This window comes from Squalius cephalus (assembly GCF_949319135.1).
Source record: "Squalius cephalus genome assembly, chromosome: 14".
Taxonomy (NCBI): Eukaryota; Metazoa; Chordata; class Actinopteri; order Cypriniformes; family Leuciscidae; genus Squalius; species Squalius cephalus.
The window spans coordinates 10,352,690-10,424,778 of NC_137135.1; the positions used below are offsets into that span (position 1 = coordinate 10,352,690).

The following is a 72,089-nucleotide window of genomic DNA, read 5'->3' on the forward strand; positions in this document are numbered from 1 at the left end:
GCGCCCATGGGCCCCGGTGGTTGTCCCCACAGACATCAACCCGAAGAAACAGCAGTAGAAGCCCGGAAAAGAAGACATGGAAGTCACTATGAATTTGTCTCTAATAAAGTCTGAGAAAAGACCAACCTCTCCGGGTTTGCTCGACCAATGAGAAGGGTGCAATTTCCAAGCGGGAGAATTTGATTTATGGATCTTTTGTTTCAAGCGTGCTCATTTGCATGTGCAGCTGGATTGGTTGCTGATGAAGAAACTATGAAAGAGCACAGCTATCTACATATCATATACATGATCATTTCGATCTTCAAAGTACCAATTTATAGAGACCAAACATTGTATAGGTGAGGTTACATTGACCGTTCGATCATAGAATACACAGTATCAAAAAAATTAAATAATAGAATTAAAAGACACTATACAAGACAGTAAATCATTCACACAATGTTCTGGGATGAATATTCATTTATAGATCAGTTCGTCTATAAATTAATGCAGGAAAGTCTGTTTTAAGGTCTGTTTCTGTCTGTTTCCTATGGCCTCTGTCCTGACCACATGACCACATTTTTAAATTCTCTGGCTGTGGCAATAACCAAGGGGGTATAGCAGGCAGAACTACAGTTGGAGAGTAACTCCTATCCAATATACCCACTTCACTTGCCTTCTTTCTAACAACCCAACCAAAGCTATTTGTTTGCCTTTTTCCATGTTCCCAACATGGCTCAATAGCGCTTATTGCCAGGATGGTTATTATGTCCTTGTAAATTCACCCAAATATGTCATCATGATTTGCTGTTTCCTTAACTCTAATGGCATTTCCCTCATTTCTACCAGCAATGCTGGCACAGATGTTGTTTTAAAAGCCTCACTACATATCGTTAATTGTGCTACATCCAATTTTTTCAACAAGGTTTTAGACCCCATATACCACACACCCATAATCCATTTTTTTCCATGTAAATGAAAAGTGTTTTTGTTTTTTCAACAGAAAATTTAAATCCCCAAGGACCACTACTCCACTCTTTTAATTGTTTCCTGTAACTGTTTCAACATTCAACAAATTAGCTATTTAATTTAATTTAATTTAATTTAATTTCATTATTTATTTATAAAGCACATTTAAAAACAACACAGGGTTGACCAAAGTGCTGTACAGATCATTATACTCAAATAAAAACAGAACAGATTACAATCTATAAAATAACAAACACAAAACTAAAGACAATATATTTAAGCTTTGATTTAAAAATGGAGAGTGATGGCAGCACCGATTGGATTGATACCGGTGGGCTATTTCCAGAGTTTAGGGCCTGCTATTGCAAAAGCTTGTTCTCCTCAATGTTTTAGCCTAGATCTGATCTACGGACAGAGAGCAATCCAAGGTTGCCAGACCTAAGTTACCTAGATGGGTTATGAGTACATAGTATGTCAGATAGATAGCCTGGTGCTAAGCCGTGTAATGATTTAAAAACAAAAACTACGAGTTTAAATTAAATTCTCAATTTTGTCACACTTGTGTTCAGGCAAGAAGACGAAGACAGACAAATCAAGATCAAAACACTCAAAGTTTAACAATTCCTTAAGCAAGCAGGCAAACAGGTGATGAACACAACTTAACATAACGGTGATCGGACAGAGAATGAATGCGAGGGACCAACTTATATAGCAAACACAAATGAGGATGATTGATAGAACACAGCTGAACCAAATGAACTCATAATGACGGTGACCATGGTAACAAAGGAGTGGCGGAAAAACTGACCTTGCACCGTAAGAACCACAAACAGATGAGGAAGTGAGGGAGTGAGGGAGGCGGACGAGGAGCTGGAGAAGGGCTAGAAAGGAGGAGCAGGCAGAGACTCCATGGAGGAACAGATGGAGGGAGCATCCATGGGGGAGATGATGGGAGGTGAGCATCATAGGTGGAGCCAGAGTACCCAAGGGTGACGACGGTGTGAGCGAGGACAGAGGCGATGCTGATGGGAAGGAGGCGAAGGGGTGGAAGGACAGAGCGCAGCGCATGGCCCGCAAGTCCGTGTTGGAAGTGGTGTGACGACTGACCAAGGGGGAGCCGGTGGGACGAGCGAATCCAGAGGAGCCACTAGACTGAGGGCTCTGGTGGAGCCGAAGGTGGGAGGAGCCAAGAAGAAGCCGACAGGTCGAGATGGAGCGAAGGGATCCAAGGCCGGAGGCAGAGCTGAAGGATCCTCCTGGAAAGGCGCAGCTGGTGGTTGCTTGTTGTCAATGCAAGGACTCCCCAGAGACGGCGTAGGGCTGCAAGCATCTGGCAAGCGATGGGACTGCAGGACTGGCTGAGCTCTGTGGTGGTGGCGATGAAACGAGACTTGAGATGACAAAGGTAATCATGACACAGGATAGAGCAAAAAATAATTCCCAGTTCTCACAGTTCTCCTTGGATAATACAGATGAATTAGATATCAGGTGGGATAGGGTGGGAGTTGACAACTCCCAATTGAAGTCTATGAGCCAGTCCTACGTCTCAGTTCCTTCGGCCGCTGGTGTCTCGGGCTCACACCCCTGGTCAGATCCACGCTGGGGCACTTCATCCGGGGTGATTGCAAGCTCTGTCCTCTTATCCTCGGGCTCTGGCTCGCTCGTCGCGGCGGGTGGTGCCGCTCGGTCTGCGGGGGCTCACTTGACTTCTCCGTGGTTGAATAATTCCTTAAGCAAGCAGGCAGACAGGTGATAACAAACACAACTTAACATAACAGTGATCGGACAGAGAATGTGAGGGTCCAACACAAATGAGGATGATTAATAGAACACAGCTGAACCAAACAAACTCATAATGACGGTGACCATGGTATCACTTGGTCCAAACAATACTACTTCAGTTTTGTTCTCATTTAAGGCCAACAAATTGTGTAAGGCATGATTTCACTTCCTGTAAAAATGCTAGCAGGACCTCTATAGAACTTGAATAATTTTCTAAATCCACTTTGATATTTTGATCTAAGATTCCTTGCTTCAAAATATTAAATTAGTCTTTCTGCAATCATACGTTCCAATCACCAGTGAATCATAAACCCAGACTATTCCCACACCTTCACAGACTCCATTTCCCATAATCCTTTGCCCGGACTTATCAGCCATGATTACATACAGCTGTTACTCATTAGCCTCATTAGCTCTGCCTTTAAAAGCCTGCTTCATCCTGTGCACTCACAGCAAGGTTTTTTTTTAGTAGATACACTGCAATTCTGAGCGGCCTCCCTGGTTTCGTGGCTCTTGGTTTGCCTGTGTCTCCTTCCTTCCTTCCTTCCTTCCTTCCTTCCTTCCTTCCTTCCTTCCTTCCTTCCTTCCTTCCTTCCTTCCTTCCTTCCTTCCTTCCTTCCTTCCTTCCTTCGATTGCCATGGTAGGGATGGGAAAATGAAGCACTGAGGCTTTCCCCTGATTGTTCTGGGAAAAGATTTGAAGCATCAAGTGTGTCGAAAAACAGTGCCATCTTGCTGATAATATAATTCCCATACTGAAGTGTGGCAATAAATTAAATGTAACAAGTTATATTAATACTAATTATAAAAATACCAACAGAGTTGCTTGATGCAAGTAAATGATGGTCTAGTTATTTGATGGTTTCTGTGGTAGAATATCAAAATGATCAAATTGGCTATAGGCTTATTTATATATATATATATATATAAAAAAAGTTAGTAAATGGACTTAAACTTCCAAAAACTTGTACAGTAGTGGTCTGGGTTCAAACATTCCGACACGCAAAGTGAAGCATTCACGTGACTGGAAAGAAAGTGAGGCTTCGTTTTTGGTTGATCGCGTGTTTCTCTGAAAACAATAGGCCCTCCGGCACGGATCTTGAAGCTTGATATGCCCTTTGAAGCTTCAGTGTCATTTGTATCAGAGTCTTCAGCCAAGATGGCCGACACCACGCCTGAGTCTACAGAGGTTGCAGTGTTGACCATATGGGCTACGGTGATCTTATGTGTGTGGAGTGCACACACATCAGCTCCAGCCCCTGACAAGAGACCAGTGAAGGCCCCAGCCCCTGAGTTCAGCCCAGAGCTCTGCCCTGGTCTAGTGATGGGAAACCAAGGCTTTCTGAAGCATTTTGAGGCTTTCATAAAATTGTGCCAAAAAAAGGTTCATTACTCAAAGCTTTTAACACAATGCGCATTAGTGACATCTGGTGGTCACACTTGTTTTCTCCACCATATCTAACAAATCACAGCACAGCAGAAAAAGCATGTGACCAAACAAAGCTTCGGAAGTCCGTTGAAGTGTGGGATCAATACAGTTCTGTCTAATCTCATCGAAATGAATTTGTGCCAATGAGACCACAACTCGTGTCATGTGTAGACTGGTCAATGGATTCACATATTGATCAATAATATAAAATATACAAGTATATGATCATAATTATAGTAATTGTAATTGAAAAAATATTTTGGGTGTTCTGTTTTAAAAATAAATAAATTATGTTATAGAGAAGTGTAGTGTTAAATCATTTAAATAATGCCTCCTCCATAATCATTTCACTTTTTATGCATCAGATGAGGTCGCGATTCTCGCGAAGCTCCTTTTTTTTTTTTTTTTTTTTTAAACCAGCTGTCCCGACCTTTTGATACTGCATGACGTTCAAAGCTTCAAACGTCATCAATCACGTGGTATTGTCATTTGGATACAAGCGTCCGCACAGTGAAAACTGAGTTGGAGCCCCAGTATCAACCGTACCATCACAACCCTGGCCCCCTGAACTATTACTCAATAAAAGCTGCGTTTGAATCACAAACCTTTCAAGTTTCGGAGCAATTTTGTAACATGTACTATAAGTGCTTGTTTCCAACTTCCTGGTAAGTTCCCTTCCTGCCAAACCTTGTCATATAAATGTAAAATGACCTCTAACACTACATCTGACATATGATCCAACATGGTATAGCAGATTTGATCTTTTACTGGAGCAGTTAGTTCTGATTTAGAGATGGACCTTTTCAATTGCTCCAATGTGAAGGGAGAGTTAATAGTATCAGCATCATCCCTCTCTTCCTCTCTTTCCAGTTATTCTTTATTTATTTCACTTGTTTTTTCCTTTCCCCCTCTTCTATATATTTTAATAATCTATCATTTTTAATGGGGTAATGATCACTTCCAACAGTTGATTGATTCATGACCTCCCACAAACAAATAGCTGCCAAGGACTGTGACACTAATGTGAAGTCTAAACTCGACTCACTTCCTGTACTACAATAGGGTATATGTCGAACGTCGCATTACGAAACCGGAAAACAGAACGCATCGCTTCCGGTTCAGGTCTTTTGTATGTGCTTCTTGCATTTTTTTACTGTTTTACTCAAGATAACTTAAAAGGGGCGAGCAAAGATGATCATAACCAATGTCCCTCGCATGTGAAGATCGATATTTAAAAGTAAAAAAAAAAAAAAAATCTTCACACTAACGTTTAGATATTTAAATAGAATAAAACGGCAATAACAAAGTGAGATAGGTAGGTTAGCTGATTACCTTAAAATTCCATAGATATCGGCGTCAGTTCATACGGCTGTTAACACTTTCTATGACAAGCGGATGCAATGAGACCAGGTTTCCGGTTTCGTCATGCGACGTTCGACATATACCCTATTAACCTTTGTAAAACTCCTATCATTTAAACACACAAGTCCCAAGGCATCCATCAAATCCTCCACTATTACTAACAGTCCTTTCCCCTCCCCAAAGAGTACTATGAGCATAAAAAGTCACCACACCAAATGATCCTTCTACTATCTACTATCCTCTAATGTTTCCAATTCCAACCTCTGACATGATTATAGAAATGTACAATGACCAACCTACCATCCCCAAACCAAACTCAGAACTACATACTCCAGCTCTTTCCCTTTTTCTATTTCTCTATACGAAATACCTTGCCTAACAAAAGTAGCACATCCTCCCCCATTACCCCCTTCTCTCAGACATCCCAACCTGCAAAAAGTCATTTCAGGGAGGTACCCCCCCCCCCCCCCCCCTCCCCCCAAATAAAAAGGAAGGAGGACAAGCATATGACATTTCACCACAAAGTTGTGGTCACTAAAATATATAAAAGCATAATATATAAGGTAGGTCTCTCGCTGTTTGGAACACTGTCTCTGGCTCGCATGCACGCTCTTGCTCGTTCGCTCTAGATTCCGGGAGATTTTAACTAATTTGCGGGCATCAGGGAGCCTCTATCAATATGCGGGAGACTCCCGGAACTTCCGGGATGTCTGTTCTCTATCCCTTCTTATGCACACATATCCTTGTTTAAGGTTTAAGCCATGTCTCTTCAACACATATTATATCAGGTTTACATTCTAAACCCTCAAGAATCCTTTAAATTCTTGGCCATTCGACAGTAGACTGCTTGCATTCCACTGAAGAACTAACATTCTTGAGTAGAATTAATCTTGTGACCATGAGTCTGTGCTTGACTGTTCCTGTTTATTAAGCTCTTCTTGCACTCCACTTCCAGACATTCCTTGTATATTTAAATATCTTGCTGCACTTTTTACAATTATTTTAATCTTCTCAGATCTCCCTTTTGCTTGAAACGTGTAGTTAATTACTTCAGCCATGAAATACACAAAAACCTCCTTTTTTACTCTTTATCTCTACTTTATGTCCATCTGACTTTTTGTCACAAGCTGTTCAGTTGAATGTTCCTTTTCTTTTTTCTTTCTTCTCCACTCTACGCTCCCTCTGAACCAACTTTTCTGCTTCTGCAAAGGATATGTCCTTGTTAACTCCAGGCCCCGTCCACACTACTGCGTTTTCGTTTAGAAACGGAGACCTTTTGCTACGTTTGCACCTCCCGTCCAGACTAAAACGGAAAAAACGAAGACCTACAACGGCGAAGTTTAGCTGCCGACCCCGTTTTGCGTTTTGAATCTCCGGAGGGCGTTTTAGTGAAGACGGATCAAAACGGAGGACTTTAGAAACGATGACGCAGAGGCTCACGCTCGGCTCTATGATTGGGTGTCATCAGTCATGGAGTATACACAGGTAATATTCAGTACCAGTAAACTCCACCCGCTGGAACAGTTTCTTACGCCCGTTTCACACATACTCCGTGTGCAGTGCGTGTGCGGTGCGGGTTGCAGTGCGTATGCAGTGCAGGAGCAGCACATGCAATAGTGCTTTCACATATGCTGCGTTTGCAGTGCGTTACTGATCCGCTGCTGTAGGCTATAACACATACATACTCGCTATTTGTATTTCAAATCCAGAAGTTATCAGCAACTTTTATTTAAAAAAAGTTTTTTTGTCAGCATTGCAATTCTCTTTGTACACCTATACACACTTTAATAGACGTATTCACGTTTAAACACAATTTAAACAACATTATTAAATGCATTACTTCTATATAATTATATATTAAGTTGCTCAAGCAAGTGGTAAAATATTTTACCATGTACAAATATTAAAATCGAATAGCCTACATTTTAAATTAAAACTTAAAATTGACAAAAACAGCAGACTCATACCTTTTCTTTTGCATAATTTAAATCTTTATACAATAAACCTTGCATGTCACAAAGAACTTGTTTTTCCACCTCCACGAATGATTTACCCGCGGTCTTAACGTCTCAGCATTGCGATTATCTTTGTACACATACTCTTTAATAGATGTATGCACGTTTAAACACAATTGCAACGGCAGCCTATTATTCAATGCATTACTTCTACTTAAGTTGCTCAAGCAAGTGGTCAAATATTTAACCATGTACTTATATTAAATCGCAAACATTTTAAATTAAAACTTAAAATTGATAAGAACAGCCGATTCTCATGCCTTTTCTTTTTCATTTAAATTTTAATACAATAAATCTTGCATGTCACAACTTGTTTTTCCACCTCCACGAATGTGACAAGTGTTCATTATGTCGCCTTGTTGAGGTAAATAGTAGCTTTCCTTGCTTTACCAAAAACATAGTATTTATTTAAATACATTTATGGTGAGATTTATACGTTTTATTTAATCAATCACATTTATGGTGAAATTACAACATTTGCAGGTCAATCTGTGTTCATTTTGACCACGAAACATGCGCTGTCACTTTAATTCAGCGTTTGCAGCACAGCAAAAATAGACTCGGTGCGGAAACGATCTCTGCACTGCTGTATACGCACCGCAACTGGAACGGATCGACGGACTGCAACCGCGTGCAGTGTGAAAGCTCTAACCTGTTAACATGGGTACGGAAAAAAATACGCACCGCATACGCACTGCAAACGGAGTATGTGTGAAACGGGCGTTACAGTAAGAAACTGCCGCGTCTCAGGCGCGGCTCGCGCGAAAAACGCATGCATAATAGAAATAGAACCGACGCCTATTTTTAATGCGACACGCAAGCGTATTGAAAGCGTTTCCAGGCGTTTCCAGGCAAAATAGAATAGGAAAAGATGTTTATATGTCATGTTGACACAAATACATATGAATAAATTACATTTTGATGTTTGAAAGTCTCTAGGTTTACACCGGCACGCGCATGCCCAGTGTTGGTGAATGCTCATGTGATTCGCGTTTTCAGTCGTTCTAATGTGGACGGAGATCAATCTAATACGCAGCTAAAACGCTGGTGTGGACGGAGATCGTATTCGTTTTAATTCTCCGTTTCTAAACTAAAATGCAGTAGTGTGGATGGGGCCTTAGCTGCTGTACTTCCACTGCCTTCTTCCTCACTTCTCACACATCATAGGCCACACATGTGCACCTCCACAATTAGCACATTTAATCTCTGCCCCGTCCTCACATTTCCCATACTTATGCTCCCCTCCACACCTTCCACACTTTTGTTTTCCTTAACACCCGGCTGCAATGTGTCCATATTTTTAGCATTTGAAACATCTCAGAGGAAGAGGAACATATACTCTTACATTGTAACTTATGTATCCCACTCTAACTTTCTCCGGCAACACCTTCTCTTGGAAAACAATCAACACTGACAAACTATCAACCCTTTCTCCTCCCTTTCTTGCTTGCAGACGTTTAATGTCAATAACTTTCCCACCTCTTATGTTTGACTTTAAATCATCCAACTTTTCCTCAACTGGGATACCATATATAACGCCTTTCATAAAGGTTCCATCACCTGTCTTCTTTGCTTTCTCCACCACTTTTCTGCTTACTTTAGCCATCTTCATCGCCTTTTCCCTCTGCTTTTCATCTTTACATTTGATTAACAACCCACCATCTTCCAACACTTTCGGCATCAAATTTTCTCAAATTTTCTCCTTTAAACTGCAAGTCAATGCCAATGACTTTTCTTATATCATTTCCTTCCTTGAACCTCAAAATTATTTGAAACCCCTCATCTTCAACTTAAGTCCTCCATACCTCACTCCTAACTCGTTTATTTCTCTGTACTTCCGTCCAGTCATTTAAATCCATATCCTCATACCCACCCTCACCATCACTACTCTCTGCCATCTTTAGTCCAGTCACAGACCAGTTTATGTCAGCCGCGCTTTGCTTGCGTTGTCTTCTACTCACTGTGTCTCTCCGATTTCAGACTTCTGTCCGGTGTCAGATTTTTGGGCATGGGCAACGTCCCATGCAGAACCTGTCCACTGCAATGCTCTTGAATGAATGAGCAGCTGAGTTATCATGTTTAATCTGCTGCATCAGCCAGGGGTGCGTTTCCCGAAAGCATCGTTGGCCAACTATGGTCGCAAGTTCATCGCAATGTCCATTGAACTCTATTGGTAATGACGGAACTTGCGACCATAGTTGGCCAACGATGCTTTCTGGAAACCCACCCCAGGTCGAGTGCACTGACACACCTAATGAACTGGTGATCTTGATCAGGTGTGTTATAGAATAATGGAGACATACTAAATGTGCAGAGTGGTGGGTCCCAAGGACCAGAATTGAAAACCACTGTCCTAAACTATGATACAGGGATGGGCAACGTTTAGCTCCAACCCCGATAGAATTACACTTGAACGTGTTAATCAATGTCTTCAGAATTAATGGATAAGGCATTGCTTCTCAATCCTGTCCTGTGGTCCCACCAACACTGCACGTCTTCCTCATCGTTCACACTCAATTTAAATATTGCCGTCTCTGAGCTAAAGATTTGAATAAATAGTATTAGATCAGGGAGACAAAATGTGCAGAGTGTGGGGCCTAGGAGAGGTTTGGAAAGCACTGTGATAAGATACTATAAGGCTGTTAATCAAATGAACAAAATCAATCACTGCAAAGGGTCACACAGAAGCCGCATATGGAGTCCCATTTAGATGCATTTACACAGATTGAATCATGTATATGTGCTTAATGTAGCACAGATGTGGCACACATGCATTTACACTGCAATTAAAACCTCAATTATTAGGTGAATGAATTGAGTGAATCAGACTGCTTTTTTTAATTGAATATTTTAATATGAAATGATAAAAAAGAAACATAATTTCAATATGAAACAAAAAAGCCTGTAGGTGGTTGCGACTACTTTCCACTACTGTCGGGGAAATTCTGAAGCGTGCATCTGATGAACAAATTTTACTATCCCATGAGGCCACAAGAGAAGATTTGTGAATGACGGTGAAGCATAAGCAACGTAACTGATGCCGTAGGTCACATGACTGTGACAACAGTTGTATTACATCCAAACATTCATTTATAGAATTTACTTTTTTAACGGTCGTAAAGCAAAATTTAAACCAAATGTAATACTTACTATACAGCAAGTGATTTTGGACACGCTGACTGCCTTAATGAGTGAGTTGAGTCATTCATTCAAGTTCCAACAGCTGATTCACATAAAATTTAAATGATTGTGAAATGATTGTGACATATGCAAAATATAAAAAATTCTGATGCATTATATCTAGGTCATCAAATGTCAGTAAATGTGTACCATTGAGCACTGTAACAGAGCTGTCTGAAACTATTTTTGTCACAGTGTGAGACTGTGTTTTGTGTTTATTGTATTGTATTAGTGTTGTTCCCTGAGTTGCCACCAGATGTCTCTTCCCCTCACTGTCATATGGATCATGAACTGCATTTCCCATACTCCTGTCTGTTAATCATTGATCATTTGTCACCAGCTGTTTCCCATTAACCTGCATATATAAGCTGTGTCTTTGTGTGTCTTTTGCTGGTTCATTGTTTGATGTCACTGGTTGTTCTGTTGTCTTCTCTGTGTCACCTGTTTGGATTATCATTTTGTGTACGGCTGTGAGTTTTATGTTTTTATTAAACACTGTTAACCTGCAAATCCTTCTCCTCATTTGATACCATGACAATTTTATTTTAATATTTTATTTTCTATTCTCAAAAACATACATGGGACACATACAGCTGACATGGAGAAAAAAAAAAAGAAATCAATGGAAACCAGGGAAAATGTCAAACATAGGGTAAACTGAGTACACTGTTTACTGCATAAAGACTGAATGAACATGATTTTTTAAAAATATATCATGAGATGAATTTATCAGTCTACCACCAACATATATGTCAAAAACCTACATATATAGTTCCTATTTACCACAATTACTGCTTAAATAAGCACTTTTGTAACATCTGTCAGTTGGAACACCCCAGGACTTTATGCTATTAATCATGTATTTAAATAATGGTACGACAATCTCAAACAAAACTAAATATCTATCAAATTATTTTGTTACTAACTTGGCAAAACTTTGGCAATCAAATCAGTGATGACATCATCCTCAAAACTGATAAAAAAAAGTAAACTGATAAAAATGCGTATGTGCAGATTAGATAATGATAGACTGAAAAAGTGTTTTCCAGTTTTGTATGCAATATGCATCTGATTGTTATAGTGAGACGGACCGAGCTGAGACTTCTTCTCCATACTGTATCTCTTGCTCCAAATTAAAACGTGCTTCACGGAGAAAAATTGGACAGAGGTCCGCGTCCACAAAATTGCTGGTGTTTACTGATGATTAGGCTATTAGTTTGATGAGTTGTAAGTGGTTAACAAGTAACATTTGTCCCTCTTCTGTTCAGTGAAGACCTTTCAAACTTTTAAAACCCAGACATTTCAGCCATATTCACACAATTCCCAGCGCATGACATCAAATGTATTTTGGCATTCAATGTCTGGGAAAACCCACTATTCCACAACTGATAAAGCCGTCTGAATGAGTGGTGAAATGTCTTTAATAATTAGAAATGTTCGTATAGTCCTATAAATACATTTCTATTCATGGATGACCTGCATAACTGCCAGTCTTTTTAGCAGTCTTGTATACAAGGACACATGACACATGTTTAAATAGTTCATGTAAAAATATTCCCCTATAACACAATTGAGTACAGTGTTATTTTAATATGAGCTGTGATTGCCCAATGAATTAAGCTGCTTTCTAAAGATGCGAAAAGAAAAACAACAAATTGTCGATCTATTTTAATGGCCATTGCTTTTCAATTAAGCCCATCATATTTATAGATTAAATATGCAATTAATTGAGAACAAGGTGTATTTTTGGTAAAAGCAGTGTTGTTTTTCATGAGTCTCGTTCTTAATAAACAACTGTCTGACCATCTGATAATTGTATAATGTTATGCTTGTAGGGCTATGATGCTGTAATCATATCTGCTGATTGTCTGTACTCTCCTGACTAACTTGGCCGGTCTTAATGTCCTTGAGTTTCGTCGTATCATCTCCTCTATGGTCCGCAGCGGCTGCAGGTGGGATGACAGTTTCTTCCGTAGTTCGTACCACCAAAAATCTAGAGCAGTCATTAGAACTATCACGAACTATCTCTGTTGTGTTTGTACTTAATTTGTCATGCGATTTCACATTTAAAGTCGCTTCATCAGCATTTTGGTTCTCTATGCTGGTCTCCTCTAATTTACTACCTGAACCTTTATTTGCATTTTCATCTAAAGCTGTTTCATCAGTGGGAGACAGTGCAACTGAGCTCAAGCCTTCTCCTAGAGAGACAGATAACTGATCAGCAGTGGTTGACCCCTCCTTGTCCTCCTCAAACACTTCTGCTTCCCTTTTGGTCTCCACAGGATCAGCACCTTTAAAGAAGCCGAGCAATGTGACACTCTTCTTCCGTTTGCCTACATTTAGGACTTTGCCATTGGTTGCTCCAGTGTCTTTGAACATATTGCGGATGTTGTATTCCTCCTGAGGTTTTTTTGAAGCGTCTTTAAATCCCGTCCTGCTATCAGAGAGCGTTGTGTCATTTGACGTGTTTCCTGGCTTAGAGGCAGAAAGATTGATCGAACCTTGCAGGCTGTTTCTCTTCTCCATGTGGGTGACACGAAATCTGTGAAAGTATTAGTTAAGTTAGCTTGGTTGTATTCTATACATTTTGCAAATAGCGCAAATCTTAATTTTAGTCTACTGTTATCTTCCATCCATTGATAATATTCTACAATACTTATGGTGTAAACTGTAATCAACACGGTCAAAAGTCTGGACACACTTGACAATTTATGTTTATAGTTGTCCTAAAACGCTTTTGACCTGAAGGATGATGCTTAAATGCTTCAAAAAGTTTTTGAATTTCTTTACAAAACTGGATCACATTATCCTGTAAAAAATTTTGTTCATATTCATTAAAAAAATGCATTAAAATGCAATTCATACATTCACTGACTTGAATAAGTTCATTTCGATATTTATTTTGATTTAGTTTTAGTGTATGAAATAAAAAATATCCTGCCCCAATATTATAATAAATGTACAAACCATGCATCTCTAATCTAGTCAAGATTCTATTCATTTTTGAAGAAACTCAAATATACAAATGTTTCGATTCCACATTTATGGTCATGGTCATGGACATACTGTACTTCCATTTGTGGTATTTCATGTTTTTAAGACTTTAGCATTATTCTAAATGTGGAACAGTAATAAAGAATGAGTCTGTCCATTACTGTAACTTTCTGACTGGTATATAATAACAGATAATAGATCCTCACCTTCCCACAGAGAACACAGTCTGCTCCGCTGGCCGAGGTTTGCTTCTAGCCACACGGCTTTTGCGTCGTGTTTTTAATATATGTTCTTGCATACAGTGGACACAGGAGCTGATTTCACCACCCAGATGAACTGTATGATGGTGAAGGGGAAGACCACTTGCACCTTCTTTCTGATGTAACCTGGTTAGAAACATTTTTTTTTTTTTTAGTAAAACGGAAATGGCCACTATTCCTCTATTACATTTGGATTAGTTCAGAGGTCAGTAAACTAATTTACACATCTACATTACTTTACTTGTCCTACATCATTGTGAGGTGTGGGGCCAATGTTGAATTGAGTACTAAAATAAATATGTTTTTTTATACTTTACAAACTAAAATATCTGGAAACAAACTGGAAGATCTTAAATAATCTCAATGTAGACAGTTCACATCATATCATATAACATATTTATACAAAGTTGATATATCCTCTTTGAGTCAAATGTGCTGTAAAGGTTGGTGTTTATCTATTTATCACACTATAGAACAAAAGAAATATAAAAAAATCACAAATGTAATGATTATACCGTGGATCGTGATGTTCACAAACATTTTGCCCAGTAAACATGTCTTTGAAGGCCTCCATATTGGCTGTGACAAAAATAGCAAAACAAGTGGTGAAAATTGTTTAAATACATGACCAATACAATAGTAAATACTGCAGAATAGAACAGAACGAATTGTCAGTACCTTCATTTTCAATGATGCATTTCAGAATTTGTTCCACAGTGTCTTGACTGTTTTCTGATTCATCTGGACAAAAGCAGTTTTCAAATTTTATGTCATATAAACATAATTATGGTAATTAAAATAATGTCATTACAAATTGGATGAACTGACCAAAATCATACTGTGTATTTGTTCAGTTTAAAGGGGCTAATTGTAAGAATTTTAATTTATTAATCGCTTTTTGTATTGTCAATGTGAACTGCTTGTTACTGTGTCAAAATGTGCTTTTTGAGCGCCGAGTATTTAGATCCTTATATAGTTAATAAAGTGAGTAATAATAATAATTCGTTACATTTATATAACGCTTTTCTAGGTACTAGGTACATGAAAGGGGAAATCTCCTCAACCACCACCAATGTGCAGCATCCACCTGGATGATGTGACGGCAGCCATATTGCGCCAGAACGCCCACCACACACCAGCTTACTGGTGGAGAGGAGACAGAGTGATGAAGCCAATCAGTATATGGGGATGATCAGGAGGCTATGATGATGGACAGAGGCCATGCAAGGGGCAAATTTGGCCAGGATGCCGGGGTTACACCCCTACTCTTTTTCGAAGGACATCCTGGGATTTTTAATGACCACAGAGAGTCAGGACCTCGGTTTAACGTCTCATCCGAAGGACGGTGCTCATTGACAGTATAGTGTCCCCATCAATTTTATGTATTAAAATATTGCAGTATTATGTGCAATCTTGCTAACAGTGCAAATAGCACTGTTGGCAAAGGTCATTTTTACTAACTTTACCCACCATTTCTCATATAGTCTACATTTAGTGCAACATGTTCTTGCTATTTATTCTTGTGCAAACAGTATGTACCACTATTTATATAAATAGCATGTACCTTTTTTACACCACCATGTTTTATTTAAGTCAAAAATTGTCACTGATGGACTGTGTCATTTCTTGAGAGAGTGATCCTCTCTCTTTGCACTGCAAGGGCAGACATCTTTTTAAATAAATCTATTATTATAATATCGCAGTTACCAATGGTTGGCAGAAATCTGTGTGTGTGTGTGTGTGTGGGTGGGTCGTCTATTGAAAAATAGTGCTTATTTTTGGACCGTATAGATTATACAAGCAAATAATAATAAAAAAAGTGATGGTGAGGGTTTTAGGGATGACTAGGTATTAAGCCAGGAATTTTGAGATAAATAAAACCTCCATGGGATAAAGATACAGAAAATAAAAAGACAAGAAACTATCTTCAAACAGTATGGATTTTGGGTAACACTTTAGTTTAGGGTCCAGTTCTCACTATTAATTAGTTGCATTTTAGCATGCATATTACATATATAATATATATATATTAATGCCTTATTCTGCATTACCATATTCTACATCCCTTAATCCAACCTAATCCAACTTAATCCAATACCTAAACTTAACAACTACCTTACTAACTATTAATAAGCAGTAATTAGGATTTTACTGAGGAAAAAGTTGTAGTTAATAGTGAGAATTGGACCCTAATCTAAAGTGTGACCGTATTTTGTATAAAACATATGTATATTTTTATAAAACAAAGGCTGAAATGACTTGCCATCTTTGTCTGTCCCCAGTTTGTCGTCACAATTTACTTGATCCTCTTCCAGTTCACAGCGGTAGCCCTTCGTCTTCAATAAGTGACAGATTAAGAAACCCAGAAGGCCAGTGATGAAGAAGAAAAAGACAAGGAGGAAGATTATGTATGTTGGAGGGGGTTCACCCACATTGGGTGTCTCTTGGTCTGTCATCCCACTGTCTTCTTTGCAAAGGCAGTTGGCTGCAAATTGGACAAAAGTATGGTAGTTACATTTATACAGCAGGTAATGCTCACACAACCTAAAACTCTTTTCTCCAGCATTGAGAAAGTTGTCTTTGTCACGCCATCTGACTCTCTTGGCTCAGAGAGATAATCAGCCACTCAGCTCCATCAGGGTATATTTCCTGTTAGCGAGTACCTTTATCTTGCCATCCAGGCGTGTGGTGAGAGGAGCTTGGCCCACACCCTCTGTTTTCACTCAGCAACTGATATATGTTGCAACTTCAACAGCCTGCAAAACATTTCTCATTCTGTTGTTTTAACATTCAAGTCAATTTAAATGATTCATGAACGACTGGCATAAAAACCAATGGCATAACTTTTGGAGTACAGCATATTTTCCACCCATTCACATGTCCATTCACCAAAACATCAGTTAAAACGAGGCAACTGGATTGATATTAGGTTTTCCAGTTTATTCCAATTGCAGTTTCTATGTGATGTGTTTATCAAGTGTATCACCAAATTTCCCTGCATTGTAAAATTCTAGCATGAAAGTCCACCCGTAAACATAGGAGAATCGTCCGAAAATTCATATGAATTAGCCGCCTATTCGCCAAAACGTAAGGAACTGCCATGAGATTGTGTTGGGGTCTACAAATAACAGGCCTGTTTTTCACCGCAGCATACAAATAGAGCAACAGTATAACTGCAACAGCATTGACAGAAATTCTTCTGTCGTATTGTGTATTTCCTTTAATAATGGCTATTGTTATTTCGCCCATTGATAATTGTTACAAATTTAATCAACATAACAAATAAAGCTGCTTAAACGATTCTAATTCAGTCAGATTTACTGAGTGCCTGCTTCAAGCCTGACAGACGTCTTTTTACCCCTTTATTTTATGTTTCTCCATTTTGGCTACATTATGGAAACCAAATAGGTAAAAAAAAAAAAAAGAAAGAAATCGGCGATATCCTTTTTCAGAATGCTGAAAGCTACAGAAAATAGAAACAAATTGATCACTGCAATTTGCAGAAAAAGCAAGGAATCCAGGTGTCATTTTTGGTGGCTGTAATGAAGCGCTTGGCAAAGGAGATACTCAAAATAAATATTTAATCCAAGAATCAAAACTATAAACAGGAGAACTCAGAGGAAACACAACCAACTTCAAACAACAATAAAACAGAAAAACAGATCAAAAACATGAACACACAATCTCAAAACGTGACAGTACACGGAAGTACTCCATCCCGGAAGGAGCGTCCTCGTGCCGTAATAAGTCCAACAGGGGAGGGGAAGGGGGTGGCCAGGGGTGGGATAGGCAGGACAGGAAGCCTCCTAGGTGGCACCGGCAATACAAGAAGCCAGGGAGGAGCCGGTAGCTCAGGGAGCGTGGGAGGGGCCAGCAGTGCTGGAACGGGTGTCTCGCAATTCTGGGATCTACTTCAGAACGCTGGCTCAATATTGGCCATCTCCTGCGTCAGCACCACACACACGTCTCGTGGTGATCACGTGAACAGAGTTGGCCAATAAGGGGCTCAGCGCTCTGGCGTAGAATCCTGAAGCGCTGCACTGTGTTTACAACATGATCAGCGTAGGAGTCTGACACGGAAGAGAAGAAGTTGTTCAATAAAGTCGTTATTTTTGTTTGACTTTTACGCATAAAAAGTATTCTTGTCGCTTCCTAACATTAAGGTTGAACCACTGTAGTCACATGGACTATTTTAATTATGTCTCAACAACCTTTCTGGGCCTTGAAAGTTGCAATGAGGTTGCTGCCTATGGCTGATTCAAAAAACATAAAACATATAACATTAAACATATCTTAATTTGTGTTCTGAAGATGAACAAAAAGTCTTATGGGTTTGGAACGAGGGTAATTAATGACAGAAATTTCGTCTTTGGGTGAACTAACCCTTTAAAGGGGGTCAATCCTTTAAATACAATCAGAGTTATACTAAAAAAAATGGCCTGATGGCTAATCCAAGCTTTATAATGGGAGTGAATGGCTAGTGAAAATTTGAAGCCCAAAAAAGTGTATCCATCCATTATAAAAAATACCCCACACGGCACTGAGGGTTATTAAGGCCTTCTGAAGAGATGCCATGGGTTTTTATAAGAAAAATACCCATATTTATAACTTTATAATCTAAAATAACTAGCTTCCGCCAGACGACCGTACGCACACTACGCAAATCGACTTGTGCCAAAAGAGTAACCCGTGATGCATGTATGACGTAGGATGTAGGAGTATCGTAAGCTTAGACGCCTCTCGCGGTTTAAACTTATAGGGCTGTACAACAAACAAAGTTCCTCTTCTATTATATAGAAATCCTCTGACATTTCTCTTCAAAATTTCTAATTTGCGACCGGTGTTTTGTTTTGCTCTTTCCTCTGAGCTTCCGCGTTCGTCTTTATGTTGTGCGTCGGGTCAGGGGTTTGTCTTCCACCAATGTGTATGCCCGTCTGTCGGAACTTGGAAGCCAGTGATTATAGTTTATAAAGTTTTAAATATGGGTATTTTTCTTACACAAATGCATGGCTTCACTTCAGAAGGCCTTTATTAACCCCCTGGATCCATATGGATTACTTTTATCATGGATGGATGCACTTTTTTGGGCTTCAAATTTTCACCAGCCATTCACTCCCATTATAAAGCTTGGAAGAGACAGGACATTTTTCAGGACATGTAAACTCCGATTGTAAAGTTTTAGGTGGCAACATATTTTTTAGGAATTCTGTGAATTACACAAAAGTAATACTACCCACCAAATGTAGAAGGGTTGGCTCTCCACAGAACATTAAAATATACATTTTATTGAATTTTTCGTGTTCGCATTTATGAGGAAAAAACAATGTTACGGGCGTGACAGTTCTCCGTTACGGACGTGACCACTCTGAAAGCGGCACTAAAATACTGCTTTAAAACTTTACAGAGACCTCAAGCAGGCATTTAAACCACCAAATATTGAAATCTGCGATGCAGTGGTAAGATTGCACAATTAATCATCTTCATTATAAATCGCTCTGTTTCAAATGGTTATGGATTATTTCTCAAATTGACAAGCGTGTGTGCAGTTCACTGCTTGCTAAAATACTAAAATCATATAGGAGTTCAAATCGCAGGTTTCCTCCACAGTCAGGTGAATTGATTGACACTCTTGTCCGTAGGTGTGAGTCGCACTCGCAATCATGTCAGTTTTATGTTTTGTGTCTAAATGATTGCACCGTTTTCAGCCAGTTTAAGCAGTTCAAAGCACAGTCGTGAGTCAAAATTATCACATTTTATTTAGTGTCAAAATTATTGCAATATTGTAATTATTTTGTCCGCTTGATAGCGGGATTATGATGAATATTCATGTTTTAACCAAGAGGTGAAAACGTGACATTCCGTGGGGGAATTGTACAGTATCACCTTCTGATGTTCATATTTCATCCTGTATGGCAAAGAGGAAGAGAAGATCGGTCCACGTGCGCTTGATCCGCCGCTTACACTGACGCGCTACAGAAATATATCACGCCGTATTAAAGAGCGACATCTATAGTGTGAAATTTTTTTATAAATTTGAAATAGAAAGTTGAGATATTTTGAGATAGGCCTACGCCTGAAACCGTTCACAGCAATAGTTGTTATGGTTGTTCAGAGCAAAGTAGTGAGATGAATTGTCGATACTAAGAGCATACACATAATTTAGCTTTTATATAAAGTTTCAAATTATTTGTATTTATAATTGTTATATTATATAAACTTAATCTTTAAAACGTTAAAGCCGTGACAGAGCACTGAAGCATCGTGACCTCTTAATTATAGCCCTTATAAATTCAACAGGCAGTGCTGTTATTACTAAATGAGTATATTTATTTCTCAGACATGCCTCCATCTTTCTGCAAAATGCTTAATGTTAAAATAAAGTTTAAAAATGGGGGTCTTTGATCCCTCTTTTGAAATCATGAAATAAGTCTTATGGGTTTGGAACGACATTTGGTGAGTAATTAATTTGTTTTACTCTAGTTCTAGCAGTTTTCCCTACTAGCGCCAGCCAAGTTGCCACTCAGTCCTAAGAGGGCATTTCTGGCGGGAAAGTGATGTCAGTGCATAACCTCTATTAAGACTTTAGCATCAGGTAAATAAAAAAATAACGTTATACCAGTAACCATCTCCTCTGGCTCAAAGTCATTCTGTGGAAATTGCTGAATTAGTCATGACATTGGATTAACTTACAAAGCGTGGTCACTATTCAATACAGAGGAAAGCTAAGCATGAGAGAGCTACTCTGCAGTATGACTCAGCATTCTCGTGACCTCCACATCCAAACACACACTGATGACACTGCATGGGTTATTCTCATCCTCACGTCATTGAAACCTGATCTATATATGTAGTCTTTATACCCAACTGTAATTCAAATGTATTCAAATGTATTGCATTCAGTCTTTTCACACTGATTTACTTAAAACAGTTGTAAACAAAATATGTACATATCCTGCCTACATCTAATTTATCAAAAATATTGTTTAACATAAGACAACTGCTCAGTTACTGATGACAAAAAGTACTTATCATATGCATGCAACAACAAGAATAGAACATTTTTATATGAAATGCATGGAAATGAAAATAGAGCAGAGACACTCTATAGACCTGCATACATGAAGAATTCAACTTTATAATCAACTACTGAATGAACAATATGGGAAATTCAAATACTGTATCTAAGAGAAGAGTCTGAACTACACTTGTACAGCCAATAAATGTCCATATTAACATTCTCATGCAATTTATTATAATACTATCTATTAAACTGTAAATCTGTATCAGTTATATAATAAAACAGACGAAAGAGAATAGCCTATTATTAATGCACTCAGGTAATACTTTAAGGAAACAATGTGTAACATGTCTTTCGTCTTGAGCTCTTTGTCAGCTTTCTAGATGCGCAGAGGAGGATCCCACATATCAGCTACTTTGACTATAAAGAAATAGCGAAACTATCTCTCGATTCACTGCAAGTAGTGAATATACCGACAAAGACTGTCAAATGCCTCATTGTCACAACCATTCTGTTTATTATTATTATTTTGATTAATGTTATTATTATTACCAATTACCACGTTTTGCTTTTTTTTTTTTTTTTTTTTTTTTGCTGGCCTACGCGCATTTTCGAAGATGCGTGCCAAGTTAAAAATAGCTCAGACAAGAGTCTCGGGAGCTTTGAGTTCTGTTACATTCCGTTGTCTTCATCTATCAGACTAAGCACGGGTCCCATGTGAACTGATGCTCACACGCTCGGGTAAACACCTTAATAAAATAAATGCGGCGTTTTTGATTTATTTGTTTCCTGATTACTTGAACAGATTATTGTCGCGTGAATTCAATGTGTCAAATAAATATCTTCTATTAGTCTTGTATATTTCCTAACAACCTTCAAAACTGAGAAAGTCAGAGACCACATGACATAGCTACTGCTACCGTTAAAATCGCGATATTTTCGAAACGAGAACATTATACTCAGGTACTCACCAAAGCTTTTAACGGCCAAGGGATGCGCTTATGATGCCTCCAGCATGACACTGAAGCTGAAACAGCAGCAGCTGGACTCAAGAGCTGCAGTCCGCTACATATTTAAAGGAAGACGACACGTGAAATGCTCTCTATAGTGGATTCAGCTCTCTGGAACAGGTCTTTAACTTTTGCAAGGGATTATAACATTAAATCTATCTATCTATCTATCTATCTATCTATCTATCTATCTATCTATCTATCTATCTATCTATCTATCTATCTATCTATCTATCTATCAAACAATTACACTCGCTAAATAACAGGCTCAATTTAGGATAGTAAGAGTAATTTTCAAGCACAAACGTAACAAAACATTTGAAGTTGAAAAAATTTGTAATTTCTGTATACAGTAAAACAGCTTGGGAATATTAAATAAAATTATAAAATGTTAAAATATTTGTTAAATAGTTTTATCATATTTATGTTGTTGTGTTTTTGTAAAGTCATAATTTTGTTATACAGTAATATTGTTTTGAACTGCTTGCTATTTAGGCTACTATTAAAGCTACAATATGTAAGATTTTTGTAATAAAATATCCAAAAATCACTTGCACATTGTTTTATATTTCCTGCAGTTGTGTACTTACAATATCCCAAAAGTTCCCAAAGATTTTTAATTTCAGAGAAATTCCAATTTTAAATAATGGCTTGTCCCTGTTCACTTGTCGCCTGTCAATGACGTAATATCCGTGTTATCCCTGGTTTCCACTCATACTGCCATAGTAACCATGGCGACAGACGTGGACAACTGTGTTACGTCTAGCGGCTCGCTCACGCTGTTGTTGTTTCGTTCAAACATTATGGACCATGGCTAGCAGACTTTGTGACAAAAGGAGAACTAAAACGAGGATCAATATCAGCGTGACGTTTTCGAGATGCCGAGAGCTCCACGTCCGTGACAAACTTTGACTTGACAGAGACACTTCTCTTGCATGTACTTTATTAGACAGGTGAGCAAATGTACATAAAACTAATCAATGTTAAGCTCAACATGATGAAATGTTAGAATATGATCAGTATGTTATTCTAATGTTGATCTAGCTTACTGCTAGTCTCATACAGACAAACAAACACATTGAATAACATTATAAATTTCAACACACTCAAATGCAGTTTAGTGTGATAGTGTAGACCAAGTGAAACGTCTCAGGTTACGACTGTAACCTATGTTCCCTGAGAACAGGGAACGAGACACTACGTCAGAATGACGCTATGGGGAACGCCTCAGGCGTGACAGGTGTCTGAAATAAATATCAACTCACGTCAATCATGTTGACCGGCGACAGCCCGTGCATCATCAGCTTGAATGATGAGCGCGCGACCTGGATGTATAAAGGGGAGCCTTGCACACATGACAACATCCTATCGTCTGAAGGGACTGTTGCAGGCAGGCCCCGAGGCATGGCAGGAAGACGTAGTGTCTCGTTCCCTGTTCTCAGGGAACATAGGTTACAGTCGTAACCTGAGACGTTCCCTTTCGAAAGGGAACTCTACACTACGTCAGAATGACGCTATGGGGAACGATATACCAACGCCACCATGCTGAGGGGAGTGCATGCCCAAAGGCAGTGACAACTGTCCGAACCAGTAATTCAGAAACACTGGAACCACTCACCCTTAGGTCACATCGGGCTGTCAGTGACAGCACTCCTTACCGGTCATAGCCCAAGCTAATGAACCAAGAAACCGCCAGAACATAGTTAATTGGGGGTATATCTGGGCCAGCTCAAAGGCTTAGGACCACAACTTCCAATAGAAGGGGTCCCTTCTAGGGAGTGTGGCTAGGGGACCCAAGGGACTCCCAGCCAGTCACTATTCAGGCCTCCTGAAATGCCACCAGGCTGGCCTGGTGATCTATACTAAGACTCACAGTCTGGCCATTGCCTGTCTGTCCAAGACAGAGCCTCTGGAAGTTGCCTTGGATAAGGCATCCAGAAACTGAAGGCCTGTAAAGCTGGCAGAAACCATTCAGTTCCGGATCACAGAGATGGGATCTCCCAGAGAGTGTGACTTAACCTCAAGAAACGACGGAAGTCGTCCACTCAATCCACGGGTCTACCCAGTGCTCGATCCGAACACTGGGGAAGTAAGAGAGGGTTCAAACCCAGGAAGGTCTACTGAGACCTAAGACCTGATGACCCCCTCATGTGGGGAGCTCCAGTACATGAGGGCTCATATCAGGAAGGCCGCTGAGGCCTGTAACCTGGCGACCACAGTATGTGGGAGCTTGTATTCAGGAAGGCCGGAGAGGCCTGTAACCTGACAGCCACACAATGTGGGGCTACCTTCAGAAAGGCCTAATGAGGCCTGTAACCACAGAATGTGGGAGATAGCCTGAAAGGGAAGCGCCTGTCGTAAAACATTGCGACAGAAGACGCATCTAGAGTGGGACCCAAGGTGAAGAACCGGAGTCTGAGCCACGTAAAAAAGGGAATGAAGCAGACAGCGCATAACCCTTACCATAAATATGGATTTTAGAAAGTACACGAAACGAAAGTGCGTGTACTTAGCCATTCTGAATCCAGGAAGGCCTGGTGAGGCCTCTAACCTGGCGACCACAGCGTGTGGGAGCTCATACTCAGGAAGGCCTGTGAGGCCTGAGACCTGGCGACCACAGTAAGTGGGAGCTCGTATTCAGGAAGGCCGGAGAGGCCTGTAACCTGACAGCCACACAATGTGGGGCTACCTTCAGAAAGGCCTAATGAGGCCTGTAACCACAGAATGTGGGAGATAGCCTGAAAGGGAAGCGCCTGTCGTAAAACATTGCGACAGAAGACGCATCTAGAGTGGGACCCAAGGTGAAGAACCGGAGTCTGAGCCACATAAAAAAGGGAATGAAGCATACAGCGCATAACCCTTACCATAAATATGGATTTTAGAAGGTACACGAAACGAAAGTGCGTGTACTTGGCCAGTCCAAATCCAGGAAGGCCTGGTAAGGCCTCTAACCTGGCGACCACAGTATGTGGGAGCTCATACTCAGGAAGGCCTGTGAGGCCTGAGACCTGGTGACCACAGTAAGTGGGAGCTCGTATTCAGGAAGGCCTGAGAGGCCTGTAACCTGACAGCCACACAATGTGGGGCTACCTTCAGAAAGGCCTAATGAGGCCTGTAACCACAGAATGTGGGAGATAGCCTGAAAGGGAAGCGCCTGTCGTAAAACATTGCGACAGAAGACGCATCTAGAGTGGGACCCAAGGTGAAGAACCGGAGTCTGAACCACACATAAAAAAGGGAACGAAGCGTACAGCGCATAACCCTTACCATAAATATGGATTTTAGAAAGTGCATGAAACGAAAGTGCATGTACTTATCCATTCTGAACCCAGGAAGGCCTGGTGAGGCCTCTAACCTGGCGACCACAGCATGTGGGAGCTCATACTCAGGAAGGCCGCTGAGGCCTGTGACCTGACGACCACAGAATGTGGGAGCTTGTATCCAGGAAGGCCGGTGAGGCCTGTAACCTGGGAACCACAGCATGTGGGAACCAATGATCAGGAGGCCAGACGAGGCCTGTAACCTGATAGTCACAATGCGTGGGAGCTCACATTCAGGAAGGCCTGATGAGGCCTGCATCCTGACATGTGGACGCTCACAACCAGTGAGTCCTATACCCTAGCGACCACAGTGCGTGGGAGTTCACATCCAGGAAGGCCTGGTGAGGCCTGTAACCTGACATGTGAAAACTCATAACCAGGAAGGCCTAGGAGGCCTGAAGCCTGGTGACCACTGAATGTGGGAGCTTAACACTCAGGAAGGCAGAGAGGCCTGAAACCTGGCGACCACAGCATGTGGGAGCTCATACTCAGGAAGGCCTATGAGGCCTGAAACCTGGTGACCACAGTATGTGGGAACTCACATTCAGGAAAGCCGGATGAGGCCTATAACCTGACATGAGGAAGCTCATAACTAGGAAGATCTGCGACCACGGTGTGTGGGAGCTCATACTCAGGAAGGCCGGGTGAGGCCTGTAACCTGGCGGCCACAGTATGTGGGAGCTCACATTCAGGAAGGCCGGATGGGCCTGTAACCTGACATGTAGAAGCCCATCACCAGGAAGGCCGGTGAGGCCTGTAACCTGGTGACCACAGTATGTGGGAGCTCATATTCAGGAAGGCCTAGTAAGGCCTGTAACCTGGCGACCACAGTATGTGGGAGCTCACATTCAGGAAGGCCGGTGAGGCCTGTAACCTGACATGTGGAAGCTCATAACCAGGAAGGCCTGGTGAGGCCTATAACCTGGCGACTACAGTATGTGGGAGCTCATATTCAACCACAGTATGTGGGAGCTCATACTCAGGAAGGCCTAGTGAGGCCTATGACCTGATAACCACAGTATGTGGGAGCTCATATTCAAGAAGGCCTGGTGAGGCCTATAACTTGATAACCACAGTATGTGGGAGCTCATCCAACCACAGTATGTGGGAGCTCATAACCAGGAAGGCCGGATGAGGCCTGTAACCTGATGACCACAGTATGTGGGAGCTCACATTCAGGAAGGCCTGGTGAGGCCTGTAACCTGACATATGGAGGCTCATAACCAGGAAGGCCTGGTAAGGCCTATAACCTGGCGACTACAGTATGTGGGAGCTCATATTCAACCACAGTATGTGGGAGCTCATATTCAACCACAGTATGTGGGAGCTCATACTCAGGAAGGCCTTGTGAGGCCTATGACCTGATAACCACAGTATGTGGGAGCCCATATTCAAGAAGGCCTGGTGAGGCCTATAACTTGATAACCACAGAATGTGGGAGCTCATATTCAACCACAGTATGTGGGAGCTCACACTCAGGAAGGCCTTGTGAGGCCTATGACCTGATAACCACAGTATGTGGTAGCCCATATTCAAGAAGGCCTGGTGAGGCCTATAACTTGATAACCACAGAATGTGGGAGCTCATTCAACCACAGTATGTGGGAGCTCATTTTCAGGAAGGCCTAGTGAGGCCTATGACCTGATAACCACATTACTCCTTGACAGTTAATTCCTGGGAGCTCACCTCAGGGAGGCCCAAGCGCTGTCCGGTTGCAAAATGGGGACTGTATGGTCAAGGAGGCCTGTTAAGACCTACTACCTGACCATCGAAAAAGTAAATCTAAAGATTTTCTTACCCAAAACATTTTGCCCCAGACTCTAAAACAGGAGACGTGGTCTGAAAAGAAACAGAAATATGTTAATTTCACATTTTACAAAAAGACCAGAATTACACCTGCTCTTTTTGTTCGCTGCTCATCATTTTAATTCCTAAATTAAAATGCAGCCAAAAACACTGGATAACGCGATCTGGATGATAGGCTGAATTACTAAATATCTAACTTCTTAAAAGTCAGATAATATTCCATCATTTTAATTCATAGAATTAAATGCAGCCATAATCACCAGACAATACTGTTTTAATATTTATACGTTCTCGTAATCTACACACTGCCTCGGCAAGCGCGAGAACGAGCCGTTAAAATATATTTGGCTTTCATCCCTCGAGAAGAAAGTCAACAGGTGCGAGGTTGAAACATCCGACAGCGCACGGATTTTTTCTTTGCACGCGCGCCGAGATATTTCTTAATGAACACTGTCAGCACCCTCAGGAACTGCTGTGAACGCCTCGTACCCAAACAGTATTGTTTCACAAATCGCACGCACCACAGCTCAGATGCTGAACCCTCCTCCCTCGAGAAAAGGGTCCGACGAGAGCGGAGCATCTTTAAATGAAAAACGCTCACAGTTTGCACAAGAGGCTCTCGAGAGAGCCTCCCGCACGCTTCAGCGATATTCTCAAAACAGACAAACAGTCCCTGAAGACGAAAAGATGTTGTCATGTGTGCAAGGCTCCCCTTTATACATCCAGGTCGCGCGCTCATCATTCAAGCTGATGATGCACGGGCTGTCGCCGGTCAACATGATTGACGTGAGTTGATATTTATTTCAGACACCTGTCACGCCTGAGGCGTTCCCCATAGCGTCATTCTGACGTAGTGTAGAGTTCCCTTTCGAAAGGGAACGGCGCTGCGTTACCTCACAAGTTTCATTCGTCTAATAAACTGACCTGTATGAGTAGTAATACAGCACTTGCGTGTAGTTCTGTAGAATGAAATGTCCTCATTCCTTTATATCCGCGGGACTCGCGTGTGGCGAGTCAATGTATTCACTCATCCATAAACATTATTAGATCCTTCGGCATGACGACAAGTTCTATAATTCCGCTTATGCGTCATCAACCAACGCCTTTGTTATTGTAAGAGGTTAGCGACCCCCAGCAGCGGAAAAAAATCACATATTGTAGCTTTAATTGTTTTCATTGTGTTGATTTTTTTTTTTTTTTGTGGATGCAGTGAATTGTATTAAAACCAGACCAAAAATCATAATAATCAAGCTAAATCATAATAATTATTGTTAATAATAATAATAATATAGGGAACCCACAACAATTAAAAAAAACATTCAAAGGTGTACTGTCCCCGTTTTTTCATTAATAGATAATAACAAATGAGATTTCAGTGGTATTTTGACCACTCAAATAGGAAATATCCACAGTTTCCATTTCAGAAATCTCTGTCACCTCACATTGCGGGAGCAGCGGACGAAATGAAAAAACCTGGTGGCCAGGCTATGATTTTGCCTGCAGCCTATTAATTTACTTAATCGTTATTACTTTATATTGTTGCATACCTGATGCACCCTAGTGAATCCGCTACTCTTGACTTGCAGCACTATAGTTCTTTAATGAAGCCTATCATTCGCCTCATCTAATGGTGATGGAATGGCCTCATCTAAAATCTAGGTGTGTTTGACCTTATGTGACGCCGTGGAAACCAATCGGTGCATGACATCAAAGTACCGCAAGAGCGATTATAGACCAAAAGTTTTGTGTGCTTTCGAATCGCTCTCCCGATACTATGATATCATACACCGATCATTCTGCGCAGCACCGCTTCAAGTCGAACACACGTCGGCTGCGTCCGAAAACTTAAAAATGCTGCCTTAGGAGGACAGCATCACTAACTCCGACTCCCCAAGATATCCATCATCACCAGCAGCCATCTCTCTGGATTCCAATTCCCATGGATACGCGGAAGCGACAAAAAATTCTGTATTATGAATTTTTAAGGCCAGAAAAGCAATTTGGTGAGGTCAATTTGTAAAGACAGACTACGCGACTGCGCACATATATATTCAAACGTGCACACCTATAGACTGAACACGTAAAATGCATGTGTATGACATCATCAATCTTTTCACAGATTGGCGTTTTTTGAATTTTACACGGAGATGATAATGTTTTTCAAAATTTTTCACCGGTTGCACCTTGGAACCTATATTGCACATGGGCGGGCTGAAGAGCCATAAGGGTTTTCTGTTAGAATGGTGACGTGTTAGCGGGCCCTATGTTAATAACTAATGATCTTTGCAACCGAAGTGAATCAACCAAAACTAACTTTAGCTGGACAATAACTTTATTCTAGAGCTGCTGTAAAGCCAAAACAATCTCTGTTACTTTACTTTCCTATTATCTCTGTAAAGCTGCTTTGAAACAATCTATATTGTTAAAAGTGCTATATAAATGAAGGTGACTTGACTTGAGAGTCATGGTATGCTATCATGTATTTTTTTCTTTTGCTAATGGAGCAAATGGTAATATGAAAATTAAAGTTGCTACCGTTCACCACTATAGAAGTTTACCAAACTATGACATCCGCTTCAGAGAACCCTGGAAATGTAAAAAGGGTCCATGTCATGATTCTGCCTTCTTGTCTCTGATTTTCCCTGGTCTTGAGGCAGGATCATGACAGGCCCATGTTTTGTGTGTAAGCACATGGCCATTTGTTTGGCTGTGTGCTTGCGTTGTCTTGTCATGTAACCCCGCCCCCTTGTTATCTCATCTTGTTATCATTATTGTATCATCGCCGTCACCTGTTTCCCTCATTAGTTTCTCCCTATTTAATCCCCTTGTGTTTGCTGTCTTGTGTCGGTTCATTGCCATACTTTATGTGAATACTGCTGTGATGTTACTCTGTGAATCTTGCCTGTGCTATTATTTCATGTGAGTCATTGCAAAATAGTTCCTGTGAGTATCCTGTCTTCGTTACGAGTCCTGTGAAGATCCTGTTTGTGTATTTGCTGTTAGTTAGTGTCTAGACTTCTGTCAAGTTTATAGTCTAGTTAGTATCCTCAGTCTTGTCTTGTTTTACCCCATTGTGGGCTTTATTTTCCCCTTTTTGCCTATAATAAATCGTGTTTAGTGTACTTTGTCTGCGCCTGGGTTCTCCTTCCTCATCATCATAACAGAATGAACCGACCAACATTGAACCCAGCAGACAGTGTGTCTCTTCTCAAGTGGCAGTCGGAGCTCCGGGAACAATGGTGGTTGTCCTCTCCACCTTCTGCCAAGCTTCCTGTGATCCCAGAGGGTCGCGTCCTGGCCGTTATTGCCCTTGGTGATAAGGCTGGTTCCACTTCTTCTCCTGAGGCCTCTTCTGTTCCCATTGTTCTCCATGGTAAACGAGGGAGACGAGTTTCCTGGGATTCCCCGTCTGAGTCTTCCTCGACCGAGTCAGCGCTGCCCGAGAACGCCATCCCTGCTCCTGTTACGGTTCCAGCTGAACATCTCCAACTGGTCGCTAGCCCAGCTACAGTTTCGGCTTCGCGTTCAAAGAGAAAGAAGAGGAGAAAGGGAGCCTCTCGCTCTTCATCTCTAGCTGTCCCAGGCGCTGTTCCAGAGCCCGCTCCTGCAAGCGCTGTTCCAGGGCCCGCTCCTGCAAGCGCTGTTCCAGGGCCCGCTCCTGCAAGCGCTGTTCCAGGGCCCGCTCCTGCAAGCGCTGTTCCAGGGCCCGCTCCTGCAAGCGCTGTTCCAGGGCCCGCTCCTGCAAGCGCTGTTCCAGGGCCCGCTCCTGCAAGCGCTGTTCCAGGGCCCGCTCCTGCAAGCGCTGTTCCAGGGCCCGCTCCTGCAAGCGCTGTTCCAGGGCCCGCTCCTGCAAGCGCCGTGCCCGAGTCTGCAGTCGTGAGTGCTGCAGAGAGAGCAGCGGCCGATTCAGCTGCTGAAGCTGTCTTGCGGTCGGTTTCTGCTCATCAAAAGATGCCTGTCCTCGTCGCTGCCGAAACATTGTCTCAATACTTAAAACGTCTTGTCCAAATCCTTGAAGTCCCCGCCATGTCTTGTCCTGAGTCTGTGAGCGCCGTACCCCAGTCAGCTGCCGAGAGCGCCATACCCCAGTCAGCTGCAGCCAGTGTTGATCTGAGGCCAGCCACTCAGAGCGCTGTTCCTAAGTCAGCCACCGCTTGCACTGTTCCTGCTAATGTGTCCAGTCCTGTCCCAGCAGATGTGTCCAGTCCTGTCCCAGCAGATGTGTCCAGTCCTGTCCCAGCAGATGTGTCCAGTCCTGTCCCAGCAGATGTGTCCAGTCCTGTCCCAGCAGATGTGTCCAGTCCTGTCCCAGCAGATGTGTCCAGTCCTGTCCCAGCAGATGTGTCCAGTCCTGTCCCAGCAGATGTGTCCAGTCCTGTCCCAGCAGATGTGTCCAGTCCTGTCCCAGCAGATGTGTCCAGTCCTGTCCCAGCAGATGTGTCCAGTCCTGTCCCAGCAGATGTGTCCAGTCCTGTCCCAGCAGATGTGTCCAGTCCTGTCCCAGCAGATGTGTCCAGTCCTGTCCCAGCAGACAGGAGGATGTCTGTGTCCAGTCCTGTCCCAACTAATTTGTCCAGCCCCGTACCAGCTGTCACCCGACCTCTGTTTGTTTCCCCGGACACCCCTGTCACCACTTCACCCCGGTCTGTTTCTCCTAAGACTGTTCCTCGTGTTTCCCCATCCAAGTCTGCCCGGACCCCTCGCCCTCAGCCATCATCCTGTCCACCCAAGACCACAGTCCCATCCACCCACCCTGGACATTCCCCCATGAACTCTGTGTTGTCTCCACCTCCTCTGCCTTGTCTGTTGTTTTTGATTTTTCACCCCAACCCTGCTATTGTTTATTCATGTTTGCCGTTGTTGGTTTTTGTCATGTTTTGTTGGTTTGTGTCCATGTCTCAGTCCGTCATGTCACGTGTTTAGTGTTCCCTTAGGGAGCGTCTGGAAGCCGCTCCTTAAGGGAGGGGTTCTGTCATGATTCTGCCTTCTTGTCTCTGATTTTCCCTGGTCTTGAGGCAGGATCATGACAGGCCCATGTTTTGTGTGTAAGCACATGGCCATTTGTTTGGCTGTGTGCTTGCGTTGTCTTGTCATGTAACCCCGCCCCCTTGTTATCATCTTGTTATCATTATTGTATCATCGCCGTCACCTGTTTCCCTCATTAGTTTCTCCCTATTTAATCCCCTTGTGTTTGCTGTCTTGTGTCGGTTCATTGCCATACTTTATGTGAATACTGCTGTGATGTTACTCTGTGAATCTTGCCTGTGCTATTATTTCATGTGAGTCATTGCAAAATAGTTCCTGTGAGTATCCTGTCTTCGTTACGAGTCCTGTGAAGATCCTGTTTGTGTATTTGCTGTTAGTTAGTGTCTAGACTTCTGTCAAGTTTATAGTCTAGTTAGTATCCTCAGTCTTGTCTTGTTTTACCCCATTGTGGGCTTTATTTTCCCCTTTTTGCCTATAATAAATCGTGTTTAGTGTACTTTGTCTGCGCCTGGGTTCTCCTTCCTCATCATCATAACAGTCCATTGACAAAAATCTCAAATTCAGATTTGCCTCCGTGGGTTATGGGTAATGAAGTCCCGAGTTGAAAATGGCAATTACAGTTTTTCTCAGTCGCTTTGGTGCATTTCTCACATCACTATTTACATTTGCACAACTGTTAGTTCAACCTCCACAACATTTAGTCATTTGTGCACATCATAGTAGCAGTTTCTCATTCCTTCCAACAAATTGCAAATGCTTTTGGACATGCATCAATTGCTTTCATACAACTCTCTGCTGTTTTAGAACATTATCATTTGCTTATGTCATGTCAGTCAAAATTAACTATACTTGTGAATGCTGAATAGTCATTCCATATAAAACTAATAGTCCTCATTTCATTGCTTGAGTCATTACATACAAAAATGTTGAACTAGTTGTCAAAATCTGTCATTTAAAAAAACAACAAAAAAATCCTGAAAAAGTCTCCTAAATTGAACAATTTGCAATTGAGCAAGAGATGATATTCGCTGAGGATGTAGATGAAATTATGTGACCAGACAGAGAGGAACGTCTGGATGTGCATGAAGGATTACAGTCCTATGTATGTTGTATGTTCAGTTCCAATACAGTATATAGGCCTACTGCAATATTGTTTACAGTTGTGCACAGCTCTACCCAAAGGGAGTTTATGTTTGTTGTAAAGAATGGTGTATTTTTTCTTTTGCACAATGCTGTGAACAAATTAGAATGGCAAAGAGCATATGTGGTAAAAATGTGAAACATACATATTCAGTGTCTTGTACTCAGTTACCTCACTAAATACAGTAATGTGTAACTTTACTGTATTTTTCAAATGGCTGTGCAAATAGTATTTAGTGCTGTATTGAGCATTTTCAGGTAGTGTCATCTGACTTTTTTTGCATTGGAAAACATTTACAGAGTAAACTGTCATAATGAAAACATGACTAAGCCATTTGACTATCTTGTTCATAAACGATGGTGTCAGGACTTTTCATTTTGATGACACTGACACATTCATTGACATAAATACTTGCTTTTGAGGAATGAGCTATCCATTTTGAGCAAGTGACACGCTTTTGCAGGTTATCAACTAGGTTTTGCAGTTTGTACTAATTGTTTTGAGAACTGCATTAACTGTTGTGCAAATGTAAATAGTGATGTGAGAAATGCACCAAAGCGACTGAGAAAAACTGTAACAAGGGAGTGCCCTCTGGTGGCCCTCAAGGGCATTTCATCCATAAATTAGTGATGATTCATATAATAGTTAAAGTGTATTTGTAAGGAGTTGATTAGAAATGCAATGCTGAGAACACAAGAATCCAAATGTTTTTGCAGGAAAATGCAGAGCTTATACTGCACAGTAATGTTTGTGCTGCACAGCAAAGTTTTTACTGCAGAGTAATGTTTCCTTTAAAGTGATTTCTGGTCAAATGCTTTAGACTTTAGACTTTAACCTTTTATTGTTCTCTATAGGGACAATTTGTTCTTCAGCACGGAAATTACCACCACATACAAAACAAACAGATACACAACATCAATAATGAATTAAGAAAGATAAATAATAAAATAAAATAAAATAAAATAAAATAAAATAAAAAAGATTTAAAAAAGAAAAGTACCTAAATGCTCTGCACCTCCATGTTTCTGTTTTTGGAACCAAACACTGAGGTTATCCGTTTACTTATGTCGCATAACCTGATTTCTGGAATACACAAGTAAAGGATTCAATCATTTAAGAAACAACAGAGGATGATGAAAAAAAAAAAAACAGAGTTTTGCTCAGCATAAATAACTGTATTTCATCAATAGCAGGCTAGTTAAAGGTGTATAAACATGTACTTTATTCATTAAGTTGCTTGAACATCATATTTATATCTAATTGCTCTGTAAATGTGTGTCATTTTTTTGACTACCAGATAGTAGTAAAGTTAATACATTTTTGAGAGCCTCATTGCTTAAGAAAGCTTAATTTTACAAATAATCATGCCGTACCTGAGGCAGCACAGCAGTATCACCACATTTCTAGGACCTTGGTTTTTTGTGACAGAGCCATTTTTCTCTAAAAGTGGAGACCTGAAATAAACACGTGCAAAGATAGACCAACGGAAATTGTTTATTTTCTTTTTTTTTTTTATTATCTTTTTACATTATTTTTTAACATAAGAGTGGGCATGGTCATTTTAAAATAGAATGTGTAAGGCCTGCGGTTGCACAGCTGTCTTTCAGCCTTGTAAAAGTCATTCATTATGTCGCTTGCTATTGAAAATTGTTATTTGTTATATTATTTTAATTTATTATCATAATCATAAACACAATAGTTTGTAGAAAAAAAAATGGTTTACTTGCGCATTGAAAACTGAATAGTAAGTGCTCTAAAATAGTATAGTCCTAATATATATAAAATAAAAAAAGGTAGAAATGTGGTCCTATGATGTCTGCAAGCTGAGACACAGAAACTGCTGTTACATGTGGCTCTGCAGTTGGATATTGCTTTCCTATTGTACATTATGCCGTATTATTCTTAGTTCCACTAAATACCACAAATACCACTACATGGCCTAACCTATTACTAGATTATATTACAACATATTACAAACAGATTTACTTTTCTTTTCAGTAACAATAATACTTCTCCACTCAATCGTCATATTTATAAGGTTTTTATTTTTATTAATGAATGGCATCATCTAGGGATAGGTTTCAAACAGCAACCTACACCATGCATATGATGAAGGAAATACATTGTACCATCAAAAATTTAATCTGGGTACAAATGTGCAATCAACAACAGAAAGAATACAATCAGCAATCAACTGAGTTTAGTACTGTCACCCAAACTTTCCAAAGTGTTCAGTGTGGGGTAATATCTTTATTATCTGTTATTCTTTAACAGTTATTGTTTTTATTTATCTGTATCCATAAACTCATGATGCATCAAGATGCTGAAATACACTCCATAGGGAGATGTACAGTTCTATGACATCTGTGCAAATATGCTAGCTCACTGTTCGATCATCCAATGTTAACTCATCTCAATGGAAGAAAAACAAAATCAACAACCAACAACCTACACAAAAAAAGTAATTTAATTACATTACTCAAATTACTTGTAATGCCACCAAAACTGGATTTTGCTTGTAAAAATGAAATTACAGATTAAATCTCTAATTGGAATGCTCTCTAGTAAACATTACTGAGAACATCTAAAGATAATTTGGCCTTCAATAGTCATGTAGCTTTTCAGTCACAGGGCAGCGCTGAAGCGTTTTTGTTTTTTTGTGTGAATGTTTCCATATATCTTTATGTGGGAGAGAGAGCAGGATAAAGAGAAAGTATATTTATGGAGAAAAAAAAAGGAACTTGTCATTTTTATAATTTTATCATTCTATTGTCAAATTTACTTAGCCAGTGTTTGAGTGTGTTTGTGTGTGTGAGCAAGCTTTATTTAGCTTATGACAGGTATGCAAGCTGTCACAGTAATGAATCCCTTTTTTATTTTTGTTTTTATACTTTCTTACCTGTCTCCTCTTAAAACTCATTAAAATCTACATTAATTAAACAGTTCTCAGTTATTAATAAATAGTCTGTCACAATTTGAGCATCCCATTTTAAGTTTCTTCTTTTTTGTATGTCATTCTTTTTGACACATTTCACACACTTTATTGGCTGTTTGTGATATTCAAACTGTAGAAATATTTGAAATATGTTATAGTATATTAATCTTGGCTGTTGATATCCTGCTGCTCCATTATCTCTGGTTCTTCTTCAAATGCTTGGTTCTCATAAATGTGTTGTGTCTGGATATCCGGGTCATAATACACACGGTCTGATGGATGTCCAAGAGCTGCTGTCATAAAGAAAAATCAAAAACCATGAGACATCAGTATATAGATTATTATATAGTACATATACAGATTAATCCAGCATGACATTGATAATGACAAAGGGCATAGGTTACTGCTGAATTTATGTATTCATATATTGTGTTTAATTTATTCATTATTCTGATACAGCATATTACCTTTACCTTTACAAAACAATGTTTTTAGTGTTACTGCTGAATTTTATGTTTTTCTGGAATTTTAATTTCTGATTTTATTGTCTTTTTCTACATTTGGTTACTGTTTGGTATCACACACAGTCCTTGGTTCCAAGCATCAGTACTCAATAGTAAGTGTTGCTGAGTCTCCAGCTGAGTAGATAAGATGTAGATATTGGATTGGTAAAACTTTATGGCTTGGTTTCACAGACAGGGCTTTGATTAAGCCAGGATTAGACCTTAGTTCGATTAGGACATTTATGTAGCTTTTATAAACAATGGCAAGATGCTTTCAGTTAAAACTGCTCAAGCATGCATTTTAGTCTGGGACTAGGCTTAAGCCTCATCTGTGAAACCAGGGGTCAAAGTCCTTTGTTAAGATTAGAACACTGCACTATTTGATGATAACTGAACTGAGCTGGACGATAACATCACTATTCCCTTTCAAAGGCATGGTTTTGACACTATAGAAATGCTCCTTGTGATCCAGTGTCTGAAGGACGTGTGCCAAACGCCTTTCTTGATTGGATACTGCCGTCAGGTGACGTCACAGGCCCGCCGGCTGAGAACACGTCATCAGCCTCTTTGTCTTCAGGAATCCGCTTGTTTGTGTATGTGTATCTCAAAGAAAAAGAAAAGAAACAAAATGAGTGAACGCAAGTTTAAAAAATGTGTGCCTCCATGTGAGAGATATATCACGTTCCCAACTGGCTCTATTTATGGGGAAAGGGAGCCAGGTGTTAGCGCCCCATGGTCCAGGACCCACTGCTGTCGAGGCAGTGCAGTGTTTAGGATAGTGGGGCTCGCAGATTCCCTTTCTCAATCCTCTGTCGCTAGTTCCGAGGCTCTTGCGCCGAATCCGAAAGCCTGCTCTCCGGCTTATGGTTTGGCGGAGAATATGCTGCATGGCCACTCTAGTTCAGAGAAATTAGACGTGATGGGAGTTGAGGCGGATGTATTATATGAGCCAGCCTCCTCATCGTCAACCATGTACAGGGAATTACTACACGTGATAATTACTACCTGCTATTTACTACCCACGCCACCGCCAGATTGAGCTTAGACTGGATGGTGGACAAACAGGAAAGCGCTCCAGGCAGGCTAGACGAGTACTTCCTGGCGGGTTATAAACGTGTCCCCGGCGAACCTTCTATTTCTCTCCACAGTGAGGTGTTAAGATCTTGAGGAAATCCTTTCTCAGTCCATGTGTTCCCTCCCAGCAAGTCCAACTATGTAAAAGGGTTGGAGGAACATGGGTATACAAAAATGTTCTGGATGGAGGAATCACTGGCGGGTTACCTCTCATCTGGCGCGGCATCTTCGTGAAAGCCTCCCGCTCCTTCTAAACCCTTCCAATTTACATCTAAACTTGTGAGCAAGGCGCACACGGTGACGGGCCAAGTCGGCGGTGCCATGAATACCATGGTGATGTTGCAGGCATACAAAGCTGACTTCCTGAAGGACGTTAACGCTGCAGGGGGTGTGGCACCAGACGCGATCGAAGATCTCCTCCACAACACTGACCTTACCCTGCTTGCTGCTTTTGTTGCAAATTTTGGCATTTATGGCTTAACCTATCGAGGCTAAAGGAGAAGGAGAGATCATTCCTCCTTGACGCTCTGGTTCCAAATTTCAACTTTTGGCACCGCTGTTGAGACTGTAGTCCAGAAATTTAGGGAGGCAAGGGTTAAGTCGGTGGTGTTCAAGTGCTACTGTAAATTCCCCGCCGCAGGCAATGTCCTTCAGTTCCCCCTTCTGAGCCTGTCGCTGGGTCCAGTTGGTGACAGGAGCAGAAAGTGAGTATGGCCGCTAGAGCTCCGCCTTAGAGAGGTCGGGGATCCAGGTGGCAATCTGGCTCAAGAACAAGTATGGAGGTCTAAACGCTGAGAGTCCTTTTTGGTGTTTTTCTCATCCTCTTTTTCTTTTAATCCCCTTTTCTTTTTTTTCCCTCCCCACCCCTTTCTGGGTGTTGGGGTTCAAGAGGTTGTTTAAAAAAAGAGAAAGAATGTAAGGGAAAGCATTTCATTCCCTTAAAAGAAAGAGATTACAATACAGGGGTGTCTGTGTTGGTTCTGGGTACAGTTAAAAATGTTTTCTTTTAAAATGAATGATGGATGATATCGCTGTCTCTTCACAAATAAAGAGTACATATACAGGTTTATTTTACATCCATCCCCAACTATTGCATTATGTTCAGGGGAACGATACAAGGTTATTGGCGATTGATATCTTTTTGCTGTCACTTCCCAGTAGGGGGTCACTTCCCAGTAGGGGGCACTAATGACAATGCAATGCTAGACGAAGAGATCTGGGCACTCTTTTTCAGGCAGAAGGAAATGAAACAGTTTTTCCGAGATTATACAGTGATAAGAAGCATGTTTACTCCTTCTGCACATGGGCTAGTTCACATAGGCTTAGATAACATCAGATGAGAAGATGGGAAATATCGCTTCTCGTATTGCACTTCTTCATTTACTGCCTTCTGGAACTGTGCGTGCGGAAGTGAAAGTGATATGCTTATGTAACGGCATTGACAAGAGAGGACGAGAATGCCTTGCATGCAGCTCTTTTTGCACAAAATGCTCAGTTTACATGTGAAAACGTTGAATATGGGCTATTCCACTTGTAGAGTCCTACTTCATGATCTGTTATCTCCCTAGTTCTGTGAATACAGAGATAGAAGTAACATCTGTGGATGGGATCAGGAAGATGGGCAATGCCACCTCTAGTGTCCCACCTCCTTTCCTACTTGTTAGGGATGAACACAGAATGATATACTCTTTCTGCATTCATATTTGTAATAGAAAGTAGAAGTATTATGTTCTAGGGCATAGTTGGGGAAGATGGGCTAATCCGCTTTTCATCTCCCACTTCCTCACATGTCGCCTTTCCTTTTATATCATGGAGATGAAAGCATATGCTCCTTACTGGTTCGCATATGTAGGGTTGCCAGACGCAGCTGAAAGAAGATGGGCTATTCTGCTTCTTGCGTGCCACTTCTTTAGTCATTGTCTGACTAAAGTCTGACTTTAGTCATTGTCTTCTCCACCTATCACCACCTCATTGGTTGTCTCTTCAGGTTGAGCTCCCTTATTAGGGAAGGGTCAAGTTAATGCTTCACATGGTTAGAAGGGCCTTATGTGCTCACTGGGGAAGAGAAGGAGGATGTGTAAGCTACAGAGGCACTCCATCCTCTCACCATCTATTTCAGGAAGTACTTGCGAGCTCTCTTGTAAGCTATTCGGTTGACCAAGAACCATTCTATTGCCATCCGTGCCCCCCCTCTTCTCCCACCAAGGGTGGCGAGGGGTAATATTGGAGGTGTCGACTTGAGTGCACCAGGGTGTGATAAGCTCTCTGGTCAATAGGTGCATTGTGTGGCAGCGTCTTGGCTACTGCTAAGAGCTCACTGAGAGACTTACAGCACAGTGGGCAGGCGTTTTGTCAGTATGGAGCAGTGGGTATTTAGTTCCCATAGTGTCAACACCATGACGCAGTGCGAGTTCCCTGAGAAGGGGAACGAGACACTGTGTCGCGTTGCCATACTTCCGGCATTACTACTCATCTTCCTTCAGACAACATGAAGCTAATGACATGTTCTCTAGGCACCCCTTATATAGCAAGCCAGCGTGCCTGTGACATTACCTGGCGGCAGTAGCCAATCAAGATTGGCGTTTAACACACGCGCTTCAGACACTGGTTCACAAGAAACAACAACACCATTACACACCTTCTCAGGGAACCGTTATTACAGTCGTAATCCAAGACGTTTTCTACAGAGCTTCTCAGGGAACCGTTATTACAGTACATTACGGCAGGATTGGTTCACAGCCGAGGAGACCGACGTTCTCGTCAGGGCCGTAAAACACAGAGAAGTGACATTGTATGGGTGTTTGTTGTTGTCTCTAGCTGTCTAGTGTGTGAACTTTGTTGTGTATGTGGTTTTTATGTTCTGCAGAGCAGGAACCTGCTGAAAATCAGTTTTATACTGAGCCAGGCCCGATTGTCCTTAATCTTTTCCTGTTTTAAAAATATAAATAAATAAATAAATAAAAAATGGGGATGGGAGAAACCCACCCAAATAAGCTTCGGTTAAACAGGCGTATAATAATTTGGGTAAATGTGTAAGCTAGATTTATGCCTATTTTTTCACATCTTCATGGACACCACAATGATTTCCCTCGTGTGGAATATTTTTCCTTGTAATTATGTATGGTTTGCAAAAATGGCAACTGCTGCGTTTGTGCAGATGAGAGAAGCAAAGTGCGGTGCGTTTTTGCTCACCCTCAAAAAGTGACAACTTTAACATGCTATATAAAAATATCTGTGGGGGTATTTTGAGCTAAAACGTACTCGGTTACTAAAGTAACCTCGGTTCTCTCTAGAAGAGGGAACGAGTACTGCGTAATATCTTACGCTAGAGGAAAATCTCTTTTCTGCGAGATATTGAAGCCAAAAAATTATCCTTAATTTTGTAATAATGCAAAACGCGTTGCGGCAGCATGCAGACATAGGCGAGACAGCTCGCGCACCCATTGGCTGCCCTGCGGCAACTGCAGCAGCCTATCGAGAGAGGCCCCTCATGACGTCCACTACGTCACGTCCCGCCGAAACGGGTGTGGCTTAGGCTTATAAATATAGCTCGATAGGCTGATCGAATCTGGTTTTTCATCACCGAAGTGAACAAGAGCGTGATGCATGCACGGCAAGATACGCAGTACTCGTTCCCTCTTCAAGAGAGAACCGAGGTTACGTAAGTAACCGAGTACGTTCTCTTATGAGAGGTCTCTCGTACTGCGTAATATCTTACGTTAGGGGAACACAATGCAAAACGCTGTGCGTGCTGAGATCCAACACCAAAGTCCCAAGGGCAGGTGCCCGGGGCTCATATAGTGCATGATCACCAGGGACTCGCAGAGGGTCCGGGAAAGAGGGGCTAGAACAGCATCATTTCCGTAATAAGTAGCGTCCTATTAGGAAGCATTTATATCAAGTGTTCCACACAGTCAGGGCGAAACTCGGCCTGAACTGATGAATAATAAGGGTCCTATTAGACCGAAAACAGCTTAGCCTGCAAGGCGGGAACTTCTAGGTAATAGAACCTAATAAATGTAGACGGGGAGGCCCAGCCTGCCGCCGTACAGATATCTTGCAAGGCAATCCCGCTAGACCAAGCCCACGACGAGGCCATGCCTCTCGTGGAGTGCGCTCTGACACCTAATGGGCACTGTAGGCCCTTAGAAGTGTAAGCCAGCGCTATAGCATCAACTATCCATCTGGATAGGCTCTGTTTCGACGCGGCCAGTCCCTTAGAACGTCCGCTGAACGAGACAAAGAGCTGCTCCGTCTGTCTGAAAACAGATGATCGAGACACATAAGCCCTTAAAGCTCTTCCTCATTAGAGACCGGCAAGGCTGACAGGGAAATCACCTGTGCCCTAAACGGTGTGTTGAAGGATTTAGGAACGTACCCGTGCCTTGGTTTGAGTATGACTTTCGAGTCATTAGGCCCAAACTCCATACACGTCGCGCTCACTGAGAGCGCTTGCAGGTCCCCTATACGCTTTACCGAAGCGAGAGCCAGAAGCAACACCGTCTTGAGCGACAGGTGTTTGATATCTATCAACTGGATTGGCTCGAATGGGGCACCTTTCATGGCTTCCAGAACCGTAGAAAGGTCCCACACGGGGACTGAGGGAGGTCTGGGAGGATTTAACCTCTTAGCTCCTCTAAGGAAGCGGATGACCAGGGGCCTCATTTATAAAACTTTGCGTAGGATTTGCGTCATAAGTGGCATACGGATGAAACATAGGACGTGCGTACGCACAGAAATATTCGGATTTATAAAACCGTGCGCACGCACATCCTACGCAGTTTTCCCTTAATAAATCACAATCAATTCTAAATGTAGCGCAGCTTTTGCGGCTTCATGTCACGCCCATAGTTGCCCATAAATAGTCCGTGAAACGCCCACAAATTAATATTCATCGATTGCGAAATCATGGCAAACACAGAGAGGAAATCAAAAAACATAACTTCACTCAATGTGAAGTAGAAGTTTATCGTTGGCGAGGTGGAAAAGAGGAGAAAAAATGTTGTTTGAAGGGCACAGTGTGGGCATTACTAATGCCAAAAAGGCACTTGAGTGGCAAAAGTTGCAGACGCCGTAAATGCTGTAGCCTCACAACCTCGGACTGTGGCTGAAATAAAAAAGAAATGGTCGGACATCAAAGTCGAGGCAAAAAAGCGTTTATAGCGCTCCATCGCCAGAGTGTGACAAGCTAGGCACTGATGTCGGTTATAATCTACGTGGAAATGGGAAATAGTTCAGCACAAATGTAATTTCTTGCAGCTTTCTGAATGGTTGAGACATAGCCTACGTCATACATTATTTTATCAAAATAAAACAAACTAAAGGCATATAGGCTTTGCATGAATACCATGATTCCGTAGCTGATGAAGAAATTTTTACTATGAAAATAACTTTCCCCAGTGGACAATTAATACATCTATTTATCTATCTATATATCTCCCTAATTATCTATCTATCTGTCTATCTTGCATCTATCTGCTCCGCCAGACGGACACATTGACGAGAATATCAGTTTTGTACATTATTTCGTTCTGTTTACCATATTATTCATAAGGATGAATTGCATAACATGCCAATATTATTGCAGAACATATTTCACTTTTCTTTTCGCAAATATGTGTTCATTTGCATTTCTGTTGTAGCCTAATTTCGTTGGATTTTGTTTGTTTTACACTGCAAATCGATCAAACGGCTGTTCGTGTAGGCTGTTAATAAGACTTGCTTTGTGAAGTCTTCATGTTAGGCTATTTATGAGAGGCAGTATTGCCATTTCTTTTACACAACGGTCTACAGTTTCACACACTTTCACGTGTTTCTTCCATCTGCCGACGGTGTCGCCATTTCTCATTTCACCCGTTTTTGTGCGTACGCCTGGGTGAGAGCTTGCGTGAAGGACCGCACATTTTCCCGTCAAGTTTGCTTTTTATAAATACCAATTATTGCGTAGAGAGCGGCGTACGCCTTCTTTTGTGCGTACGCAACGTTTATAAATGAGGCCCCAGATCATTCCTTCCTAGTGACTGGCCAAGCGTCGGTTTAGTAAATGCTGCTATGGCCGTCACATAGACCTTGAGCATGGATGGGGTTCTACCCTTATCCAGTAGCTCTTACAGGAAGGAGAGAACCTCCATCACCCCACAGTCTGGGGGTGATATGCCACGAGCTGTGCACCAGCTAGAGAACACAGAACATTTCGAGGAATAGAGCCGTCTGGTAGACGGGGCCCTAGCCTGTATGATCGTGTTTAGTACTCCCTCCGGGAGGTTAGCGGTTCCCCTTTGATGGCCCACAGCTCTGGGCGAGGATGCCAGATCGAGCCCTTGGCTTGAGAGAGGAGGTCCCTCCTCACTGGTATTGGCCATGGCGCAGTGCTCGTCAGCTGCATCAGAGCTGGAAACCAAGTCTGGTTCTTCCATAACGGAGCCACCAGTAGCACTGAGCATCCACTTTCCCTGATCCACTCTAGTACCTGAGGCAAGAGCGTGACGGGGGGAAAGGCATAGAGCGGGCAGCGGGGCCAGACGTGGGCCAGCGCATCCCTGCTCTTGAAAAAAAAACTCCGGACAGTGAGCGTTTTCTTGAGACGCAAACAGGTCTACCTTCGCTCTGCCGAATGTCTTCCACAGCAGTTGGACTGTCTGCGGGTGTAGGGACCATTCCCCTGCCGGAACATTGTTCCTGGACAGTCTGTCTGGTCCTACGTTCAGGTGATTTTCCCCTAGCGTAAGATTACGCAGTACGAGAGACCTCTCGTAAGAGAACTTCAAATACACACTCTGGGGACATCAGAGATTTATTTTACATCTTGTGAAAAGGGCATTATACCACCCCTTTCATTTTGAATTACCAATCAGCAGATAAAAATATACAGGAGACCAATGAAACACCATTATGTATTTTTCCCATTAATTAAATATGGAAAATCTATAAATCATAAACATGTAGGCTATTTAAATATATTAACTGACATAATAATAACTCAAAACTAAATATTTGCTGTAAAAAATAAGTAACATATTAATGTGCATATGAAAAAAAAAAACTTTTGTCAACTTTTAGGAGTATGTGGTTTGTAAGTGCTGAGCTGCAATCTGATAAAACTTCAGCAATGCAATGAAAAGTGTTTTGTTGTTCATTTCTATAATAATAATAATAATAATTCGTTACATTTATATAGCGCTTTTTCTGAGACCTCAAAGCGCTTTACATAGATGGGGGAATCTCCTCAACCACCACCAATGTGCAGCATCCACTTGGATGATGCGATGGCAGCCATTTTGCGCCAGAACGCCCACCACACATCAGCTTACTGGTGGAGATGAGACAGTGATGAAGCCAATCAGTATATGGGGATGATTAGGAGGCCATGATGGACAGGGGCCAAGGGGCAAATTTGGCCAGGATGCCTGGGTTACACCCCTACTCTTTTTCGAAGGACATCCTGGGATTTTTAATGACCACAGAGAGTCAGGACCTCGGTTTAACGTCTCATCCGAAGGACGGATTTCTAACACCTACATCAATGAGGAACACAATTTAAAGGACAGCAAATGTTTTTGTGGTAGCCTTTACTCACTTTCTGCAGTTTGAATGTTTGAGTCTAATGTGTTGTGTTGGTCTGCTGATGGGACTGTCGTTACTGTAGTTAAACAGAATGAGTTGTTTGATGGTGATGATGAGGGCTGCTCATCTCCTTCCTCATCAATCTAAACACAAACAGCAACAAAGAATCTCATGTTAGTAAATGCAACATCATCTGTCTGAATAAAGATGGTTCTGTGTGTATTGGCAAAACGACCTTGGATTTGAGGATATTGTATTTACACATGGGACAGGTGGGGTGTTCCAGGAGCCATGGCTCAATGCATTTCTTATGGTATAAATGTCTGTAAAAACAGAATGTATTTCATATTATGCATTTCTTTCATATTTACAAAAAATTAAAACAACTATGTTAAAAGTGAAGTGTGAATTTTTTAATGTTATGTTCTACTGTCTTCTCTGAATGAACCTCTATACATAATACATATACCTCTATAATATGACAACATATTTTATGTTTTATGTCTTCTCTAAATAATATGCTTTGTATGTGCAGGGCACAAAACTCAGACCTTTCATTCAACAGAATCTCTGCTTGATATAATATTCAATGCTAAGCAAGTTACAATAGATAAAATAAATAAGGTTTCAAAATAGTCTCAGCCAATGCATAGAAATTAACATACTATACTGACACTATACTGAAGTTAGAAACGTCTGTAATGTTGAACTAAAATCATATGTGGATTTCCTCATACTGCACCTGCAGGGTAGAACTGTGACCTGTTCATTATGTGTGAATGAGTCAGTGCACACCACACAGCTCGTGTCCTCTGATTCAACCTCCTACAGAAACACAGGCATGATGCTTTTACTCACTGCAGTTTAAATGCTCTCTGAATTTATTTTACCGAACACATTTATTTATTTTAGGATTTAGCAATGGGACAATACCGGGTCACCTGTCCGCAGAGTCCGCACTTGTAACTTTGCTATTGCTTTTTCAGTCACTTTTTTCATCTCCCTCTGCACAGAAATGAATGACAGAACAGAATTAGCAATAGAAAAAATACCTTAAGAGATTTTGGAATGTTTGGAATATATCTGAGTATTTTAGATTGAATATACTACATTTTTGAGTAGATTTGACTCCTACAGTGAACTTAACCTTAACTGAATACTTTACCTGTTGCATACGAAGCTGTCGGTTTATGTACATGCGTTTGATAAACAGGAAAGCGAAGTAGAACAAAGTGATGGCTGTTATTCCAATGAAGGTGAAAGACAGTGCATATGCCCATGTAGCACTGGGCCACAGGCCATATGCATTGGCTACAGCAATCTCTACATAGACGTCTGAGCCATTCTTGATCCGGTTAATGATTTCTGTGCCTAGAATATTGCCAACCATGATGGCAACTATGTCATCAGCATCTGTGGAAATAAAATACTAACATTAACCATGACTGGTTATTTTTGAGATCAACAGCACAGCATCACAAAATATTACTGGATTACAGGGAATATAGTTATCCATCGCTTGGACAAATTTCCATCAGTTGAATTGCAGCAATGCCATATTGATTACTTGCATGACTAAAAAGTGTGTAAAGCATTGCAAAAAGTATACAATCATCTTTGAAAGCAAGTGTAGGTTGTTGTAAAACATCTTCCCTTAAAATTCTACTGGTCTAGAGTATTTGAATAAAGTGTCAATTAAAGGAATAGGAATAGTCAGTCAGAAGATTTTTTATTTTATTTCTGGATTTAATTACAATTAATGGCATTAAACAAAATAGTCTTAAACAGTTTTATTGTGAAAAATGTACTATTTCTATGACTTCTGCACTGTACTATAGATATTATTATGGCAGTGTTTTCATCCACCTATTTTTATGCGCATTTTGGGATATTGCATAAAATGTGCTGGATGGAAACCAAGAATTCTAAAAATGTGCATAAAAAATGTATGCACTCAATTGAGGTGTTCAATTTTTTATCCGATAAGAAGACATGCTCATAAAATATGATTGAATCACAACATTCACCAAATAAATCCCTCAATGTGCAACAAAAAACTGACATGACTTTGTCTTAACAGTGTATGTGTTTGGATAACTGGATTAACCAGCAGACCAATTTCATTGCACAGCATCTCTAATGTTGGTTTGATAATTCTGAAATCCTTGATCCAAATTCTGTCATCAGAATAATTTGGTTTAATTCCAATGCAGAAGCTTCCCACATGACTGCGTTCACCAGGCATCAAAATGCAAGATAACAAGTAATTTATGATGTAAGAAAAAAAGAGCCACAGTGGCTTCCCCAACTGCAGCAACTTCCAATTTTATTACAGCTATTTTGCGTCAATTTCCCAGGAAGTGACAATTTTGTTCTCTTGAACACATGGGTTGGAAACGCTGTTTTGTTAGAAAATGATTTGTGCGATATTCCAATTGTGCACATATGTTAAAAATGCTTATGATTTAATACATCATCAATCTTTCTTCCAAAACATGTTTTTGTCTTACCCTGATTCACTATGGTAAGCCTATTATAATTGTTTATAGCCTATTTTAGACCTGATGGAATGGTTTTCTTGGAAAAATGCGTACATAGGCTGCTATGTCACTCACCCGTGCGTGTCTCATCATATCCATAAATAGAGAGTAGGTGCTACTTTGATGCGTGTATGCCATTTAAAAAAAAAAAGCCAAACACAGGAGAGTGCTGGCAAAATGAGAACGCGACAGAGCTTGTAATAAAATGAGAATCAACTCTGGCTTGGCTTTTTTTTTTTTATTGTTGTAAAAGCGCGTGGAGATGGTGTTTTTATTACTCAAATGGTGAGTAAGTTATTTCTGTCAGGACCACTATTGTCAAATACGATTGGGAATTGCATACAATTAGGATTGGTGGTATGGTTCTGTTCTGGGCAAGAACTCCCTGCGCATCCATGCAGCCTAGCATGGATAAAAGCAGGGAGAGCGGCAATAACCCCCCAAAACAAAACCATATGCCAATATCCCCCAACACAAACTGACAGCGATTTTTCTACCTCAACTACCCTTTTATTTACTACCCTCAACATGACTGATGCTGATAGAATGGTTAATACATCCTGATGTTAGTGGCAAATGTTGAGCGCTATAGATCCAATCTTATGAGGGAAGAATCACCCCAAGGTGGAGCAAGCAAGGACACATTGCAACAAGCATGTTGATGTAGCGAATTTAACAGTGTATGGGATCTATTGGGAGCTTACACCCCTAGCGGGAGCAAAATCTGATACAACAAGCATGTTGTATAATCACGGAACTACTTCTAAAACTAGTGTAGTTTGGCAGGGGAAGCATACACCCTACAGCAATAGCTCTGACTAGCAGCAGCAAAATCTGATACAACAGCATGTTATATAACCATAGGACTATTAAACTAGTGTAGTTTGGCATAGCTACAGTAACGTCTTCTGCTAGTCAACTTGAGATCCTTTCAATCTAAAATGGTTATATCTCTTAAGTCTAGTAGTGAATGTTTTATGAACAGTAGGATAATATTTATCCACACAGTCACGCAGAGCCGAAGCACAACCAAAACAATGTTCTTCCCCACAATACATGCAGTTCTATTTCATAGTTCCAGAATGCCAAAGACGGATAAACATAAAAAGTCGAAAAGGGTCATATGCTCGTGTATGATAAGAGAATCTCATATTGATTCAGTCACATGTGACCTTGACCAAAGACATAGCAGAGTCCATATAAGCTTTCATTTACATCATGGTTTGTCTCTTTGACTTTCTCGCGGAGAGATCTCGTTCGAGCGAGCACAGATTATTTGGGCTGGTATTAGCTCCCTTCTATAACTGTGTCTCGACACATTTAAAACTTTAAAGCTTAACTTTCGAATTAATATATCACTGGGTTTGCACGCGATCCCGACGGGGGTTCAGGTAAGGATTTTATCTGACTTGAGTGCCCATTGGTTATCCAGGGTTATCAAAACGATCTCCAGTGATATTCAGGTGAGTAGTATAGAGCTCATTGGTTAACCAGGTTTCTGATAATCATTCTACTGCAGGGTTCCTCAAACACCAAACACTCTGGAAACCAATGAGTGCTCTTAGATTTAAACACAATAAATATTGCTAAACACAGTAGAACAGGGTTCCTTAAATCCAGTCCTAGTGGGCCACTGCCCTGCAGAGTTTAGTTCAAACCCTACAAGGTTTAGTTCAACAAGCTAATCAATGTCTTCAGAGTTACTAGAAAATTGCAGATAGGAGAGTTTGATTAGGGTCTGAACTAAACTCTGCAGGACAGTGGCCATCTAGGGCTGGATTTAAGGAACCCTGTTCTACTGTGTTTAGCCATATTTATTGTGTTTAAATCTAAGACCACTCATTGGTTTCCAGAGTGTTTGGTGACTGATGAAGAGCTATATAAATGTAACAAATTATTATTATTAATTATATATTGAGCACAAGGGAGGTTATTCTGATCGGCTGACTGTCTGCTGTTACGTGTGTCTGTGTTTAATAAATTCCATAGGTGGTGTTGAGAGAGGGAATCCCCAATCAACGGGAGAGGAGTGACTGCGTCAATGCCGTGGCACTTTCCACAGCTACCCTACCTTTTTACTGTTATTTTTTCTTTGTCTTTATTTGTTAATATATATTTTTGTAAACATCTTTTGTGAATTATTTTGTATTGATTTTTGTTGTTGGATAAAAGCAGTGTTTGACGGCTTAAGTTTCAAGTGTCTGCGATTGATTTATATGTTCGACCCATATCCATTACTAATTTCTATAAAATCAAATAGCTATATGATTTGGTTATGGGCCGTAACAGCTGCCTATCAGACAGCTTCGCTGCAGCACGTACAAGGGCAATCTTATAGATCACCACGTCAGCCGATGCATCCCAAAGCCCCCTGTCAAGAGCTGGAGGGGCTCGTTATCATTTTCGGCCACCCGCACGTCCTTCTTATACATATCTCAGTGAATCCTAAATGCCTTAGCTGGGGACCTGAGGATTATGATTGATAATCCATATGATTACGCATTGGCCAAACCCAGCTTTTCAGCCTAAGGTGTTATCAACACCCCTTACGAAAAAGAAGTATACTTCAAGTTCATTTTATGAAGTATACTTAAGTAATGTTCAAGTATATTTTTAAGTATACATTATGTAGTAAGTATACTAATGTAAATATGTACTAGTAGTAAACTTGTAAGTGTACTATTTTAATACCGCTTGGGACTAAATTGGCCCACTTTTAGTATATAAAAGTATATGTTTAAGTGTACTATAAGTGTAACAGTAGTAAACTTTAAGTGCACAACTAGTTCATAATTACGTTTCTCATTTGTACTGCAAGTGAACTTATGGGTATACTAGTAGTTTACTATTTTAATACTTGTAGCAACTTTGAAGTATACTCTCAGTAAACTACTAGTTTAGTAGTTTTATACAAGTTTTCTTTAAGTGAACTTAACATCATACTTATAGTTTACCATTTATATATTATTTTTGCTCTTTTAGTGTACTCTCAGTAAACTACTAGTTTAGTAGTTTTATACTGCAAGTATACTTGCAAGTTCCCTTTCGAAAGGGAACTCTACACTACGTCAGAATGACGCTATGGGGAACGCCTCAGGCGTGACAGGTGTCTGAAATCAAATATCAACTCACGTCAATCATGTTGACCGGCGTCAGCCCGTGAATCATCAGCTTGATTGATTAACGCGCGACCTGGATGTATAAAGGGGAGCCTTGCACACATGACAACATCTTTTCGTCTTCAGGGACTGTTTGTCTGTTTTGAGAATATCGCTGAAGCGCGCGGGAGGCTCTCTCGAGAGCCTCTTGTGCAAACTGTGAGCGTTTTTTATTTAAAAATGCTCCGCTCTCGTCGGACCCTTTTCTCGAGGGAGGAGGGTTCAGCAGCTGAGCTGTGGTGCGTGCGATCTGTGAAACAATACTGTTTGGGTACGAGGCGTTCACAGTCAGTTCCTGAGGGTGCTGGCAGTGTTCATTAAGAAATATCTCGGCGCGCGTGAGAAAGATAAAATCCGTGAGCTGTCGGATGTTTCAACCTCGCACCTGTTGACTTTCTTCTCGAGGGATGAAAGCCATATATTTTTTAACGGCTCGTTTCTCTCGCTTGCCGAGGCAGTGTGTAGATTACGAGAACGTATAAATGTTAAAACAGTATTGTCTGGTGATTATGGCTGCATTTAATTCTATTAATTAAAATGGTGGAATATTATCTGACTTTTAAGAAGTTAGATATTTAGTAATTCAGCCTATCATCCAGATCGCGTTATCCAGTGTTTTTGGCTGCATTTTAATTGAGGAATTAAAATGATCAGTGAACAAAAAGAGCAGGTGTCATTCTGGTCTTTTTGTAAAATGTGAAATTAACATATTTCTGTTTCTTTTCAGACCACGTCTCCTGTTTTAGAGTCTGGGGCAAAATGTTATGGGTAAGAAAGTAAATCTAAAGATTTTTTTCGATGGTCAGGTAGTAGGTCTTAACAGGCCTCCTTGACCAGACAGTCCCCATTTTGCAACCGGACAGTGCTTGGGCCTCCCTGAGGTGAGCTCCCAGGAATTGACTGTCAAGGAGTAATGTGGCCCACATATTATGGTTATCAGGTCATAGGCCTCACTAGGCCTTCCTGAATATGAGCTCCCACATACTGTGGTTATCAAGTTATAGGCCTCTCCAGGCCTTCTTGAATATAGCTCCCATATAATGTGGTTATCAGGTCATAGGCCTTACTAGGCCTTCCTGAAAATGAGCTCCCACATACTGTGGTTGAATATGAGCTCCCACATTCTGTGGTTATCAAGTTATAGGCCTCACCAGGCCTTCTTGAATATGAGCTCCCACATACTGTGGTTATCAAGTTATAGGCCTCTCCAGGCCTTCTTGAATATAGCTCCCATATAATGTGGTTATCAGGTCATAGGCCTCACTAGGCCTTCCTGAAAATGAGCTCCCACATACTGTGGTTGAATATGAGCTCCCACATACTGTGGTTATCAGGTCAGAGGCCTCACCAGGCCTTCCTGAATATGAGCTCCCACATACTGTGGTTGAATATGAGCTCCCACATTCTGTGGTTATCAGGTCAGAGGCCTCACCAGGCCGCCTTGAATATGAGCTCCCACATACTGTGGTTATCAGGTCATAGGCCTAACTAGGCCTTCCTGAGTATGAGCTCCCACTTACTGTGGTTGAATATGAGCTCCCACATACTGTGGTTATCAAGTTATAGGCCTCACCAGGCCGCCTTGAATATGAGCTCCCACATACTGTGGTTATCAGGTCATAGGCCTCACTAGGCCTTCCTGAGTATGAGCTCCCACATACTGTGGTTGAATATGAGCTCCCACATACTGTAGTTGCCAGGTTATAGGCCTCACCAGGCCTTCCTGGTTATGAGCTTCCACATGTCAGGTTACAGGCCTCACCGGCCTTCCTGAATGTGAGCTCCCACATACTGTGGTCATCAGGTTACAGGCCTCATCAGGCCTTCCTGGTTATGAGCTCCCACATACTGTGGTCGCCAGGTTACAGGCCTCATCCGGCCTTCCTGGTTATGAGCTCCCACATACTGTGGTCATCAGGTTACAGGCCTCATCAGGCCTTCCTGGTTATGAGCTCCCACATACTGTGGTCGCCAGGTTACAGGCCTCATCCGGCCTTCCTGGTTATGAGCTCCCACATACTGGGATATCAGGTTACAGGCCTTATTAGGCCTTCCTGAATATGAGCTCCCATACACGGTGGTCACCAGGTTACAGGCCTCGCCAGGCCTTCCTGGTTATGAGCTCCCACATACTGTGGCGCCAGGTTACAGGCCTCACCGGCCTTCCTGGTTATGAGCTCCCACATACTGTGGTCATCAGGTTACAGGCCTCACCGGCCTTCCTGAATGTGAGCTCCCACATACTGTGGTCGCCAGGTTACAGGCCTTACTAGGCCTTCCTGAATATGAGCTCCCACACATGGTGGTCGCCAGGTTACAGGCCTCATCTGGCCTTCCTGGTGATGGTCTTCTACATGCCAGGTTACAGGCCTCACCCGGCCTTCCTGAGTATGAGCTCCCACACACCGTGGTCGCAGGTCTTCCTAGTTATGAGCTTCCTCATGTCAGGTTATAGGCCTCATCCGGCCTTCCTGAATGTGAGTTCTCACTTACTGTGGTCACCAGGTTTCAGGCCTCATAGGCCTTCCTGAGTATGAGCTCCCACATACTGTGGTCGCCAGGTTTCAGGCCTCATAGGCCTTCCTGAGTATCCCACATACTGTGGTCGCCAGGTTACAGGCCTCACAGGCCTTCCTGAGTATGAGCTCCCACATACTGTGGTCGCCAGGTTTCAGGCCTCACAGGCCTTTCTGAGTGTTAAGCTCCCACATTCAGTGGTCACCAGGCTTCAGGCTTCCTAAAGGCCTTCCTGGTTATGAGTTTTCACATGTCAGGTTACAGGCCTCTCCAGGCCTTCCTGAATGTGAACTCCCACTCGCTGTGGTCGCTAGGGTTTAGGCCTCATTAGTTGTGAGCTTCCACATGTCAGGTTGCAGGCCTCATCAGGCCTTCCTGAATGTGAGCTCCCACGCATTGTGTCCATCAGGTTATAGGCCTCATCTGGCCTTCCTGATCATGGGTTCCCACATGCTGTGGTTGCCAGGTTACAGGCCTCACCGGCCTTCCTGGATACAAGCTCCCACAGTCTGTGGTCGTCAGGTCACAGGCCTCAGGGGCCTTCCTGAGAATGAGCTCCCACTTACTGTGGTCGTCAGGTTATAGGCCTCACTAGGCCTTCCTGAATATTGAGTGATGAAGTACATGCACCTTTACTTCATCTATTTTTCTTAAACCCATGCTTATGGTAAGTCACACGATTAACGTCCTGTGTACTTTCTAAAATCCATTTTTTTGTAGTAAGGGTCATGCGCTGTACGCTTCGGTCCCTTCCTATGTGGCTCAGACCCTGGTCTTTCACCTCGGGTCCCACTCTAGATGCGTCCTGTCGTCACGTATATTTCGACAGACGCCTTTCTCTAGCTACTTCCACATTCTGATGAGCTCCCACACACTGTGGTCACCGCGTTACAGGCCTCACCGGCCTTCCCGAGTATGAGCTCCCACATGCTGTGGTCGCCAGGTTACAGGCCTCATCAGGCCTTCTTGGATTCAGAATGGCTAAGTACATGCACTTTCTTTCATGTACTTTCTATAATCCATATTTATGGTAAGGGTTGTGCGCTGTACGCTTAATTCCCTTTCTGAAAGTAAACTCCCACAGGTTGTGGTCCCCAGGTTACAGGCCTCACCGGCCTTCCTGATATGAGCTCCCACATGCTGTGGTCGCCAGGTTAGAGGCCTCACCGGCCTTCCTGAAGGTAAGCTCCCACATATTGTGGTTGAATACAAGCTCCCCCATGTTGTGGTCGCCAGGTTAGAGGTCCTACCAGGCCTTCCTGGAGGTAGCTCCCTTTAGGCCCTCACAGGCCTCCTCAGTGTTTTGAAACACAAACACTGGGTAGATCCATGGATCGAGTAGAGAAACTCCCCTCGCTGGCAAGGGTTGTAAAGCACTATGCTGAGTCATACTCTCCAGGATGTCCCGTCTCTGAGATCCGGGCTGAGTGGTTCACTGCCTGCTTCGCAGTCCCTCGGGTTGGATGCCTTCCTAAGGCAAGTGTCCAGAGGCTTTGTCTTCGGACAGACAGGAAGTGGCCAGACTGTAGTGTCTTATGTAGTGACACCAGGTCAGGCCTGCCTGGTGGCATTTCAGGTGGCACGCTCCCCTGAATAGTGACTGGCTGGGAGTCCCTTGGGTCCCCTAGCCACACTCCCTAGAAGGGACCCCTTCTATTGGAAGCTGATGTCCTAAGCCTTTGAGCTGGCCCAGATATACCCCCCATTAACTATGTTCTGGTGGTTTCTTGGTTCATTAGCTTGGGCTATGACCGGTAGGGAGTGCTGTCACTGACAGCCGATGTGACCTAAGGGTGAGTGGTTCCAGTGTTTCTGAATTACTGGTTCGGACAGTTGTCACTGCCTTTGGGCATGCACTCCCCTCAGCATGGTGGCGTTGGTATATCGTTCCCCATAGCGTCATTCTGACGTAGTGTAGAGTTCCCTTTCGAAAGGGAACGTCTCAGGTTACGACTGTAACCTATGTTCCCTGAGAACAGGGAACGAGACACTACGTCTTCCTGCCATGCCTCGGGGCCTGCCTACAACAGTCCCTTCAGATGATAGGATGTTGTCATGTGTGCAAGGCTCCCCTTTATACATCCAGGTCGCGCGTTAATCAATCAAGCTGATGATTCATGGGCTGTCGCCGGTCAACATGATTGACGTGAGTTGATATTTGATTTCAGACACCTGTCACGCCTGAGGCGTTCCCCATAGCGTCATTCTGATGTAGTGTCTCGTTCCCTGTTCTCAGGGAACATAGGTTACAGTCGTAACCTGAGACGTTTTCTTTTAATGTACTCTCAGTAAACTACTAGTTTAGTAGTTTTATACTACAAGTTTTCTTTGTGAACTTAACATTATACTTATAGTTTACTATTTATATATAATTTTTGCACTTGCAGTAGACCTATACTACTATGTTCAAATGTTATTTTTTATTCTTGAACAATACCTTTAACTGTACTTTAATTTTAAAAACATTTTATTGGCTTCATGCATCCTTTTTTTATCAACACTTGAATGTCGGTAAGTTTCATAAATAAAGGCAACATTTTAAACAAAAAAGATGAGAAAATTCAGAAACGTGATCAAAACACAGATGGAGTAGATCGAGTCCGACACCCCCAAAGCTTCACAGTCGTTATTTCTTCATGGGTTACGCTTCATTTCATTTGGAAACATTAATCAGTTTTGATTTACAAGCTGTTTAATGTTTGATGATCACATCATTTTACATTTGAGTGAGCAATCTTCTATCACTTGTTTCAGCTTCTACTTCTGTGTTTTGATCCGGAGATTCTGTAGGCTACTAGAAGATGTGTCATAAAGTGCCCCCTACCGTATAACAGTGAAAACATGGATAGCTGGAAAATTCAGTCAATGGTGGGGAAAGAGTTAAGTAGAATTAAAGTAAATTCCTATGTGCACTACCAGAGGACTAGCCTACCCAAAAATTCAGATACGCAGAATTAGAAACATATCTGTTTTATATCAATATCTTAACCCTCGTGTTATGTTGGAATTCTGTGCACTCCCCTTATGGTCCGGGTCAAATTGACCCGCATTGGATTCAATACAATTCCTCAAAAATCACACTATGAAAAACAACAAAGATTCAGGTTCAAACTGTAAACTTTTAATATCAGCATTTGTCAAATATTCCAAAAAATATATATCTGAAGATATGATTTAATGAAAATGTTTTTTAACGATTTTTTAAAACTATTTAAAATTTGAATATACGTTATATTTATATATATTTGCATATACATTTTTTCAACTTTTTTTTTTTTTTTTTTGCTTAGAACATCATAACTGAACAATTAATCAATTAATCTGAGCTCATTTTTCCTGCTGTCTATGTCGAAGTCTCAAGATATTTCAGATATCTTGAATATATAAATGAGAGCTTATTTTACTATTTGTGTCTGTCAAAGATTTTCATTTGTAATTTGCAATTAATTCTGAACACCATGATTTAGCTTTTTCAAGTGTGTTTGGTTTGGGTTAGAGCACTTTTAGATACACTTACACTTTAGAACTGGAGTTAATGCCCTGACATACATAAAATAAATGTTTTTATTTTGTGTCTGTACAGTTGCTTTTGAATAGCTGCCTATGATGGACATCACAAACGTAATAGTAATTTTGTTTGTATTTGTCAAAAAAAAAAAACACCAGTATGTTGAAACTTTGCATGCATGTTCATGATGATAAATGAGAAAAAGTCACAAAATATCAAGAAAAAAAATGTTTAATATTATTTCAGGTAGCTTGAAAAAATAAATGATAGGTAATTTTTACCATCTGTGGCTGACAAAATTTTTTTCTGTATTGAAATAAGTGTGGAAAACCTATTTTTTTAGCTTCATAATGTAGTAAAAAAATAAAATAACAAAATATAACCAAGAAATGTTATTATTTTGGGTCCGTACAGTTGCCTTAGAGCGTTAAAATATGCGGGTCAAATTGACCCGCGAACATCACGAAAGGAACATTTATTTTGTTTGTATATGTCAAAAAACACCAGCATGTTGAAACTTTGCATGCATGTTCATGATGATAAATGAGAAAAAGTCACAAAATATCAAGAAAAAAAACATAGGTTAACCAGTATTTCCAACAACTAGAAAATCTAAACGGGTCAAATTGACCCGCAACATAACACAAGGGTTAATCAATATTTTCAAACAATGTAAGTTTCATAAGACTGTATATGAAAAACTATGTAAAAAAGTATATTTAATTGGCTACTCAATCAAAAGAGTTAACACAACTACAAACCAAGTATACTCTGAATAATTAAACTTTTAAGTATATCTCGATCAAAAGACTGAGTACAAGTATAGGCCAAATATACTTGGACTTTTCTCTCAGTATAAGTCAAGTACACTTAAGTGTAATTAAGTATATTTCTGAGAAGTACATAAAATATATTTTTGAGAAGTATATAAAATGTAGACTGAAAGTATGCTTTCTTATTTTTAGTTGAAAAGAAGTATACTAAAAGAACACTTGAATAAACTTATTTTTCGTAAGGGAATTATTATCGCTGTGTACAAGATCAGGTTCAGTTCCATGCTTATTTTATTTACTCTATAAGCTATTCCACCCGAAAGCTTGTTACTATATAAACTTGAACATGTTAGTTTATGAGACAGTGTGTAATATTATGTTTAAAAAAAAAAGCATTTAATAAGCTATTCAATCAAAGTAGTAAACACAAGTACAAGCCAAGAATACTTAGAATACTTAATTATACTTTTAAGTATATCTCGATCAACAAGTATAGGCCAAATATACGTAGACTTTTCTGTCAGTATAAATCAAGTATACTTAAGTGGAATTTGAAGTATATTTCTGAGAAGTACATAAAAAGTAGACTGGAAGTATATATATATATATATATATATATATATATATATATATATATATATATATATATAATTATTATTATTATTTTTTTTTTTTTTAAAGAAGTATACTAATAGCACACTTGAATAAACTTCTTTTTCGTAAGGGACAACACAGTTTGATAACCATCCTATTCAATTTTCAGTGTTTCGGACAACACTCCTAATCCAGAACTGTGTCCAGTATGAGTGGTGCAGCAATATTTGTCAACAAGGGCATTGTGGCGCACCATCGACCAGTTGTTTGTCTATTTTGGCCCCTGTCAGAGGGATTCATCCGTGTCTATAAGCAGCAGCTATCTCACTGAGTGGTAAACACCATTTCCAATGCTTATCGCTTGGTAGGTAGTCCAGCTTCAATATCCATGAAATTCCTTCTTTAGTTAGCTCTGCTGTGTTTACGTACAGTGTTCAGAGCTCAGTCCTTGTGAATTGGTGGTTTACAGCTTCCACTATGTTAAACCGCATCTGGAGGAACTATGAATTAGAACGTTGCTCACTGATGTAAACGTGGTTCTATGAATAGTGGCAGACCGCCAGAGTCTCTGGTCACTCAGACTGACGAGAATGACTGCAGAGATAGTCCATGATGTAAACGGAAGCTTATATGGACTCCGATACGTCATTGGTCAAGATTCTCGTATCATACGCGAGCATCCATCATATGCGAGAACCACCCTTTTCCACTTTGTTTAACTGTCTCTGCCAGTCTTCCGCTATTCATAGAATCACTTGTTATCCAAATATCTTGCTGTCAGATAACTGTCAAGTCAAACACAAAGTTTCAACATATTATAGAACAATTGGATTTTACAGTTCAGGGAAGGAATTGGAATTTACAGTATGAACTCATGAACTTCAGAAAACATAATTATCTGAGTGAGTCATAAAAACATTCTTATGGTCTCTACTGATCATAAAATTTTACAGTGCCATATATGTACTGTACAAATAAAAAGTTAAGTCAGTGACGATTTCAAACCCTTTCATAACTTTCAGACCTGAGAAACAGTTGGGTACAAACACTGACTGTATTTAAATGACATGCTTCCAAAGGGATCACTTGACTGTATATGGTCAGGTTATGATTTTTATATGGTCAGGTTTTAGTCATGCAGTGATTATAAAAACAAAACTCTTCATTTTAAACACGCTCTCTCTCTGAAGGCATCAAAAACTAAAGCATGTTAAAATACCTTGATTTCTTTGTTATTATACACTCACCTAAAGGATTATTAGGAACACCTGTTCAATTTCTCATTAATGCAATTATCTAATCAACCAATCACATGGCAGTTGCTTCAATGCATTTAGGGGTGTGGTCCTGGTCAAGACAATCTACTGAACTCCAAACTGAATGTCAGAATGGGAAAGAAAGGTGATTTAAGCAATTTTGAGCGTGGCATGGTTGTTGGTGCCAGACGGGCCGGTCTGAGTATTTCACAATCTGCTCAGTTACTGGGATTTTCACGCACAACCATTTCTAGGGTTTACAAAGAATGGTGTGAAAAGGGAAAAACATCCAGTATGCGGCAGTCCTGTGGGCGAAAATGCCTTGTTGATGCTAGAGGTCAGAGGAGAATGGGCCGACTGATTCAAGCTGATAGAAGAGCAACTTTGACTGAAATAACCACTCGTTACAACCGAGGTATGCAGCAATGCATTTGTGAAGCCACAACACGCACAACCTTGAGGCGGATGGGCTACAACAGCAGAAGACCCCACCGGGTACCACTCATCTCCACTACAAATAGGAAAAAGAGGCTACAATTTGCACGAGCTCACCAAAATTGGACAGTTGAAGACTGGAAAAATGTTGCCTGGTCTGATGAGTCTCAGGATGGTAGAGTCAGAATTTGGCGTAAACAGAATGAGAACATGGATCCATCATTGAGATGGATCCATGCCTTGTTACCACTGTGCAGGCTGGTGGTGGTGGTGTAATGGTGTGGGGGATGTTTTCTTGGCACACTTTAGGCCCCTTAGTGCCAATTGGGCATCGTTTAAATGCCATGGCCTACCTGAGCATTGTTTCTGACCATGTCCATCCCTTTATGACCACCATGTACCCATCCTCTGATGGCTACTTCCAGCAGGATAATGCACCATGTCGCAAAGCTCGAATCATTTCAAATTGGTTTCTTGAACATGACAATGAGTTCACTGTACTAAAATGGCCCCCACAGTCACCAGATCTCAACCCAATAGAGCATCTTTGGGATGTGGTGGAACGGGAGCTTCGTGCCCTGGATGTGCATCCCACAAATCTCCATCAACTGCAAGATGCTATCCTATCAATATGGGCCAACATTTCTAAAGAATGCTTTCAGCACCTTGTTGAATCAATGCCACGTAGAATTAAGGCAGTTCTGAAGGCAAAAGGGGGTCAAACACAGTATTAGTATGGTGTTCCTAATAATCCTTTAGGTGAGTGTATATTAAAGGTGCATTCAGTTTTTTTTTTTTTTTTTTGCTAGCGTAAACGTTGTTGTTCTTCATGTACTTTAAAGTCGGCACGAAACGGAGGATGCAATAGTCTTGTCTTCCCTGTTGTGACGTAGCCTATTTCCAAGTAAAACGGCTTCAGTTCATTTATGTGACGCACTGCAGTTCAGGGATATCGAGATGGTAGAAAGCGCATCCTGTTTGTTTTCTTTATTTGACAAAAACACAAATGTGTTGTTATTGTGAGTGTACACAAATAAGTAGACCCTTTACAGTTTGGAATGATGTATTACTCTTATTACAATTATTTTAAGAATAAAAATGCAGGTGATCACCTCCATGTCATGCAGTAACAGTGCATTCACACAGGGCGTCTGCGCCAACGCTTCTCATTTACTTTGAATGAGTGACGTCATGTGTTGCCGAACTGAATTGTGGATTCCGTTGCGTCGAGTCACTTTTCAAGTGCCAACGCAGGCGACAGCCAATTATATCGCCTTTATGCAAATATATTAGCGTGTTGCAGTCCAAGCTGGAAGTAATGCGTTGTCACTATAATGGTCGCGTCAGCAGCAGGCTTCAGAAATACCTTACGTCAAGCTTCGACGCAGACTGTGGGTGCTTCTCAGTTCTTATTTATGCATCCTCGTTACCTTTCCTCACTTCCTTTCCTTGCATCTCAGCTCCACCCCCTGTAGGAAGCGAGGGAAGGCTGCAAGGAAAGAAAAGGAGGACGGAGGAATCGAATGTAAGCTTTTTTTATACATTGGAATACTTGATCACCCGAGCGTCACTTCATTGCGTCATCAGCAGCGCTCAAAGGATCTGCCCTTATGTTGTTGAAGTTTGTTTATTTAAGAAATTCATAATAAATAATAATAAAGCAAGACACCTGTTGAAATATGTGAGATGTGTGGTTTATATAAACTGCAAAGGTAAAGTATAAGGCCATGTCCACTAATATGTTTTCGTTTGAAAACATATATTTTTCTCTTCGTTTTGGCCTTCCGTCCACACTGAGACGGCGTTTTTATTAATGAAAACACACCAAAGTGGATACATTTGAAAACGCCGTTTTCACGTTGTAGTGTGGACTGTGAAACCGGTGGTATTTAAAAACGATGATGTAAATTTAGTCATGTGACGCATATTGTACTAATATATATTCATGTTAATACCAGTATTGTGCCTGTAGGCCTACATACATGAGAGCAGACGTCGCGTTTTAGGCCAAACATATGGTGACTGCGTGCGACCTGGACCGCATCAGTGAATGGTGAGATATTTTACTAAATAAAATGATCCTGTCAGAAGAATTGCGCGATAACTTCATTATTTATTTTTCCATCTGAATCATATCAGTGATCTTTTGTGGGGTTTTACGCATGCGCAGTAAGATGAATTTAGCGTTTTCAGGCATTTTTTAAAAGTTTCTCATCCACACTGAAACGTCCGAAAACGCCTGAAAACGCTAGTGTGGACGGAGAGCGTTTATAAACGAAAACGCCGTTTTCAAATGTATCCGGATTAATGTAGACATAGCCTAAATTAAAATGATTATGACCGATGTGAAGGGGGAGGAGAATTGATGCGTGCGTAACGTTTTAGTCGATAAAACACTTCCGCATAGGATACACCTGTCATATCGCTCATGACACCTCAGGAAGCCTCCTCACTCCTTGATCCTCGCCGCCTCGCGGTGCAATTAAAGAATTGAGATGTCCTTCAAGATGGCTGAGCTTGATCGGTTTCCGGGTCATAGGATGGAGGACGGAGAGACGAGGAGGGATGTTGAGAAGCACCCTGTGAATGCACTGTAAGCGCACTATACTTCAGCTTCCACACTCCGCACAAACACTTGGATATGTGCCTAAAAATATCGCTAACTTTTTCTAGGTTAACGTTAGAGCGAGCAGGAATGTAAAGTTGCTACTTACATGTTTCAAATGATTTTTAAGGTCGATGGATGATAGGCGGACGTTTGGATTTCCTGCCCGACATACTGTAATTATCACAAGAAATTGCTGTTAACGATCTGTCCCTCACGTGACTTTGACACTTCCTGTGGAGTTTTATTTTTTTCTGCGACTAACCCACTAATAAAATCTTGGTCGTTTAATCCACTATTAGGGGGAAGCCCTAGTATGGTCATATCTGAGTTTTACGTTAATTACACTGATACTTTTGAGCTTTAGAGAACAGTCTATACAATAAATAGTTCCTTTACCTGTACATCATTTAGATGGCTCTTCACAAAATCACAACTTGTTTCTTAAAGTGTAAAAAGTTTTAAATTATCATCAAACTGCTTAATACACTTTTAAGACAATAAAGGTATCCGTAAGCATTGCTATATCAACTAGGGCCTATATGTCAGAATTTTATCATCATGAAACTGTATATGGGTGTATATTGGTTGTATATATTGTCATTATGACATAGGCGATTTTTTTTTTTAACAAAGGGACCTCACAAACTACTGGCCTGGCAGCAGAATACTTTTTTTTCATCCGTTTTCACAGATCTGTGTGAACGGGGATCATTTTGACAACGTTGTCGTCTACACTTAAAACACAAAGGAAAAACATTTCCATTTTAATATATCATTGTCGTGTAAACGTGCCTTTAGATATTCCAGATATTTATTTTGCTAATAAAATGATCATGCCAGAACTATCTCTGGTCTCTCTGTATCATATGAGTGAGCTTTTATTACATTTTACATATGTGCAGTAAGATGATTTAAGCGTGGACAATACATTTTCTTTGGACAGAAAATGCTAGTGTGGATGGAGAGCATTTTGAAACACCTTTTTCATGTAGCCTATGCAGATTAAAGTTCACCGAGAGAACATACAAACTCAACAAACATTAATGTGTCCACAAATCCCTGATTGACAAAAAGCCACAAAAGGCAGTGTTATACAATAATACAATGTCACAATTAGACTAAATTAGATCAATTAACCCTTTCCTCTAGAGAACATCTTACCCCATTTTACCTTTTAGTTTGGGGTATGATTATCAATTTGAACAGCCAAAATAATTTAATTTACATTACAATATTTAGACATTTTTAAGCACCTTTTTGCAATAACTTTTTATCTGTCTGTTATGTGTTTCATATTGTTGAAAAGTGGTTAGGTTTAGGGTAGTGTTGGGGTTATGTGCTCAAAAATATTCATTTAAATAAAAAAGATAAGATGTACACAATTGTTTATAAAGATAAGGCAAGCAATTAAAAGCAAAGACAGTGACACCTAGAGCTACTTTTCGCGGCTTAATAGTCACACGCAATGTTTTGACACCTTGGGAGTGGGAACGGGTTGTTTTTATCATATATATATATGATGTATATATAGCTTAGAATATAACTTTTATATAATTAAATACATAATTTTTATTGTTGTACTGTTTTTACTTCTATTAATAATATTGGCTAATAGTAGCATTAACATTAAAACACTATTTTTCTTAGATCACTGGCATAATGGCAGGTTTATAACTTAGTCATTTTGTATTTTGTCTGTCAACATCTTGACTTTGTATCAAATATTTTCTTATTGTATGTTAGCAATGCCATTTTTTAAAATATTTTATTTTATATCTCCTAAGACATTCTACAAAGTAGATTTTTTTAGGCAATACAATTTTACTGTTTTTCCCTTCACACTATACCTAAACATCTTATGAAGTTGTTTCCTTGTCACAATTACACTTGCCTTGCTCAATGTGTATTTTCTGTAAAGCTGCTTTGAAACAAATTAAATCGTCTTGGTTTGCCAATTAGAGAAACTGCCATACCTGAATGTGCCATAAGGTTAGTCGCATTGCCTGTCCCATCTATATTGTAAATAACTACAGCAGAGGCTCCTTCTTGCTTGGCAGCCTGTACCTTCTGTGAATAGGTACAATTTCCTTTTTTTATCAGGGCAATCCATGGCTGTTGACTTGCGCTGAAAGTAGTGTTCCCTGAGCATGCCAGAGGATCCCGATTTGGAAGCACTATTAGTCCAGAAGCTGATTCCAAGAGTGAGTGCCCCCCGAACACACCACACTCACATACACTGCTTTTAGTTTCATTAGATCCTCTGTCAAAGTATCTAACTTCCACATAGGCAGTCCAGTAAATCAAGGAAGCACTTTGATGGAAACAGTACTGGAAAACCAATACTGTCAACCAGATCCATGAATGGCCATGTCCATGCATTGCTCTAAGCCTTGCTTTCACTGCGTCAGGTAAACACTCCTGTGTCTTGGCATACTCTGTGGTCATCAATAGTAATCAGATGCCTTCTAGGTGGTAATATAAGATGGTTTTTACGTCAAGGGAGGTGTTCTTATCACAGTGGACCTTGGACATTGGTTAAGATAATATTCACTTGAAAGGGTTAGGCTTAAGTATTTTCTTTTCAGGAAACAGCTGCCACTTTAAGCCCTCTGTGGAACTCAGGGTCAGTTTTACCCTTTTGAATTTGTAACACTAATTTACATCAGCTTACTTAGTGTTTGACCTGAATTTCATTTTATCCAGGTGATCTGAATGTGTCAATGTAGTATTCTTTTTAATTCTTCCTCATTTTGGAAGCAAACATGAGGGGAAAAAAAACTTTTTTCCCTAACACCTTCTTATCAAGAAAGGCAGGGGCTACAACGATGTGTTTTGTGAAAATGTATTAAAACGGCCCTGTCTTTCCGTTACATGTACCCTAGACTCTTACGTTGTTCTGTTCCTGTTTCTTGGTGCCATCTTTGTATATTTTTTTGTAGTTTTCCCTGTTTATTAGTCTTGACTGTTCCTAGATGTCTTGTGCCTTTGTTCCTGGTCACTCATTGTGTTTGGTTGCACTTCCTCATTTCTCAATTGTCCTTTGTTTTGGTTTTGATTTGTTTTAATTTAACTCCACTTCTGCATTTAGATACTTCCTCCCTGTAATTAATTTACCATTGTGTACTAAAGTCAGAGTGACCACTGCCAAAATATCTCTCACAGTTACAAATCTCCATGACTCTGGCTTGGCCAGCAGTGTCTTCAGGTAGATCCACCACCAGCTCCACCTTCCCTCAATCCCCTGTTCGAGCCACGCTCCTGATTCAGTCAATAGTGGGCAGGCCACTTGGGAAGGGTATCATCACTGGTCATACCAAACACGTCAGTCTTCGTATAGGATTCACTCATCACAATTTCCCAAGTTGATTTACCATCTGACTATCAGGCATTCAGAGATGTGTTTAGCCCCCAATGTGCCTCTCACCTTCTTCCAGACCATGTGGACTGTGGACAGATCTATGCTCTGTCACTTCTGGAGCAGAAGACCATGGAGGAATATGTGGAGGAGGCATTGAACCAGGGATACATCCGTCCTTCTACTTCCCCTACTGCTTCAAGTTTCTTTGTGGCCAAGAAAAATGGAGGTTTGAGTCCCTGCATTGACTTTAGAGCTTTTAACAAGGTACCCAATGAGTACCAATATCCTCTTCCTCTAGTCACCGTAGTTATGGAGCTACATTGAGGAGTGACAGTGTTCACAAAGCTGGACTTGTGCAGTGCCTAGAACCATTCCAGACTGCTTTTGTGACCCTCACTGTCCATTATGAATATCATTTTGTCATCATTTACATTGACAACATTCTCATCTATTCCCAGAACAAGACCAAACATTAGCAGCCGGAACATCGTCTGTTCCTCAAACTGGAGAAGTGTGAGTTCCACATGTAATCAATTCAGTTTTTTACATATAACATCAGTCCTGAGGGGGTGAAAATTAAAGAGCTGCAATGTTTTGATGCCTCTGCCTCAGGCATTGTAGTCATCCTCACTCAGCAGCATCGGAGCCCGTCCAAGTTAAACCAATGACAAGCCGTAACAATAATATTACCATTTCAATTTAGCAGAATATGTGGGATAAAATTAACAAAATACTTACCTTCTTCTTCTTCTTCTTCTTCTTTTTTTTTGTCACTAAAATGCATGATAAAATATTCTGACCCAAACCACAGGCTTTGTTAGACCTGCCCCAAGAGAAAGAACTTTTGATTGACTAAAATGACAGTAACAAACAAAATAATTTATCTCATGCTTTTTTTAATAACACACTTTTTTTTTAACATTAAAAACTGAATGGTCCCACACACTGGTTCTCATTGCACAGAAATGTTTCCCCAATCTCTTAAGCAGAGTTTCCCAAACAGGAGTTTGTGGGGAGGCTGTTGATGAAAAGCTAGTATAGATTATAAAGTTGCAAAAGGCTGTGATTTGGCCTGATGTGATGTGTTTCAGAATAAAACTTGGCACTGATCATTTACATGCAAGCAGCTCATGATTGGAAATTGCAACAATTCCAGCAAACACAAATATTTTCACACAATTCTGTGATGCTACAGCACAATGTTTAAAAAAAATTCTAGAAACCTCACTTAAAGGTAAAATAGGTTATACAATAGGCAAAAAAATCCGTGTCAGTCTCTGTTCACGTTGTAAACACAATGCAGCGCTTCCGGGTTCTACATCAGAACTTCGGCTCAGTATTGGCCAGCTCCTGCAACAGAACCACACGCATGTGTCGTGGTGCAGAGACTGACACGGAAGAGAAGAAACTGTTGTTTATTGTTGGCGCACAAAAAGTATTCTTGTCTTTTCATAAAGTTAAAGTTGAACAACTGTAGTCACATAGTCACATTTTAACAATGTCTTTACTACCTTTCTGGGCCTTGAAAGTGTCAATTACTTTGCAGTCTATGTGGGGTCAGAAAGCTCTTGGATTTCATAAAAAATAACCTAATTTGTGTTCCGAAGATGAACGAAGGTCTTACGGGGGTTGGAACGAGGGTGAGTAATTAATGACAGAAATTTCAATTTAGGTGAACTAACCCTTTAAAACATTAACATCCACTGTGACATCTACTTCACATAAAGATATCATATGGCTTCAGAAGACTTGGAATGCAACATGAGTTATTACTTTAATACTGTTTTTGGTCAGTTTTTGCAATAAATACCTATGACTGTACTTTTATTTGCCTGTTACGTGATTTATATTGTTTAGAAGTGAGGTTAGTTGCTCCAAAATAGAAAAGTAGCTTATAAATATTTATAAAACCATGTCTACTTTTACAAATGCAAAGAATTCTGCATCTTGATCTGACACATAAGGCAAACAATTGAAAGCAATGGAGTACCATGCATGTAAACCTGTTGTAGGAGAGCAACCCATGAACAGGAATGATGATTAAATGTTTAGAAAATATTACTAATTCTTTCTTTTAATGCTTTTCAAACACTAAACTTTAAAGAGGGGGAAGGTTAGGAATTCTTGGAGGCCGAGGGCCCTATACACAACTATCGTTTCACTTCAGAAGATATTGATTAATTTACTGGGATCATATGGACTACTGTCATGTTCACTTTGTGTGGTTTTTGAAGCATCAACTTTGGCATCCCATAATAGGCTTACATGATATGAAATCACAGATGTGGATTATTTTTCTAAAAATCTTTGTTTGTGTTCAACTGAAGAAGGTAAGCCCTAGTGAAAAATAGACATTTAAAATACATTTATTTTATGCTAACTATACTACAAATACATTTAAATATTCATGTACTTAATATAAATACCCTGCGACTGTAGTTTTGGTATACTAAATTAGTATACTTAAAGTATGCTAAATTGGAACAACTAATGTTGTACTTAATGTACTTTAGTTACCCAGAAATAGTGCTGAGGTCCAACTAAAGATACACTTGATTATATTTGACTGTGATAAAGTGGAACAATTGCTAGTATACTTCAGGTACACTTTAAATATCTTGCATGATATTACACAGAAATAATACTATCTTTAATAATAGTGATATTAAACACATTTTAGGCTTAATACAAAGAAATGTGCATTGTGCAATAAAAAGTTTAATTATAATATTTATATAAGTAGCCTAAGCCTCAAGTGATATGTCAATAAATATGTTCATGGATTTGTAGTAAACTTGGCATGAAATAAATGCATTTTGGTGTAGTTTTCTTCACTAGGGTATACATCTTGGACAGAATGAGGTTGAGTAAATAATGAGAGAATTTCATTTTTGGGTGGAATATCCCTAATGTTATTATCCACTTGTACTTTATGAATCCTTACACATCCACCCTGCATGTTTGAGAGTGTATCAGCACGATCAGGTATCTGGGAATGCATGTGTTGGAGTACCGAGCGGGTCAGTGATGAGCGGCTCATTGAGTGGCTAAATCTTTTAGTTCTACATTCACCATGTTATCATTGTCATGTGGCCTGTCACAGTGAGGCTCTGTGACTAGAGACTCTAATTCTGTAAAGGGACTCTTATTTTGACACTGGACTGAGAACATACTTGCATACATTCACTTTTCATTCTAACATCATAACACATTATTTGTTTTGCACAAATTTGAACACCAGTTATCACAGATATGTGTGTGTCACTGATTGTGTATTGTTTAGTGTTGTTCCTGTCCTCACCACAGCTTTTTTTCTTCAGTTTAACATTTAGTGAGTCATAAATTATGATTTATGTATTGTGTTGTGTTAAGAAGTTAAACAAGACGGGTGATCATGTTAAATGTTTATTGTTTCCATATAACCACTAACATATTATAAATAGTCATACTTACGCACTAGAAATGTTTCCTGTCCCAAACAGACAAAACCCAGTCACAGTAAATGCCACCATTTTTGAAGATCTCATTCCCGCCAATAAAAGGCACAGTTAATTGTTCTCATGTATGAGAGGGAGATTGGTGTTCTGTTTAAATCTTGGTTTAACATTAATAATTGAGTTTGTTTGTATTATTATAACAGTTTATCTCTTTGTTACTGTTAAATCACTTTTTTTTTTTGTCTTTCTTAAATTTCTTTATTACCTTTAATTTCGAAATGGTTTAGTCCAAGTAAGATGGGCTTGGCCTTTTTAAGAGGGCCTCTCAGAATTGTTTGGACGCTAGCTCATAGAGGGAATAGAGAGCCTAAGTCCCTCCCCTCCGCTTCCGGCTCATGGGACCTTATTTCCAGGGGGGCAGGGTTTCATAAAATATTGAAGCTTCCCCGGGCGCCGCCATTGATTAGCAGACCATCACCTGCTGTTAGCATTCCATTGACTCCCATTCATTTTGGCGTCACTTTGACAGCGAATAACTTTACATCTGAGGCGTTTAAAGACTCCATTTGTCCATTATTTCTTTCTAAAGAAACACGAAAATGTATAAAAGGCTCCATTACCTTGTATCTTACGTTATGGCCCCGTAGATGCAGTGTTTGTAAAAATAGGCTAACGATTCCGTCATAACCACGCGACTCTCTGTCGCACAGTAGAGAAATTACCGTATGGACAGGAGGAGAAGCTTGCGGGCAACTGGGGGGACTTGGAGGCAAACTGACAAAGTAATTAATCAGAATACATAGCAAAAGTTGCTCCTGCTCCTAGCTCCTGGACACCTCCTACTCACACTCTCCGTCTCTGCAAGTTTCAGAAGGGAATGATTCAGATTTCTCTTGGCACAGCTACTAGAAGACAGACGGGTTGCTCACGTCACATCTACGTCGTCAAGCTCAGTTTGAGTCTGCGCAGTACGCTCGACCATCAGGAAGTGAGAGCTTCTAATTGACTTCACTTTTCTCCGTTGAAACCTATGGGGTCGCTGTGTCCATTTCTTTTACTGTCTATGCTTATTTCGGAAAAAATATGTATGGTAGTCAATGGCGAGAGACAACTTATCTTTTTATACCGTCTGAACTGTGCCCTGAATTACACATATGATGTTTGTCAATTTAAAAGATAATTATGAAAGTCAAGGAGGTCGCAGTTTGTCATAAAACAGAAGAGTAACATTTATAGTTTTATGTGAAAATCGCTCAATGAACTACATCTCTCGTCTCGCACTATGTACGTCACCATCCGTTGCTCGTATGTGTGCAGTCTGGTACAAAACACTCAGGAATGATGGCGAATGACAGACGTTAGCTTCAGTAAAGTTAGCTTCATTCATTGAGAGAAAAGGTGACGTCACATGTGCGCCTTTTGGGTTTGTAGTCTGTGTAATTACGTATTTTCACAGTCTTATACCTCAACAGTTTTACATCAAACTGCGACTTTCTTGACTTTAAAATGTATCTTTTAAATTGACAAACATATTATGTGTAATTCAGGGCACAATTCAAATGAGATCAAAATATTTGTTGTCTCTCCATTGACTACCATACAATATTTTTCCGAAATAAGGTCCCATGGTAGGATTATAGGTGTTGCTCAGAGGTGGGTAGTTACGAAGTACATTTACTTCGATTACATTTACTTGAGTACTTTTTGGCAAAAATTTTACTTTTAAGAGTAGATTTAAATGTGGGTACTTTTACTTTAACTGGAGTAAATTTCTAATGAAAAAACTGTACTTTTACTTCGTTACGTTGGGCGACGTTCCTCTTGTTACTTTATTTTAATGCAATATATGTTGTTAAATGCGTAGTTTATTCCAAGAGCGCTGTATCTTTTTTTTTGGGCTTGAGCGATGCTCATTAGTTGAACATCTTCGTAAGCTGTCTGTGAATGAATGATTCCACAGGACGATATATTCGTTCTCTTACGAGAGGTTCTCTCGTACTGCGTAAGTCTTACGCTAGGGGAAAATCTCTTTTCCGCGAGATACTGAAGCCAAAAAATTATCCTTAATTTTGAAATAATGTAAAACGCGTTGCGGCAGCATGCAGACACAGGCGAGACGGCTCGCGCGCCTATTGGCTGCCCTGCGGCAACTGCAGCAGCCTATCGATAAGGCCCGCCGAGACGGGCGTGGCCTATGGCTATAAATATAGCTTCGAGAGGCTAGCTCACTGATTTATCATCTCTTCAGCGGAGCTCACGCATCGCTGGATCCTGAGAGAAGAAGCCGCGCCGTTTGAGAAAGCCTTTCAGCAGGACGAGCCACTGCACCTGAAGCCGCTGGCCGCGCAGCCTTCAGTCACCGTTCCTGCTGCGCTATCCGGCGTTATATCCTTTCTCTGCTACTGTGTTTTGTGTGTGTGTGTTCGCCGCCGCGACACACACTCTCATTGCACTAAAAGAGCTGGGCGTCTTTTTCAAGACGCCCCTTTTCCTGGTGAGGATCACGCAGCTCTCGCGCTCGCTGACGGCGGCTGCCCTCAGCGAGCTAATGCCTATGGTGACTCTGAGGACTCGCCTGG

The 72,089-nt window shown here is 40.7% G+C and overlaps 2 protein-coding genes across 3 annotated transcripts; both read right to left on the reverse strand.

Annotated features, from left to right (window-relative positions):
• Nucleotides 1-11,247: 11,247 nt before the first annotated feature.
• On the reverse strand, nt 11,248-22,032 carry rell2 (RELT like 2). 2 transcript variants are annotated; one of them, XM_079893399.1, is made up of 7 exons: nt 21,960-22,022; nt 16,634-16,726; nt 16,234-16,455; nt 14,649-14,711; nt 14,486-14,549; nt 13,917-14,096; nt 11,248-13,258 (listed from the first exon to the last, which is right to left on the reverse strand). In XM_079893399.1, exons 3-7 carry the CDS (start codon nt 16,424-16,426, stop codon nt 12,568-12,570), a joined length of 1,191 nt encoding a protein of 396 aa, XP_079749525.1. In that variant the 5' UTR covers nt 16,427-16,455; nt 16,634-16,726; nt 21,960-22,022; the 3' UTR covers nt 11,248-12,567. The 2 variants fall into 2 exon arrangements, with proteins under 2 accessions (XP_079749525.1, XP_079749526.1); XM_079893400.1 differs by lacking the exon at nt 16,634-16,726 and having other exon boundaries at nt 21,960-22,032.
• Nucleotides 22,033-35,855: 13,823 nt separating this feature from the next.
• On the reverse strand, nt 35,856-47,963 carry rnf128b (ring finger protein 128b). The gene is made up of 7 exons (XM_079892470.1): nt 47,942-47,963; nt 46,492-46,739; nt 46,260-46,331; nt 46,069-46,151; nt 45,562-45,649; nt 45,340-45,469; nt 35,856-36,479 (listed from the first exon to the last, which is right to left on the reverse strand). Exons 2-7 carry the CDS (start codon nt 46,714-46,716, stop codon nt 36,349-36,351), a joined length of 729 nt encoding a protein of 242 aa, XP_079748596.1. The 5' UTR covers nt 46,717-46,739; nt 47,942-47,963; the 3' UTR covers nt 35,856-36,348.
• Nucleotides 47,964-72,089: the final 24,126 nt, after the last annotated feature.

Coding starts and splice junctions, on each gene's coding strand:
- rnf128b (XM_079892470.1), bottom strand. CDS start 46,716: ATGGTTGGCAATATTCTAGGCACAGAAATCATTAACCGGATCAAGAAT. Junction 46,332..46,491: donor GACAGCTTCGTATGCAACAG/GTAAAGTATTCA, acceptor ATTTCTGTGCAG/AGGGAGATGAAAAAAGTGAC. Junction 45,470..45,561: donor ACAATATCCTCAAATCCAAG/GTCGTTTTGCCA, acceptor GTTTGTGTTTAG/ATTGATGAGGAAGGAGATGA.
- rell2 (XM_079893400.1), bottom strand. CDS start 16,426: ATGACAGACCAAGAGACACCCAATGTGGGTGAACCCCCTCCAACATAC. Junction 14,712..16,233: donor ACTGGGGACAGACAAAGATG/GCAAGTCATTTC, acceptor GCTTTTGTCCAG/ATGAATCAGAAAACAGTCAA. Junction 14,097..14,485: donor TGTGAACATCACGATCCACG/GTATAATCATTA, acceptor GTTTCTAACCAG/GTTACATCAGAAAGAAGGTG.